Source organism: Aplidium turbinatum, chromosome 10, assembly GCF_918807975.1.
Source record: "Aplidium turbinatum chromosome 10, kaAplTurb1.1, whole genome shotgun sequence".
Taxonomy (NCBI): domain Eukaryota; kingdom Metazoa; phylum Chordata; class Ascidiacea; order Aplousobranchia; family Polyclinidae; genus Aplidium; species Aplidium turbinatum.
This window is the reverse complement of record NC_137481.1, coordinates 16,259,207-16,320,154: the sequence shown is the minus strand read 5'-3', so window position 1 is coordinate 16,320,154 and position 60,948 is coordinate 16,259,207. Positions and strand designations below refer to the sequence as shown.

At 39.0% G+C, this 60,948-nt stretch overlaps 4 protein-coding genes and 1 non-coding gene across 6 annotated transcripts in view; 3 read left to right on the top strand and 2 right to left on the bottom strand.

Annotated features, from left to right (window-relative positions):
* The first annotated feature begins 4,634 nt into the window (after positions 1-4,634).
* On the top strand, positions 4,635-5,258 carry LOC145779006 (zinc finger MYM-type protein 1-like). Its single transcript, XM_082590588.1, has one exon. The coding sequence runs from the start codon at positions 4,635-4,637 to the stop codon at positions 5,256-5,258; it is 624 nt and encodes a 207-aa protein (XP_082446714.1).
* A 5,790-nt stretch (positions 5,259-11,048) lies between these two features.
* LOC145778563 (U6 snRNA-associated Sm-like protein LSm4) lies at positions 11,049-21,227 on the bottom strand. The gene is made up of 5 exons (XM_082590072.1): positions 21,123-21,227; positions 14,389-14,430; positions 13,682-13,780; positions 13,204-13,357; positions 11,049-12,439 (listed from the first exon to the last, which is right to left on the bottom strand). The coding sequence occupies exons 1-5, from the start codon at positions 21,123-21,125 to the stop codon at positions 12,315-12,317; spliced, it is 423 nt and encodes a 140-aa protein (XP_082446198.1). The 5' UTR covers positions 21,126-21,227; the 3' UTR covers positions 11,049-12,314.
* Positions 21,228-24,038: 2,811 nt separating this feature from the next.
* Positions 24,039-37,082, top strand: LOC145778567 (uncharacterized). The gene is made up of 5 exons (XM_082590079.1): positions 24,039-24,210; positions 33,190-33,300; positions 33,430-33,564; positions 33,986-34,090; positions 34,409-37,082. The coding sequence occupies exons 3-5, from the start codon at positions 33,481-33,483 to the stop codon at positions 35,858-35,860; spliced, it is 1,641 nt and encodes a 546-aa protein (XP_082446205.1). The 5' UTR covers positions 24,039-24,210; positions 33,190-33,300; positions 33,430-33,480; the 3' UTR covers positions 35,861-37,082.
* A 5,314-nt stretch (positions 37,083-42,396) lies between these two features.
* Positions 42,397-42,506, top strand: LOC145779168 (U6 spliceosomal RNA). Its single transcript, XR_014290520.1, has one exon. It is a non-coding gene; the product is annotated as a U6 spliceosomal RNA (small nuclear RNA).
* Positions 42,507-47,586: 5,080 nt separating this feature from the next.
* The window catches only part of LOC145777929 (dual specificity protein phosphatase CDC14C-like), a 19,027-nt gene continuing 5,665 nt past the window's right edge, over positions 47,587-60,948 (bottom strand). The window contains exons 7-14 of one of the 2 annotated variants that reach the window (XM_082589291.1): positions 56,915-57,021; positions 56,666-56,789; positions 54,922-55,060; positions 54,044-54,269; positions 53,234-53,346; positions 52,055-52,288; positions 51,342-51,630; positions 47,587-50,681 (exon numbers count right to left, since the gene is read on the bottom strand). In XM_082589291.1, the coding sequence (XP_082445417.1) occupies positions 50,673-50,681; positions 51,342-51,630; positions 52,055-52,288; positions 53,234-53,346; positions 54,044-54,269; positions 54,922-55,060; positions 56,666-56,789; positions 56,915-57,021 (1,241 nt within the window). In that variant the 3' untranslated portion in view covers positions 47,587-50,672. The remainder of the gene's footprint in view (positions 50,682-51,341; positions 51,631-52,054; positions 52,289-53,233; positions 53,347-54,043; positions 54,270-54,921; positions 55,061-56,665; positions 56,790-56,914; positions 57,022-60,948) is intronic. The other variant, XM_082589292.1, reaches the window with a different exon arrangement.

Below are 60,948 nucleotides of genomic sequence, written 5' to 3'. Positions count from 1 at the left end.
CTACACGTCATTATTTATTTCGGGAAGTGTTGCGGTTGGGGAACATATCCACGATGTACGCACATTTGTTACCACTAATAAACCATACCACTTTCTATATAGGCTAACAACACCATCGATAGCATTTTTGATGATTTTGCTTTCAGCTGATCACGAATGAAGCTTCTATGTGGGAAACGTGGCAGTAAGGATCCCGGTAAGCCTTTCTTTATAGTAAAACAAGCAAGGATTCAAAGCAGATTGAACAGTCGGTTAAAAGCTTACCCAAGACTCACAAAAAGTACAAGAGCTTTGGAAAATATTACCTGTAATTTGATAGTTATTAATAAATTTAAATATATTTTTTTCTTTTGACATAACTGTATCAGCATATTCAATTAGGATATGCATATTTTACATTTTTATAAAATTACGCGTTGCATTAAGTTCAGTATGATGACAGCTGGCTTGGGGGTGAGTGGTCCTTTGTCATCAAGCCGACACTATTCATGGGCCTGGAATAGCTAAGTTATAACTTTGTACGATGCAATAAATAGCTGGCATCGTACGACGTAGGCAAAACTATAGCCTAAGTGTGTTGCCGAATTATTTTCTTCACCATTTGTCACCAACTTATGTTTTGTGATGGTCTACATTGGCTGTAAGAGAAAGAATAAGTAGCCTAGCCTGTTATAGGTCGGGGGCGAAGACAAGCAAATCTATATCAAGATATATTTAAAGTTTCTTTGCAAACTTTGCTAACATGTGTTGCAAAAATCATGCATTTTGATCAAACATAGAATAGGTTCCGTTATATATAGGCCTAGTCTACACTTTTCTTTCCAGTACAGGAACCTTAGTTCTTTCACCGACTATGACGCGTGGTAGCCTTATTGCGTAAGCAAGCAATAGTGGATTCAACCACCCAAAAAACTGGGCGGAGCCGAGCAGATAAAGTTATGAAGAAATAGTTTGTATTAGAAACTTTGACAATTGTCGGTTTTACTGCTTTGAAAGCATACAGTTTATTGTTCGTTAATATTTAACTGGTTGAACCAACTGGTCGTTTCATGAACCAAGTATGTTTTATAAGTCTTTCAAAAGTTCTACCTTATTTTTGGCTCTGACAGCCATATTTCATAGTCAAGTTGATCTGGCAAACAATTTGAACTTTCACTTTTCAATTGCAGCATACTTTTAAGCAATTGGACCTGATACTTATTTTCAGTATGGTGGTACAAACCTTCGCTTGAAAAGTTTCAAAAATTAATATAGCGAACAATAGGCGGATGTCAACAAACAAAGGAAACGTAAACAGTAAGCAGTATGTGGCCTTAATTCAAAGTCAAATGTGCAGTTGATCAATTAATTATTATCTCACGAGAGAAAATAACATAGGCTAGTAATTTTTAAATAATACTGTTGTTTGCGCAGTGGGCTATGGTTAGTGATCACAAACATTTCATTGAAACAAAAAATCGAACGGTGAGCCTGCCTGTACAAGATATGCCCTAAATGCTTTTTTATTGATTTATAGAATTGATATCGATAAAACCATACAACACACAAAATAAAAACTGTGCACATATGCGATGGCACAACGATCACCAAAAGCTATTTCATTCAACCCACTTTGCATCGTTCGAGTCTGAGGTCATCATGCTACTGTTCCTGCATCGTGCATTGCCTATCGTTGCTGTGAAAGATTGTGTCAACCAAGGTTACTAATTTACATTTCAGAATGTATAACAAACACTTAACAAACTGAAAGTAGGGTAAAAGTTGTGGATGTGGGCATGTTGATACAACAGGTTGTCCAAATACATCATTTTGGCGCAAGTACAGAGAACACAATACGGTATTGACAAGTTGATTGAAGCTATATTTGCCTCTCTCTTTTGTTTTTCCGACTGTGACATTAGTCGTAAAATCTAATGTAGCAATGGCCTCCAGGCACGCCAGGTTTTATAGATAATAATTAACAACTTTGAAAAAACTGCTTATTAAAAGGGCGTAAGCTAACAACGACTGTCGTGATGTCATTGTCAAGCAATATTTTGAAACGGTTAGAAGTAAGATTGTAAAGCTACCTATTTGTCACCATCTCTTTTCTCAACAGTTAGTAATGTCAATCGTCTAGAGATATTGAGAAATTCACATTTTGAAGCATTTTCACATTCACATCAGCCTAGCCTACAGTTTAATTCACTCATATATGAACAAACGTTTACATTCTTATTCAAACCATGTCCAATTCGAGACACAGCCAAACTTAATACAAAAATTTGAGTTGGCGTCCTGAGTGAAAACTTATTGGGGCTAATTGAATGAGGAACACGATGACAGAACGTTGTACCTTTTCACAACTTCACAATGTTACTACAAAGACCTATCTTGCTCTTTAAATTTACTGATTTGTCGGAACAATAAATCAAATGCAAACAGCTAATATAATTATGTTAACTATTCACTTTTTCAACTGTAAAATTTCAACAAGGGACCACTTCTTATGTAAGATCATCGTCTGCTTTGCGATACATTTATGGTCTGGTTGTAGACTTTAGAACAGGGGTCACCAAACTTTTTTTCTCTGAGGGTCGGATTGCTGCGAGATTAACAGCTGCGGGCCGGATGCCAACTGCGGAAAGATATACAACTATTTAGAATCTCCATTGACTTGAACCGAGCACAATAAATAACAAAGTCACCGGTGGAATAGCAAAGTTGTGATGAAAATCGAAAGGTTGCTGGAAAAGTTATCCCCTGCTGTGTTACGCCACAGGGCACCGTGCTCTTGAAAAAACATTAGGCTACATTTTTCCAAATTTGGCCTAGACTGTCCCCATTTGCCTAATGATAAAAATAGAATACCAACATGTAGGCTGCCTGGTGGAAAAATGTACAAATTCAACATGCAACAACGAACTACAAGAACGAACAATTTTAACAGTCTCTATTACACAAAAAGGCAAAGCCAAAGACAGTAATTGCTAATGCCAAAGGAAACACATGTACAGAAATTATAACTGTGTCTTCTATTACCGGTGTTATGGAAAAAGTATTATTATAAAAAAAATTCTTATTTTACTTTTAGAATCTATAATAGTTTGTAGTACCGTACTTCAAATAATTTGTGATAGGCACAGGCAACTAATACTGATATTTGCCAGAATTGTTTCATGAGAAGAAACAATATGGAAAAATCATTAGCAGGTTGCGTGTAGCTCAACAGCAACGTCAGTCCTTTACAAAAAATTTGGTAACTTTTTTGTAGTTGTAGTACAGCTGTTATTTCCGCAGCACGTGGCGGGCCGGATGAAATCAGCTCGCGGGCCGGAATATTTAGGGGGCCCGGATTTAAAAGATTCCCCGAGACTTTAAACATTATCAAGATTTTAATATAATCAGATCTAAAGGAATTGCCATCAGAGGTTAAAACAGCCACTTCTGCCGTAGATGGTAAAGTACCGGGCCCTCTTCCGGGTATAGTGATTTTCCTAACCACGATTTTTTTTTTAAAACACGAAATGTTTTTCTTCACCCACTCTTTAATTCTGAATATATATATTTGTTAGTGGTTATCACTTCTAGCTACTTGCGTCTACTTTACAAAGAATTAATTTCAGCCGAAAACTTTAAACATACCGACGAAGATCGTGATTGAGAGCAAGGATTTCGCGGTTTACGGAGAATTCCCTTGGGTGAAATAATAATTTGATTTATTTACCTGAAACAGACCGCCCAGGATAAGTCTCGCTTGCGCAGGCGGAGTTCTGTTTATCTTTTAGTTATATGAATTCCAGCATGACGGAAGTCAGTTTGTTTATATTAAGTTACACTACAAAATGCAATTTGACGTTTTGCAGGCGCGCAATAATTGACGTTCATTTCAAAAGGCGGTCTTCTTATTTTTGACCTGGTTCACACAGCCATCGTTAACTACATCTTGCGATGCCTATACAGGTCAAGTAGCATACCGTGCAAGGGCGTCCGCAGGTTTTCGGTTAGGGGGGGTCAAGGTGGGTTCAACGCTATATATCATCGCCAAGTATTCACCAATTTTGGAGCCTGTCACCCAAGCCCTTCAGTCCAACTGAACATGTTAGGTGTCAAGAAGCACATTGACGAACTCGTATCAATGTTTTGTGATCATCGGCAAAATGCAGAAACACTTTTTGCAGAAAACATTTATACAGCGGCATTGAAGTCAGCTGTACAAAGAATAGCCCACAACAAAAAGGCCCTTATCATCATCCTCCAGGAGACCCACTGCCACAGCGCAGACAGGCTAGTGATTCCAAATTACTCACTAGCTGGATCAATCCTAAGCAGGACCACACGGCTTAGCCACATTTGTCCACGAGAAGCTGAACTGGAGACTGGTTGAACAATCCCCTTCAACCGGAGTCGGTTGCTTCCATTCCAACATGCACAAGTGGGGTCTGGCTCCCTCATCGGCCTGCGAATGCGGTGCAGAGGAACAAACTGCTGACCATGTCGTTCTCGAATGTCCCATCTACAAGGCACCAAATGGAACGCATGGTATAGCAACGCTGGACGAAGCTGCACTCACCTGGCTCTCCACCACCTGCCCTGAAATTTAATCTAGTCTCAAACGAAAGAAGAAGAAGTCAGCCAAAGAAATCGGTGTCACCATGTCTGTCCCACGGCAATGTGTCCGTCAAGTATTCAGAGCAAATACTGGTGGCACCAGTGAGGAATACTATCGCCGCTCCATTTACGTTCTTTACATGGACTCTTTAATCCAGTCTCTGAAAAGCCGCTTCTCAGAGACGAACATGCCGGCATTCATGTTATACCGACTGCATCCAGCGCAGATGGAGAAAATTGACCGTTCAGACTACAAAGCCCTGGTCAAAACCATACACCAATTCTACAACTTTGACAATTTTCAGCAGGACGCCATGTTGTGGTATGACATAACCATAAAAAGAACATTTCCTCAGTCCGAAGACCAGGAAGAATTGGAATTTGTGGACTTGGTGAAAAATATGGAACTTTTTCCAGCTGTACGTCAAGCGATGATAACATTATTGACCCTCCCCGCCACTACTGGTACGGTAGAAAGATCATTCAGCACAATGAGGCGGGTCAAAACATGGCTCAGATCAACCATGTCTGACGACAGGCTATCCGGGCTGTGTATAATGAGTGTCCACAGAAGCCGAATAAACTCGGACAAAAATTCGTTCATCCAAAAAGTCATCGAAAAATTCGGCAAAGACCCACGTCGACTTCACTTTCTATTCAAGAACTGATTAACTAAACTGGTGGCTGATTGTTCTTTTCTGTATGATTCAATGTTACGAACAACTTCATTGAATTCACGAAATACGAGATGATTTTATCTGAAACTGTGAATTATCCTTCTTCAGATTTATGTGAGATAAAGCCAGTGCCCGCACTAGTAAGGGAACGTTCAAATATTACGTAACGCCTTTTTTCCGAATTTTTGACCCCCCCTCCCCCATGTAACGCCAACGTAACGCTTTTTTTAATCCCCCCCCTCCCCCATGTAATGCTTTTTCACTACGAATTCAGCACAAAAAACTACCATTCCGTACTCGAAAGCGTTACGTAACGTTTTGCTTGAACCCCCTCCCCCCCGATGTGACGCTAACGTAACGCTTTGCATAAACCCCCCCTCCCCCTCGAAGGCGTTACGTAATATTTGAACGTTCCCTAATGTGGTTTTGAGAGTACAAGAGCTCAAGTTGTCGAATTTTGCGATTAGGCTACGGGTAGCTCGTAGGTAGGCTATCTTCGTAAATTAATAGAGGAAGTGGGATATTCCCGAAGAAGGATGATGATCACAATCGGAGAGCTTGACTAGCCAGTCATCACTCGTATCACCTTCACCCCTTCCCCCCCTTTCAGAAAATTGCCTATTTTTGCATGTTCTCGCTTTTTCATTTTTCATCCAACAATTTTCCAGGGGGGGTCAGCTGACCCCATTTGCCCCTATGTGCAGACCAGGGATGGAGGAACCATTTTAAAAGTAGGTGGGCCCAGAGGCGCAGTAGTCAAAGTCAATCCAACTTCTGGGGAGCGAAGCCCCCCAGATCCCCTATTAAATTCTTGCATTCCTAATATTTCAAATCGTTTCACCAGGAGTCGGCAACCTACGGCATCCCAAGAAAAATCATCTGGCCCGCCGCTTCTTTACAAATTATAATAATATGTGGCCAGGCCAGTGGTTTATTACACTTACAGTATAATCGAATGGTAGAACAAGTACTTTTCATTAATCATTTTAGTAGGCCCACGTCTTTGATTTGCAGCGTTTCTGTTTTAAACACAAAGATCTCAATATAAAGCGCCATTGTGATATACAACATATTATTTTTTGCAAGTTAATGGGTCAAACAAGGAACGGCAAAGTTAATCTACTCAAAAATAGCTTTAAAGCAGAAAATTTCTCTGTTACAAAGGAAAGGCAAACCAATGAATCAAAAAATTCTTTGCTAGCTACAAGGTAGCACAATCAATAGCAAAAGACAAGAAATCGCATAGGCTACGGTAGTGATGGAGAATTTCGGAAAAGGTGTAAGATGGATGTTATTGAAAACATATGTCCAGAGAAAAAAAACAAACTACTTTTCAGATATAGGCCTAAGTCTTTCAACAAGAACAGTATCTCGACGAAAAGAAGAGATATCGGAGAACATGACATCAAGCAAAAAGTTATTGTATATCTACAGTTCTTCGCAATGGCAATAGATGAGAGCACAGACACGACAGATAAGCCTACAGCTGAGCTGGCAGTATTTGTGCGTGCAGTAAACAAATATTTTGATGTTAAAGAAATTGTTCAGCTGATTCCCATCAAGGATATTGCTAGCCGATATTCTGAAGGCATTAGGTTACGTCAACGCCTTGAAATCATGCCTCTGAATCTATCAAAAGTAGTATTAATAGTCTACGGCCCGCCAAGACCATGTGAAGTTTGGCTTTGGCCCGCTGTTAGAAAAAGGTTGCCGACCCCTGGTTTACTCATTGCGTTTTCATAATTGCCTTTTGTGCCAACAGGCACAATTTTCCATTTTTGGGCCGGATTTGGTCAAAAAATTTACAAAATTATTGAATTGCTCTATAGCGCTGTACAAAATGTGGCGATGTAGGCTACACACAAATAAAAAGGCAACAATACACACACAGTTATAATACCACCGGAGAGTAATAATATGCAGCATTATACAGTACGTGCATATGTAATGATAGGCTATCACTGTCCTAACCATGGAGAGCATAGAGAATAATTATATTGTTTGATAGATTGCTCCACCAGTCACACGCAACCACACCCACGCCACACGTGCTACACATCAATAATGGACTCAATAGAAAAGTTTGAAGATTGGATTTCATCATTGCGCTATCAAAGATGATCAAACTACTGTGTATCAAATGAGTGAAGATCTTTTTTGGAACTCCCTCTCTGATTTGCCGTTTTTGCTACTTTTTCAAAAAAATTTGGCTTTCAAAAGTGGGTGGGCCAGGCCCACCCAGAAAATGAAGTAGGTGGGCCCAGGCCCACGAGGCCCACGTGGTTCCTCCATCCCTGGTGCGGACGCCCTTGCAGTAGGGTAGGTGCGGGACCCATGGGACAGATTTTTTTATTTGTTAATAGCTACTCCAACATAAATACTACGTCGTCCATTTTTTCATAGTTTGTAGATCCACAGACTTACAAGTTATGATGTAAAAATTATTGAAATGTTATAATTAGTTATTGAGTTATTCAACATTTTATCAATGTTGTTGGTTGTCCCATGGGTCCCATACCTATGGGACCGATAGGACAGTGTTATGGGACCGATGGGACATATCCAAAATTGCACAAAGAAGTACAAAAAATGATTTTATGAACTGAAATTGGTTATTTACATTAAAAGTGAAAAATCAACATGAAAAGTCAAGTTCCTTCGTCAATGTTCGTAAGCAATTGCAATATCCATGTATAGATTGTCTATACAGACGAAACAATCTCTGAGAAACGTGGAATGCCGCTTAGGCGTGTTGTCATATCAACTGGTTGTGGCAAGGATTATTTTTTCTTTATCTTTTTGAGAAATTGAGGCAACATCCTCATTGTTTGGAAAAACAAATTAAAATGCCTATTTAAAATGCCCTTGTCCCATCGGTCCCGCAATCAACAATTTTGGAAAATATTTTTCTGCTGTCCATGCTGTTGACATCTGAAACTCCATTAGTATCACAAACCTTGCTTCTTATATCACTGATTTAAAACAACTTTATTGTCAATCATTGTTATGTCTGATATTTTCCACAGATTTTTTTTAATCCTATAGCTACAAGTTATTTTAGTGTCTTAAAATTAATATTTTGCCGCCATTGTTTACACAGTTGAGCTAGATCCTACTCTTTTCACGTGCGCAACCTGAGATACATATTTCGTGTCCAAAATCAATATTGCCAAAAACTATTCACTTGAGGGCAAGATATCGCGCTGTCCCTTCGGTCCCCGTGTCCCATCGGTCCCGCACTTCCCCTACGTGTAACTAAAAATGTCCAGTGCTAACTGCGCATAGGCTACATGCTCACTGAAACCGTTTTACACAACTCAAAAGACTAGTCGTCGTTCGTATGAAGCAGAAAGTTTGTGGTCAGCCGAATGGAAGGACTTGGAGCCAACTTTTCGTCAGATCGTCAAGTGTGCGGAGGCCTGTTATTCCATTGGGAGGGGAATAGGTGGGACACCAAAAGACTGGTCTTGAAGCGTTTTAAAAAATTTGTTGTGCGGTAGGCTATTTTTTATTGAACTTTATCACTGTCATATTGAGTGTGTTGCAATTAGCCAAACCTATTGGGAACAGCTTTTTGCCAAAGCATTTAGCCTGCCCTGTAGCTCATAGGCTCTGACTAGGCGTGGATAGGCAGCATGTAATTTACTACAAAAGCAATTGCGCGTCATAGCCTATATTTAATTAAACGTTAGTTAAAGAACTGAAGGGTGCAAAACATTTTCTGAATATGTTGAAAAGCTGACGCTAGACATTTGTCACACACAAGGACATGGGAAACAGCTGACTCGATGATTGTTATAGGCTTTGGCTGCTTCCTCTCTGTTGTAAATTATTTTGTGCTGTTTTTTTCCTGTTGACTATTATCCTTAGGCCTTGGTAGGCTACCTTGTACGTTGTACCGCAGTCTACTTTTCTCTCAGCAGAAGAAATAAAAGTTTATCCCTCTAGATTTGATACAGCTTTGTCAGTATGACCGTGGATAAAGTTTTGTGGGAAACTGTGACTAGCAAAACAGGAAACAATGCAAAGATCTACCGCATAGGCTACGTTCCAACTGCCAGTGGCGTTTACAGGTGTCTGAGAAGTAGTTTTGACTTTTAGGCCTTGGTCTGGGATAATTTTTTGAACCAAGGGCATTTGATCACGTTTCTCAAAAAAAAAACGAGAGAAACATGTAACTTTTTTTCATAATTGCTAGGTCAATTTTCTGCATTTAGCCTACTTGATTATAGGCTAAACGGTGGCTTATCAGTTGTTTTTTTTGTTATCATTTGTGCTGTTTACATGCGAAGAAGGCTTACTATCGGTGGTTCACCGCAAAGTCCACAAACAAATCGACTAATTTAGCTTGGTGATTTATCACTTCACTGACATGCGCAACTTCCACCCAGGGGCGCCGGAACGATTTTTGACTAGGGGGGCAGGATTATGGAAAAGAGCACTTTTGTGGCGAAAAGGCCAATTTTTTTTAGTCTTTAAATTTTTTTTAAATATAACATATAGCGATAATGTTCATGTATCAGCTCATTATCGAGTAGCCTAATGATATAGGTGTCCGTCGTCCGGTATGCAAAGAACAATGGCACGGAAGGGCATCACGCTATGTTATAATGATGTAACCTACTGTGATATAGAATTTTGTGTCGTGAATATTATTTTGAGGCAAAATGAAAGATTATACAATTATGTAATTAGGCTAAAATCGAATAGCAGAAATTGTTATAACTTATTGCAAAATGTGCAGTAGCTTACATGACCTCAAAAGGGCACCATTGCCCCTCCTGCCCCCCCCATCCACACAAAAATTGAGGGCAGGGGGGCATCCGCCCCCCCGTTTCCGGCGCCCCTGCTTCCACCAAATATAAGTGATGTTTAGCTAGTGAAAGCGATACCTCGGATTACGTAAAAGTTGTTCCTGATGATTTCGAGGTGACAGAATAAAACCTTGAAAAGGCACGTGTGTGGGAAATCAAGCAGTGTGAATAAAGTTTAGCCTGGTCGGCAGTAACACAACGTGGCACGTCTTGCATTACCTTACTAAGTAGGCTATGGTTCATTTCCTCTTCCCATAAGCGAGACTTCAAAACGAAAACATTGCTTTTTTTGTGGTGCAACAGCGCCACAAGACGGATAGAAAACGAAATTCGTGTAGCCTACCGAGACAACCAATACACAGGCTTTGCAAACCTGTTGTTGAAAACTGCTGTTTCATCGTAACTTTGAGGCTAAATGTACTTTAACATCTATTTAAATTAGCTAGAAGGCCGACTGCAAGAATAGAAAATCACCATAAAACTCCCGGTTTTATAAAGTGATAAAACTATTCACTCCAACCAAATCCTTTTGGGATTTTTATCTCAACTGCCAAACTTTGCTCAACCATTGTATGTTAGCAGTTTAAAAATATGAGGACGGCTGTGTTAATAATTACTAATCAGACTGCTAACTTACAGTATACAAGCGACTGAGTGCCACCAGCGTTAAGTAAATCAACCCACTACAGTATCAAGTTTTTATTTTGTTTAATACGACAAAAAATTACAGGCAGCTATATGCCTTGACCACAGTAGCAAAGCGCCGAATGTTGTAAAACTTGTTAATTTGCAATTAACTTTTTAATTAATCAAATATTAAAATTTTGACGGACACGTTATTGTTAGTTCAACCGCTCTAGGTAGGCTATTACGTAGTTTGAAAACATATTCATACAAACAATAGATATTCTATATTATCATTATACAGTAGAACTAAGTTTAGCCTATATCAGAACATGTGGTTCTTCACCACCCTTGGGCTGGATGTCGAGCAGCCAGTTTGCAATGTTGGGAATGGTGTGGTCTGCTGTATGTTCCTTCTTGGTGCACTCAAATGCGGAGTAAACCCTATTTGTGCAGGTGAGAGCGAAATAATCCGACGCCAGTGCGCAAGCGGTTGAGCCGTGTCCAACTGTCCAGGCCTTTCTTCGCAAAAGCATTTAGGTTTGGTAAGGGGTGGAGATTGATTAATTTTTATCCTCGGACTGGGAAAGCTTCTCGCAGAGCTTAATCCTGACAGTTTTGCATACTTGTAGAGGCTTTGAATCACTGACGCAGGCCCGGTCGCAAAATTTTTATTTCCACAAACTTTCTGTTACTTTGCAAAGAGCTTGTATTAATACCGTGCGAATGCCAACATTTTTTCGTTGGCATGTTTAGTTCAGTGGTTTCCTCTTGTGCCTTATGTTCGTGAGAACAACGGTTCGACGCCAATCGAAATCACTTTTTTCTACTTTAAATTAGTTTTGGGGTGCACAAAAGCTTTTCAAAAAAAGTAGGGTTATTGTAACTTAAATTCTTAATCAATTCGGAAAATCTTACTTTTAGAGTGACCAGAATCAATTTTTTTTTCAACTTTTATAGACTTGACTAGGTGTGCCTCCAGGCTACGTTTTTTTTTCAAGTTCAATGTTTAGATTTGAATTTCTGATTGGTTAAAACGCCGTTCCTTTAATGCCTACCCAGTAAAATTACAAACTTTCGTCCACATTTTAGTTCTCTTATACAAAATTACATGTAAGTAAACAGAAAACATTTACGTCTGCTGTGGAGAGGTTAAGAAATTATCTAAATATTCAAACTACTCCGAGCAGCACAAGCAAACATAAGGAAAAATACGCTCATTTGCAGCATGTATGCAAATAGTGAGTAGTCACGTAGTGCTGACGCCAGGAAGACCGCTCCTTCTCAATTTGTTAGGCTTATTGCCTTTGTGATTCAGCTGTATTTAAACACGACAAAACCGTTGATAAAAGACGCAATATTTTATGATCGCAATTGACCGAAACTCTGTTTATCAACGTTGAAAATCAGTTCGAACATTTATGAAAGAATGCGCAAAAAAGAATGATTTTCGGAAACAAAACAATAGCTCGTATAAAACTATTGCGCATAAAACCAACACCGTTGGCTACTTGATGATAACAAGTACGCTGGCCGTCTCAAACCAGAACATCTGCAGCAAGCAACAAGGTGTGCTCCGTTCAATGGAAATCTCCAACTTTTAGGCTGCTCAGTCACGTGGTCGGTTCTTTCCGGGTTTCCTTGATTGGCCTCGTCCACCCCCGGATCCACCTCTCCCGCCCCCGGATCCACCTCGCCCGCCCCCTGACCCACGTCCTCTCCCACCAAAGGCACCTGCAGAAATATTTGAATGATGACGGAAGTATGTTGTTTTGTTAACTCAGTTGGTTAAGCGCTCGACTCTGTGCACAAAGAAACCGCAAGCTCAAGCGGTGCTGGTTCGGCTCTCGAGCTGTGCGCTTGGGCAACGCATTTTCCTCATGGAGCGGCACCTAGTTCATGGAATATTCACTAATAACAAGCGGAATCATTACTCTGTCAAACTCGGTTACCGGGCCTGCGTTTCAAATATTCTACAAGATGAACTGCCAGGAATAACCCATCAGAGCCATTTCCCGATACGAGGATAAAGATTCAACAGATTGATTTTCGCTTTTAGCAGCATGATCGTTGCTTACTTCATAATTTAGATACTAACGACTTGTTTTAGCCTGATGCTGCGAGTTCGCTGTGGTAAGAGCGGTTTGCACTAGCTTTCCAAAAGCTAATGGTGTTTTCGCTGTGATGGTCAGAAATAAAAACTAACTAAAACGAACATTTGGTTGTGTTACGAAACACTGGGCAAGATGCAGCACTGACAACTTGCGCTGGGTGCATTCTCAATGACGTATTTTAAGAAAGCTTTTCATCCCAACGAGCAAAAACTCTGCGGGCTGAGATTCAATTTCTAGGTAATTTGTACACCAAACATAAGGGCAAGTGGAAACTGTTAAGCCTAAAAATCGTGCCGCAGTGCAAAGCTGAATTCAAGCGCTTGCTCAATCAATGCAGTCAGCAGAAAAAATATGAGCACCAACATAAATTTTGTAGAAACAAACCTTTTCCCCTTCCCCTGCCGGGGCCACCACGACCTCTGCCCCTGTTCATTGATTCTTCCTTCACCATGTCTATGACTTCATCGGGAATTCTTAAATATTTTATTGTGCTTCCTCGAATGTAGCATTCTGGCATTCTCCAAAAGTGATCCCCATCCTGTATATCAAGTAAAATTAGGTGACAACGTGGCATAGATAAGATAGATTTAATGTTTAATTGCATAAACTCACCCATAAATGTAAAATCATTTTGTCACCCTGGTTTTCTTTTGTGGTTAACAAATAACATGTTTGTAAATTTGAATATGCATAAGAAAAACAACTACTGCTTGATTAAACAATATCAGCAAGATAAAAAAAATTCAGTATTAATGATAAAAAATGAAATTACATTTATGCAATTTATCGCGCAAACAAAGCACTTTTCTGGTAAACCTTACGATTGCAGACAATGCCAAAACCTGTCTGCTTGTGCTCTTACCCTTGATGTGCAGATCACCTCTCGCAAATTGATGTTCATCCAGTTATCACAGCTTACAAGATGTCCGTTGTATGTTTCTCCATTCTTTAACTCTACCAACTGAATCGAAACATTGTAAAGGTGAAAAACTGAATATGTATATTTGCATTCATCAGCTAGCAACCAGGTAACTCTCATGCTTTGAATGAAAACAACAGTTTCTGTTTGCACTGTGGAAAATGCTACTAAACATTGTGGGATGCGATATGCAATATGTCAATTCAACACTAAAGCAACTGAGTTAGATTTTAATTAAACAACGTCAAGTAATTCTGTGGGTAAAATGATTCAATTTCATCACAAAATGCAAGTGAATGAATACAAATCAAATAAGATGGAAGTGGCTTGAACAGGTTGCAGATTACTACATCAGCAATAACTAGCATTTTCATCTCAAGTTAAAATATGTGTTGCACATGATAATTTTTTACCGACTTAATCGATTATTTTGTTCAATTACTTTGGCATTTACTTCAGAAAAATTGGAAGGTTGAAACACTATATGATAATGTTCATATATATACCAACAACAAAAAAGCTTGACAATTAAGGCTTAGTAAGGAGTCCCCTGTCAATTTCAAAAGTATGTTAGCCCTGGGGTTTATGAAACTCCTGAGTTATACCAATAAACTGTAAATATACACTCAATATAAAAAAACATGTCTTACCATTGGATGGTTTACTGCAGTTTTTAGTAACGACAGAGGAAGCTGAAAAAAATCTTGCATTAGAAAAATATTTTATGAGCAGTATAACTTAAAGCAATATGTGATCATGATAAACATGTAATGCCCATTGCCTAAATGCCTATGCTGCTGCTGACTCACAATAATATGTTTGACAAACTTCCCGATAGCTCAGTTGGTTAGCGCGTGACTTCTGGAACAAAGAAGCTTCAAGATCAAGCGACGCTGGTTCGACTCTCAGGGTGTGCGCTTGAGCAGTGCATGTTAAAGATTGCTTTCCATTCAGCGGCATATAATGGATGAAATAATTCCTCGGCAACACGACTTCAACAATAAGAAACTTCACTCTGTCAATCTCGGTGACCGGGCGTGCGTCAGTGATTCAAAGCCTCTACAAGTATGCGAAACTGCCAGGATTAAGCTCTGCAAGAAACTTTCCCAGTCCAAGGATAAAGATTCAATCAATCAACTTTTCTGGCAGGGTAGCTTAATCTTTATTCAAAAGATATTATTAAGCAACTTCATTAGTCAATTCAATTATGTAAAATGATTTCCTTTTGTGTAATTGGTTTGATACATTGGTAGTATAGAGGAAGAGAGCCTGTCGGTAGATATTATAGGCTCAATGCCTTGTCAAATCAAAGTTAAACCTCATAAAAATGTCACTAAACAACCACATTGTTGCTCAGCTCCCAGTATTGACACAATTGATTTAGATCAGGTAATAATGTATTATACTGCACCTCTATGATTACACTTAAGTTGTCTGCCTTACAAAGCACTAAAAGCACCTAAACAATGTTCGAAAGGATGGTGTTGTATGCTTATTACTTTAGTAACATGTGATGTCTTGATTAAGCACTTAATGATATAAATAGGTTGGCTTTACAATTTATTTATTTCATCTTGGTTTGCCCTGATAGCTCAGTTGGTTAGGTGCTTGACTTTGTTCACAGACAAATGACAAGTTCAATATCATATAGAGCTGGTTCAACTCTCCACACATATGCTTGAGAAACACATTTTAAGTATACATATACAACCTTAACAAACTGTTTCACCCCCTTTGGGGTCATCAAAAGGTTCCTATTCAAATAGAATAGTTCTCATTTATATATATTGATTAGGGTGGTTCAAAAAAAGTGAAATTTTGAAATTTTAAAGTAACACCCTTTCAAAAGTTTCCATTTACTACAAAAACACTTTGGGAACGTTCAAATATTACGTAACGCCTTCGAGGGGGAGGGGGGGGTTTATGCAAAGCGTTACGTTAGCGTCACATCGGGGGGGAGGGGGTTCAAGCAAAACGTTACGTAACGCTTTCGAGTACGGAATGGTAGTTTTTTATGCTGAATTTGTAGTGAAAAAGCGTTACATGGGGGAGGGGGGATTGAAAAAAGCGTTATGTTGGCGTTACATGGGGGAGGGGGGGTCGAAAATTCGGAAAAAAGGCGTTACGTAATATTTGAACGTTCCCTTTGTGTAAAATATTTGTGAAAAATATAATTGTTTAGGGGTCATAGGCGCCGAGTTTTCAAAATAGCTAGGCGGGCGAACACATACTGTGACATCATAAAGGTTATTTTGTGCGTTTTTCAAAAGGGCGATTTTGTCTCCTCTAACACGATTTGGAAATAAGTAATAAATATAATTGGTACGCAACAACGTCTGGTCCTGGTAATTCAGTTCCTCATATTTTTTGTGATTGGCCTATGTGTGGGTTGCGAGACGAAAACTGCAATACTGTACTAGTTCCATAATTACATTACTATTGTTTATACAACACGATAACACACACACAATACATCGGGGGTCCATGGCTTTTAGGCGCAGACAGTTAGGCGCCGGTCAAATAGGCGCGCACACTGTGGCGTTTGGATATTTAGGTGCGGAGCACTGTGGCGCCCGTTCATTTAGGGGGTCTGCTACTATTCGGTGAGTCCGATTTGGTGAGTTCCTAACCTCTAACCCCAACCCCAAACCCTAAAACGGCAATGATAATTAGGCTACGGTACCCGATAATTAAAAAAAAAATTGAAAAAATCCCCCGTTAAGGGATCGGACTCACCGAAACGGGCCATTCCGTCATTTAGGTGCTGTTCATAGTAAAGTCTGCAGATTGTATCAGCTCAGCTTTGGCAAAACCTATTCGAGGTTTGGACGGAAAACTAAGTTACAGTACTCTTCACTCAAGCCTACCACCTCCTTGAATATAGGTTACGGTATATTTTTTACTGATGTTCAGTGTAGTTATAAATAAAAGTGAATTCAGTCATGTTCGAAAACTTGAATGATTTATTGACAAAGCTTTCGCCGATGCAAACCTGGATCAACAATAAATGCCGAACACGCGCATTAAAAAAACAATATATCTTTCTGTTCAATATAACATTTTGTGTGAAAAGCATTGCCGGTTTAAGAAGTTTCACTCACGGAAGCAATGACATATTTTTCTGTTCAATATAACATTTTGTGTGAAAAGCATTGACCTACCAAGCTGATACAATCTGCAGACTTTACTAGGAATAGCTCCTAAACGAACGAGCGCCACAGTGTTCCGCACATAAATATCCTAACGCCACAGTGTGCGCGCCTATTTGAATGGCACCTAACTGTCTGTGCCTAAAAGACTTGCTTCCTACATCGGTGGGTTCATACGATAGTCGCTCCTAGCGGGAGCACAGATAAGAAACAAGATGCTGTAATGCAACGCAGAAGTGATTTTACGGCAATTCAGCTCTCGAGAAGCCCATAGTGGGGAAAAGAACGAAAGGTATAAAACACTTTTTTACAAACGGCGCTCCATAGCATAGTTAAACAAAAAATATGTTTTACTAAACAGTGCTTGCGGAGATAAACTGCGCAATTATTTTGTCTTTGTCAAGTACATCAACTTCTTCTTTGCAGTGCCGGATTAACCAAGTGCGGGGCCTGTAGCAGATTGATTTGATGTACAGATAATACAGTTAATACGTACTCAAACAACTAGGACTAGCATCGTGGGTTAGTGGCATTCGAACAGGCAGTTGCCTACAGCCGAAATTACCGGTTTTTTAAGATTAGAATAATTAGGAAAGGACAAGACGTTGGGACTAGTAATTTATAATCCTACAATTATTATGTTCTCCTATGCCATTCCAGTTTGCAGGCCAAAAATTACTTGCCATGTTCGATATTTTTTTGCAAAAAAAAAATTTTGCTCGCCATGGTTGTTCGCAATTTACTTGATTTATAGCACTGTGCTACCAGTGGCAAAGTGGAGACAAACGGCACGGCTGGACACTTTTGCTCGTTTAACGGCGAATCAACGTTTTTTAACGTTGCATGAATGTAACAATGAAAATAATTGATAAAAACTAATCGCTTAATTAGTAGGTCTAGTAGGGAAAATGAAGCAATGTATTTTAGCAATGAAGCGTGTATTTTAGCAATGTATTTGAGCAATGAAGCGTGTATTTTAACATCAAGTGCAATGGTTACCCAGATGTAAGCTACATTGAGATGATCGGTTCCACGTTATACTGTATATGACTCCAGGCATTTAACGTTTGTGGTGCCTAAGGAATACATCTCATTGTAGGAATGAAGCGACTGCGACAAAATCATTCATGCATGACTGTTCGTATCAATTTTTTAATAACTTTTCTTCTGTTGCTCTGAGACACTTTTTAATATATTTTTTGAACTCCTTACCCCCAAAAACCCCTGACAGCAACTTTCACCATTTTTCTAGTATCATTTGGCAATAAATTAACAAAAATCAGTCATGCGAGACTGCATAATCTGGGTACTTAAACGGTCATAACTCTGGTACCGATTGTCCAATTTTAATAAAAAAAATTTTAAATTCTTCAGCTGAAGAAGTGCTTTCAGATAATCTAGATATCAACATACTAGGTTAAAAGTAAAGGGGTTTTAAAGGGGAATTTTGTAGTTTTTATGAAAATTTGTTGCTAAGCAACAGCGAATAACTTCCAAGAAGTTGATCGAAAAAAATTTTTATGCATATTTTTGAAATCAGCATTGAAAACCCATGCAGAAAAGTCACAATATAGAAGAAAACAGAAGAAAGTCCGGGGATTGGGGAGGTCTACTGCACAATGTCACACACTGCATAAAAATCTTCTCGCACTTTCCATGTCTCTGGATTTGCTTTGAGAAAACCATCAGAAAGTTCATTCTCCCAAAAAGCATTTGGGATCTTTGTGTGACAAAGTCGTCCAAACAACTTCCTTGAATTTTTTCTAGATTCATATGAATTCACTTCGGAGGATCTGCATGTTCCTTGTTTTCCTATGCGAGAACCATTTTTTATTTCACTGCTGCAGGCACATTCATAGGCGCCGACTTTTCAAAAAACCTTGGGGGGCGAGAAAGGTGATGACGTCATAACCATAACGCTATTTTACTCAGTTAAAATAGTCTTTGATTAAGCTTAGTGTCTTGTTTATATTGACACCTAGGTCGCAAACCGAATTTATTACAACCGCTGCTTGAAACGATTAGTTTTACGCATGCTGCACACCTAGTCGTAAAAATTTTGATATTGTTAGCTCATAACTGGAACAGTTGGAAAACAAGCCGATTCATTTCCTTTTTGTGCGAGTGAATAACGATGATCAAGACAGTGAAGTTATATATTAAGAAATAAAACGCAAAAAAAAATCACGATCTCAAGCAGGGTGGAAACCCGCTATGAGTTTTATTAGCTTCGTTTTGCTAATTACTTACCTTCAAAGCGTTTACAACGGCAAAGTGTTTTCTCTTATGTTTTTATCGAAAGTCTTTATAGTCTTTTATCAAATCCCGTATATACTCGAGTATAAGTCGAGATGTTTACAAGTGATTTTCACTTCAAAAAGACAGGTTCAACTTATACACGGGACAAGCTCGGCAGTTTTCAAAATGAACACATTTTTGCTGTGGCAAAATCATTGCCAACGTAGATTACGGAGTGTGTAATGGCGTCGGTGGAAGTAAAAGTTTTGAATACGATTATATACGATTATTTGCAGTGATTCAATCTTAATTTTCAAATTTATTGATTTCTATCAATTTTAAACTTTATGCACTTGTTGAGTAATATACAAAGCTCACGAGACAAAACAGCGGAAAGAGCTATTTTAAGAGATCAATTTTTTTATTTTTGCGTGTAAGATATATATAATCATTCTAATTATGTTTATCGTAAATCGTTATATTTATTATCGTTATACATAATCGTTTATCGTTCTAATTATGTTTTATTACGTAGCATTCCATGATCGTGGAAGTCGATGTTAAACCTTAGCGGCCGCATAAAACAATGATGTCAGGTTAGCTAGGTGATAATAGCGGTAGGAGACGATTGTTAATGCAAGCAATATCTGCGACCAAGACCATTAAACACCTTTTCTTTTATCGGTTTTCGATTTAATTCTCACACATCGCGAAAAAAAACAATGCGTTCTGTTGAATCATAATTGATCTCACAGCGGGAAGACCTCGTTGAAAATAGCGCGTCTAAGTTAGTTGGTTTTCTTAATATTGCAGTGAATAGTTACGTGACTATTCCAGCAGCGTAAGTTACTCTACCATCTACTTTGAAATTTCCATACCGTATGAGAAAGCCATGCGATCAGCTGCGGTTTTGCGGGCAAGAGCAACGTAGGCTATATTTCGCTTTCGTCATTCTTTATGTCCGTTTAAATGATCTAAATCTCTTTCGCGAAGTGTTTTATCTTTGAAACACCACTTGTAATCACCATTTTTGTTGCCCCTCAACCATAAATTTACGGGGGGCGCCGCCCCCCGGAAGTCGGCGCGTATGGGCACATTCTTGTCAAACAAGGCCAGTCCAAGCAAATTTTCTGATAAATACCACAGGTGGCCAACAAGCTTCACTGCTGCTACTTTAGAAATGGCTGGGTTAATGTGTTTGTCCGCGTTGCCGGTTGTTTGGTCGACAGACGTTTAGTCGACAGTCATTTGGTCGACAGGACATTTGGTCGACGACAGACATTTGGTCGACAAGACATTTGGTCGACAGGACATTTGGTCGACAGGACATTTGGTCGACAGGACATTTGGTCAATAAGATATTTGGTCGACAGGACATTTGGTCGACAAGACATTTGGTCAACAGGAGATTTGGGTTAGAGTTAGTTTACCCTAACCCTAAATGAATCGTTCTGTCGACCAAATGTCCTGTCAACCAATGGCCGGGTACCGTTTGTCCGGTACAAGAGACTTTAAAATTTCTAAGTACTAAAGACTTTAAAATTTCACTTATTTTGAACCACCCTAATATCGATTCCAAAAGTAAGATGGAGGGTCGACATTGACAAACAATGCAATACAACCAATTGGTACCAACTAGCACATAATCATGTAAATTGGCATGAAAAGGGGAAGGCTTACGCTCTGCAGTGGGCTCTCACAGGCTGAAAATGATGATGATGAATATCGATTCTATTTGAAGACGGACTTTCTGATGATTCTCATGAGGGTTAAACAGCCTGTTAGTTAATGTTTTTAGTGAATAGTAACTGTATTTTGTGTAATTCACCCTGCTTGGCTTTTTTGCTTGACACTGAGCACTTTTTTGTAGTATTGATAATATTGTTTAACCAAAAGTTGAACGTACTAATGAAATCGGTAATTGCACAGTGCTGAAATGCATTAAAGGTTTTGTAGCATAAAAATCTGAAATCCCAAAACCTTGTAAAAATACATACCATGATAATGCACAAGAGTTCTTTTTTGAATTCCTGAAACAAATATGCTAGAATATACTAAATTAAATGATACAGCCAAAAAATGGATTAATCAAACTTACAGCTGTATAAAACTTTTATAATGAGTTTCCAGTCATTTTGAGAAATATCGTAGCAATCAATCAATGGTTTATTTGTCATTTGTGTTTAGAGGCCACTTGCATAGGCTATGGATCATGTAAAAAGAATCAGCTTAAAAAGTTTACCCAAAGTTACTCATGTGATAGGCTGTTGAAACTTGAAAGGTAATATTAACGCAATATTTGGTAGTCAGACATTCGGGAATCAGTACTTAATCCCTTAGACCATGGTTGGGTGAGTTCACTAATCAGTGGTTCTCTAAAAACCGGGCTGCAGACGATAAATAAAACTTAACTTTTGCAGGTGACCGTAGTTCCTGGGCTACGTCGTGTGACACAAAAGGAAGAAGTTCCTAATAACAAATTTTTGTGTGTGTTTAGAATGTAAGGAATATTTTGTAAACGAAACCGGTTTTTCCAAAAGTTTTGGTCATTTGAAGTGTGTTTAAAATGCCTATATGCTTTGGCTCTTTTTTGGGCTACTTGCAAAAAAATTGGTTTGAAACGTGTTTTTGGCTGGGTAATTTTGTGGAATCTGGCAACTCTACAAGGTTTGCTTCTTTAAATGTTGCAAACCTCGCAAATCTTGAGAAAGGTTTCTACAATTGATGGCCGATGAGGTTTTCAACTGTTCATAGTTTGCATCAAATATAGGCCTAGACTACAGACAACCTTATCACTACTTGCTGCTAGTCTTAATCTATCTTATTTAGGGAGACTATGAAAACCTATTGCAGTAGGCTTTCAAATGTAGAAACCTTCTCAAGCTTTGCGAGGAATTTGGAGTTCGCGACATTTAAAGACGCCCGCTGAGAAAACCTCATAACTATCAATTGACAAATGCACAGACCTTATTAAAAGTCATAGCCTAGATAGTAGCCACCATCACTAGGTAATTGTACAAATGTACAAACCTTGTGAGGTTTGCTACATAGACAATAGGGGTTGTGACAAATTTGTGGCAGTGGCACCTGCCACCAGTTTGCGTGGCACCTGCCACAAGTTTGCGCGGCACCTGCCACCAGTTTGCGTGACACCTGCCACAATTTGCGCGGCACCTGCCACCAGTTTGCGTGGCACCTGCCACAGTTTGCGCGGCACCTGCCACCAGTTTGCGTGGCATCTGCCACAATTTATGCGACACCTGCCACCAGTTTTATGCGACACCTGCCACCAGTTTCGGCTGATCCGATTCGAACCAGCCAAAATGAAGGGGTGTACCAGCAAACATCTCTAGGATTGGCCCATGATACTAGAGAAGGATCCACAGAGGATACAAACTGATATGAACAAATCAACAAGTAAATAAAAAAATAACAGTTAACCTCTCAAGTACTGTACATGTAGCTCCACACAAAGTGAAATTAACATGCCTTTTGACTCTTTTTTAAACATTTTTTTAGCAGTTTTTTTTAGACATTACTTTTAAAGAAATAATAAAAAAGAGTCAAAAGGCATGTTAATTTCACTTTGTGTGGAGCTACATGTACTTGAGAGGTTAACTGTTACCGGTATTTTTTTATTCGCCAGAAAGTTAGTCTTTGATTTGTTTCCAAATTCTAATCAGGGTTGTCAGACAGCTTTTGAGAAAAAGAGCCAAACAATGTCGAAAAAAGGGCCAAACTGGGTAAAAAAGAGCCAAATTGTTCAATAATGTTAATAACGTTGCTAATAAAACATAATAACGTTAACAACGTCAATAACGTTACAACATTGCAACAACACAGTCTACATTCTACAAGAACAATTCGTCAGCTAAACACTGTCTAAAAAGTCGTAATAACACTTTTCAGTCTCAATTTCCGAAAGACATTTATTTAAATAGCTAGTTTGATAGTATGTGCCAACTGCTTCCAAAAAGAGCCAAATATTGAAAACAAAGGGCCAAGGGGCCAAACAATTTTTTTGGGGGCCAACTACCTTTAAAAAGGGCCAATCTGGCAAGCCTGTTTCCAATCGCCAGAACCTTCATAAAGCAGTCCATGCGGAACGAGAATATAACGTCATCACAAGCAATCCATGCGTTAACTTGAAAACGAAGAAAGTTTTATTCAAACAAAAACCAAAAAATATATTAAGAATAAAGTTGTTTTGCTGTGCCAAGTTTTAAGTAAATGTATACAGCCATAGTTACGCTGTTAGCGTTCAAACATTGTTACGCACCGCTGAGTTACAGTCAAACTAGAAACTTTGCAATGTGATAGCTGCAATCAATGGCAACGTCGCAAGAAGGGTTGCCAGGTTGGCATATTTTATGCCAAATTCCACAAATTTGGCCTTATTTAAAGTGGTTTGGTTTGGCATCGAAAAATGCTGTTTGGCATATACGTCATAGTTTGGCATATTTTTGGCCTTTTTATTGTTGTTGGCATCAGGGATGCCAGGTTGGCATTTTTGATGCCAAATTTCACAAATTTGGCATTTTTTTAAGTTGTTTGACATGAAAAAATCCTGTTTGGCATTTTTTTAAATTCTTTTTTCTGAAGAATACTCTCAAGAATGAAGATAGCTAGGTTGTGCAATTGCAGCAAGTGTAGGTTGAGCTTGTTGCAGTTTTATTCATTTTTACGGTCCATTTTTTACTGAATCCATTACCCTTTTCCTTCCCAAATTATTTTCCCGTGGCGGGAAAATTTTTCTAAAGCTCCCATGGGGGTAGTAATGACTTCAAAAAAAAAAAATGAAAATTTTTTTTTTGTTTGTTTATTTTATTTAGTGTTGCCGAACGGCAACGCTGGGAAGGAAAGGGTAATGAAGAAACCTTCGATTTTGCAGCGTTTTGCCTATTTGGCATTTTTTTAGGTCATTTGGCATTTTTTGACCAGTTGTTTGGCATTTTTTCCGTAAGTGGACCTGGCAAGCCTGATCGAAAGTGCAACAAGGACCTCAGTCAAACTTTTTATAGACAATTAGTTAAAAAGGAAGGGGAGCTACCTGAGTGTCTGTGTACCAACTGTTGCATCACCAAGGTAAAACTAGTGTAATATTGGGGTTACTTGCTTTAAGGTTTTTTTAAACTGTAGTATCTTTAACTTTTATGACTTCTCAAGCATGTTTTCATTTTTGAAATTGTTTGTTTTTTGGGTTTGAAATTGCCGCGTCCATGTTTGGTCACTCATCCTCACAATTAATTATAAACAATTATTGATTTATGTATTAGTCTACCAGTGAAGGTTTGAAGTCAGATGCAAATTAATCTCACGATAAATATAAATTAACGAGGCGATGAATTTATTGCTTTATTACCATTAAAGTGCCTCTGACAGGTTGGATCCAAGTGTATTAATTTTTTTAGGCATTTCCCAGCGCAGAATTATGATTAGTGAACTTTTTAAACTCAACCTCGAAGCTCAACTGTTTAGGGCAAAATTTATATCATACGACCGCTCCGCAGCGTCACCAGTCCGAAAAACGAATGTTAGAAAATTATGCAATCTGACTCTATTCAAAACATCTCCAAATGACCAAAAATGGACCCTGTAAAATTTCCAGAGAGATTGGACTTGGTTTAGAGGTGCCAGATTTACCTTGAAACTTCAGATTTTTTTCCTATACAAACATATGGGAAGCTACAGTCTGTAAAACCGTACTTGACACACTGAAGTTGTAATTATCGGATGCAACCTAGTTCGTACCCTGAACAGTTCGTACCCTCAGTTCGTACCCTGAAAAGATCAAGAAAAAAGATTAAAAAAAGCGGAAGTCGCTGATCGCAGTTTCCGCAAACATATTAAAATTTTCCCCTTGAAAAAATCGAGAGAAAGATAGCACAAAGCCGAAGTCGCTGATTGCAGTTTCCGTTAATCCTAACCGTAACCCTTACCCTAACGCTAACCCTCGCTCATCGCAGTTTCCGTAAACATTTTTCCGCAGTTTCTGCTAACCCTAACCATAGACTAATCTACCGGTATGCTCTAACCCTAACCTTCGCTGACCGCAGTTTTTGCTAACATTTTTCCGTAGTTTCTGCTAACCCTTACCCTAACCAATAACCATAGAGTAATCTATGCTCTAACCCTAACCCTCGTTGATCGCAGTTTTTGCAAACATTTTTCCGCAGTTTTCGCTAACCTTTACCCTAACCATAGAGTAATCTATGCTCTAATCCTCGCTGATCGCAGTTTCCGCAAATATTTTTCCGCAGTTTCCGCTAACCCTTACCCTCGAGTTTGTTTGCGGAAACTTCGATCAGCAAGTTCGGCTTTGTGCTGTTAAACTGCGACCAGCGACTTCGGCTTTTTTAATTTTTTCTCTCGATCTTTTCAGGGTACGAACTGTTCAGGGTACGAACTAGGTTGCACCCGTAATTATCCAACTGTTGATATAGTTGTAGGCAATGTTCTCTTTTAAGCTGGGTTAATCTCTTTTTATCAGCATGATGTTGTTCCATTTCATTGACCACCATTACTTGTTGGTAGTCTTAACCGGAATGGCCCGTTTCGACGAGTTCCCTATTTGGCAACAGACTGTTTTTGGCGAGTTCCATATTTGGAAATTTTTTAAAAATTTAATGACGGTTTCTGTAAATCCAATGACGCCTTCTGTTTATTTCGAGAATTTTGTATTTTATTCCACAATATTGTTTCTTTTGCATTCCGACAAAGAAAAATAAATTGAAATGAAATTTAGCGAAAAATGTTCGAACTATTAAATTAAAATGTTCGCTCACATAAAATTGACATGTATCCTACGTCATCCACCTTCTTTGCGTCATGTTTATGTCATTCGTCATGTCATTCATTTTTTAAATAAGTTATTTGTTGATTTTATATGATATTTCAAATATATTTTACATCAAAACAACTTTTTTCACAAAACGACGCTGCAACTAGGGATGCACAATACAGAATATCGAATCTTAGAGATTCGAATCTCAATGTATTCGAATCGCATTTGCAGTTTATTTCCGGATATCAGGATTCGAAAATAAATCTGTTAAATGAACAGTGTGCAACGTTAAACAAACATAAAGTTGATATTTTCCGTCTTGCGCGCCGACTTTTTTCTTCATGGAGTGTTTGTTCCAAGCGCCTTTTTTCTTCCTTCATAGGGTTCACACAGTTATCAGAATTGCAGACATGCATTGCGTTCCCGTACGAGTGAATAATTTGTGTGTGCGGCCACACGTGTGCTGTACAGTGCATTCGCGCGCGCATTGATTCACTCATCACGCGCTTGAGATTCGTGAAAAAGAAAAAAAGAAAATGTCCACTGTAAACTATTTTGCTAATAGTTATAGTGAACATGTTCATTATTCTGCTATTCTTAACAATTCTGTCAATATACTTTAGCCAAATTTATTTTGGATTAACCACGTATTTCATACACTTCTGCTGCTTAGAGACTAAAAGCACATGAGTCTGGTGCCTTGGGGAAAAACCCTTACTATGCTACCCCAGTGTAATTTCGCCAAAGCCAGGCTTGGCCAGCACGATTTATGATTAATATTAGATTTATGATTTAAGAAATCTGATGAGCTATATTACTACGTCATTTGATTCAATAGAGCAGCAACACTTGTATCCAGTTGGGATTAGTTAGTATGAATGGATTGTTTATCAGAGTTGTATTTGCAAACTTTTCTTGCCATTTTAGCATCAGTAGGTTTATATTGTGTGTACTGCAATCTTTTTACTATGACTGTGGCATGTTTATTGTACTATAGGCCTAAGCAGTATGATGACCAAGTTTTTGTAGTAGTTAGAGGGTGCGGTCGCTCGCTTTCAAAATGTTTACTATTTTGAGAAAAAAATCTGGCAACCCTCATCGTATGATGCTTGATTTATCATATGTTGTACTCTGTTTGACATGTGATACTAATACAATTCAAAATAATGTACCTACAAATATTTTTGCTTTTTGTTCGATATCATTTGGAAAAAATTGCCACGTAATTTCAGAATAGATTTGAAATTCCGGATTCGAAATTAAGTATTCTAGAATAGCCAGGTATACTGTATTGTGCATCCCTAGCTGCAACTCAAAACAGTCAAGAATTTTTGATGTCAACAAAACTTTTGAATGTAATGTAAAGGCTATTATATCGTTTTAACGTCACCAGACGTTGAAATCGTGTACAAAAGGGAACTTTTGCTGACCGGGCATAGGTTGTACCTGAGAAACATTTACGAAAGCCATTCGATTTGTTCAAAGAACCCAATTAGCCTAACAGTTCATATTTACCTTGATTCAATGTTTGAATATTGCATAATATTCAATCATCGTTGGATTTTCGTATAGAAGGCATCGTTCGATTTTCAAAAAATCGCCGAATAGGGAACTCACCGAATCGAACGCGCCAAATCGGATTCGCTGAATAGTAGCAAACCCGTTGTTAGTAATGTAGAAGCGATGTGTTTCGACACAACAGCAAGCAATACTGGTCAGAATCAGAAGTCTGGTGCTTGTGTCTTAATTTGAAAAGAATTGAACAAGGGCATTCTTCATCTGGCTTGTCGTCACCATATTCTTGAACTAATATTACAAAAAGCCTTCTTGACATGCCTTGGCCCATCATCTGGACCAGACATTCTCCTTTTTAAGCAATTTAAATCAAAATGGAGTACATTGAATAAAGATGGGTATGTGACACTGGAAAACATGACAGCAGCTTTTCTGATGAAATCATACAGTTCTGTATCCACCATCTGCGTAGCAACAACCAGCCAAGAGACGACTACCAAGAATTTCTAGAAATATCGTTCATAATCCTCAAGGGAACACCACCAGTCCACCACGTGGAATTCGATTCCGTCATCCTGGTGCCCTTCATCGCACCAGATGGATGGCAACTGCTGTATAATGTATATGCACTCAAAATCTGGTTATTTCGAATGCAGTTTGATTTGTCAAGTCAGGAGCAACGTGGTTTAAAGCAATTTGTTTTGTTTGTTTTGAAGGTGTATGTAAAATCATGGTTCACAGCATCTTTAGCTAAATGTGCACCACGACATGACCTGGAGCTCTTGAAAAAGGTAAACGAGTATGAGCAACCTGATGCAAGTTTATCGCAAGAAGCCATGAAAACATTTTCCTGGCACTTGTGGTATATAAGTGAAGAACTTGTGGGCCTGGCATTTTTTGATGATGCTGTTTCTGTTACTAAAAGAAAGCCATGGTTTCCATGTTAACTCATCAAAGCAGTACACCTTCAAAGCGTCTTTCTCGAGTACCTACCAGATGATATTTCATCAAAAGATCTGTCGCACTTTGTCACATCAAACACCATGAGATTTTTCCAGATTCTCAACTTGCCATGTGACTTTCTGAAGGTGGAAATCACATCATGCAATGTTGATGACAACTATAAGAAAGCGCAAGCCATTGTTGGTGGGCTCCATGTAATCAATGACTTTGCCGAAAGAGGGGTTTTGCTTTGATGCAAAATTTTAGCAATGTATTAAGGAAAGATGAAGAGCAAATTCAATACATTCTACAAGTTGTGGAACAGCACCGGCATGCTCTTCCAACTTGCAGCAAAAACAATCTTCAGAAAGTGTATCAGTCCACACTCCACAGACTGAATTGTATTATGTATAATATATATTTATCTTTAGAATGCACTAGTTAATCTTGTTGCGAGTTAAACTTCTAGTTTTCCAGTAATATACTTTGGAGTTATGAAGATGCACGAAGCATAGTAGCCTACTAGAAAATTATATCAGTGTTTCCTACTGCAGAGTTGGATGAGAGTACAGTATTCTTACAAATCATTTTTGTCATGTTTATTGTTCGTTCTGCCATGATGTCTTTTTAAAGTACAATTGCAAATGTTACTTTATCTTGGGTGGGTTTCGTAACTTGCTCAGTTTATTAAATTTTCACCTGTAATCTGGCACCTCTAAACGCTTATCAATTTCTTTCAAACTTTCAGGGAAATGTTTTTATATAAAAAGGAACCACATAGAAGTGTGTGCACTACAATTTTTTAAGTTTGAAGTTTTTGCATATATTTGAGAACCACCCTAGTCACCACGGACGAAACTCCATATTTCACTGCTCTGAGACGACTTTGGTGGTGTTACATCATACTGGGTGAGCGTCATTAGCGACGGATCAAACAAATGTTTCCTAGTAGATGGAATTGGTGGATCACAGTAAGTGATACTGAAAAAATATGGTACAAACCACATCCATTGCAGCTGCACATTCACTGCCAGATTGAGTTCAGTCAATCAATCATTTTATTTTTCGTCATTAACGCGTCCGGGACGAAAAAGATACTAACTACAAAAATCGATATAAACCTACCAGCACATTAACGAACGGGAAAAGATGGCAAAACCTTGAAAGGTTTAAAACGTGCCTGAATGAAAAATTATGTAGTAGGCTATATATATATCAGTAGTTAGCACGGCCACAAAACCCAAAAAAAACAAATAGCAAAAAATAAAACAAAAACAGAGAAGCACACATGTAGTATTGAATGACAGCCTAATGAAAAGTGTTGTGGATTGAATTTGCCAGTTCCAATATTGATGTGGATGAGCAGTCATATTAATAATAATAATAGGATAGAGAAAGAAAACCGGACATAAAAGAAACCCATCCTCAGGCAAAAGCTCGTTTCAATGTGGCCCAGGAGAGCAGGTGTTGAGCTCTTTCTATGGTTAGACTGCTTTTGGCCAGTCATATTTTCAAGTGATTTCATTTGTAGATGTGTACCAATTTGAGCATTAATGACTGCAAAAGATAACTTTTGAACCTTTGTCAAAAGCTGTAAAACTAAATTACAAATAAATAATTTTCTGGTTACTGTATCGAAAGCATGATATCCCATGGTTGCAAAAATGTGTAAAAACATGTACATAATTATACACTATACAGTATACATACATATAGCTTGCATATAGCTGCAGACAGTGGCACATCGTTTCGGCCTAAATGGCCTAATTAGTGCAGTAGGTACACTGAAATAACCACAAAGGTATATACCTCTGTGTGGCGAATTTCCATTTGCTTAAAAAGCCACAGAAATGATGCTTTAGCCAACCTTGCCAAAGTGCTGAAACTGCAAGCAGCGAGCTTTGCGCAGTGCAAGTTGTCAGTGCCGGTATTAAAAAATCCTGGTTATACAGTTACCGTACATAGCAGAGTCTATACATGTAAAAGCCTACATTATTTGTGCAAGGGTACATTTTTGCAAGCGTTGTTGATTAGAAGTGCTGGAATCAACATCATCAACTGGTTGCATCTGTGCTTTTATAGATGGTATGGCAGATTTTTTTTTTAAATGTAGCGTTTGCTCAAGCCCATTTTTACTTGAGTGGTGTTAACAAAATCATCTTCAGTGAAGTAAAGAGAACATATATATACAACTAGTTTTGTATGGCCCATCCCACTTTCAAACACTTGAAAAAAAGTGAATAAAAAAATAACAGTTAACCTCTCAAGTACATGTAGCTCCACACAGAGTGAACTTTCCATGCCTTTTGACTCTTTTTTATTTCTTTAAAAGTAATGTCTAAAAAGACATTATTGACCCAAAAAGAATGTCTAAAAAGACATTATGAAAAGTAAACTTGAAAAAAACTTTTTTTTTCAGCTCCTTGTTTTGTGGTAAAGCGTGAAAAGACAGCACACAGTCTTCGTCACTGACGCTGTCACATAAACAGCAATTTGCAGGCATTACCTCAATCATAAATTAAGGGTACTGTTTGTGAGATGCTGTTGTTACACTGCAAATGGCTATATAGCCAGATTAGGACAAATTAAAAACTATCAAAATTGTAGCCCTGCAGAAGTTTAGAAAAACTGCAATTTCAATTGAATTGAGATGCTGTTTGATAAAAATAAACTCAACCTATTTGATCTAAACCTGATAGTAATAACAAGTTGACTTTTTCATTTCAGTAATTCTCATTTTGCACATGCTTTAGACCAGGGCTTCCCAAACTGGGGGTCGCAACCCCGCAAGGGGTCACGTAACGAATTTCAGGGGTCGCAGAGAATATACCAATTTTACACAATTTAGCCTATAACAGCATATTAGGTTAACACTTGTGTGCAAGACGTTGTCATCGGCGCCAACTGTCAACTTTATAGAGTCGGGCACTCAATACCCGTATTTTTTACATGTTTATGTGGTGAAATGAAATAGGAGTTTAAAACTCTTTCACTGCATAGTAAAGTGAGGTGGTTTTCAAAAGTCAAAGCTTTGAAAAGTCCATTTATGTTGAAAAATGAAGTGGTGATTTTTCTAAGGGAAAAAAATTGAAACTCAATCCACCATTTCCGCAATGACATCTGAATTTTGAATTACGCCAAACGTTAGTTTTGCTTGAAAGACGTAACGAATTTAATTTGACCCTCCTAGGTGATAACATCAATGTTTTGCATTGAAACCTAAAATTGATGCGTTCATTAAAAAATTTAACATCTGAAAACAAAAGGTTCAAAATGATTGATTTGAAATGTTTTCATTTAGGCTACTGAAAAGTTTTTGGCTAACAATGATGTGGAATCAAACGTTATTAAACCGACCATTTGTGAAATGTGTTGATATAGTTTCAAAAGTATTTTCCTCCAGAATTGGACATCACCAAATTAGATTGGATTGAGAATTTATTTGCAATGCAAAAATAAAGTAAGATTACCAAGCACCTTTCTCTTAAATCACAGCAAGAACTTGCTGATCTATCTTTTGACTCAGTTGCGGCTTCAATATTCTGGAAAAAATATGCACGCTTTTGGGCTGAATGTTAGAGTGGAGTATCCACGTGATCTAACTCAGCGCAGCAGTAACTGCACTGCTGCCGTTTGTATGATTGTATCAACGTATCTGCACAAATCAGCGTTTTCAATGATGATGGCAATCAAAACAAAATAGGCCTTCCTGCTGTTCCAGCGTAAGCAACATTAAAACTGCTTTGAGACCAGCTTTAATAAACATTGAGCCACGGCTGGACCTGCTTGTGGCTGAAAGCAGGCGCATCCATCACACTGAATAAATGTGTTTGCTTTTTCGTCTTGTTTCCAGTAGGCTCACGTCTAAAGCAGCAAGTTTCGACCACCGGCAGCTTGTTTTTAGTTTTCGTTCGAGTTAAGCTTTTCAATAAATATTACAAATGTACATTTTACACTGTTTATCATTTTTATCGAGGGGTCGTGAAAACTTTTAGGAAATAAAAAGGGGTCGCGAGCGAAAAAGTTTGGGAAGCCCTGCTTTAGACCACCAGAGCCCCACACATTCACGTTTTGCAGTAGTCGTACCAGACCTTACCAAATCACCACAAAGAAAGAATGTATCCTTCCCACCCAGAGTGACGTCACAGTGGTGTTGCCGTTTTTTATTTCCGCAATTGAATGACCGCCAGATTCGCCGAAAGTGAACGAAAGTTTGCAAGCTTGTAACTTAGTAGCCTGTTGATGTTTTTTTACGATTTGTTGGTCAGGAAAGTTTGTTAGTGTCATCTTTTTGGTATCTTAGGTAAATTTAGCAAAAAAACCTGTCAGAGGCACTTTAAGCCCAACGCCTACTTTGCAATGACAGTGACTCCTTTTATATTTTGAAATCAAAACCGTACCTACAAACAGAATATCTATAATCTTTATTTTAGATATTCCTTTATTTTGAAATCGTAGCAATTTGGTTTTGTCATGCCTTTGAAGAAAATATGAATGTTAATGCATGAGAATCGTAACCCACTTTGCAGAAAGCGTCATAAATGTCTTTCTCACTGTCCACAAATAACCGATCGCACGCGAAGGTCGGTCTTGTGGAGTAGGCTACAATAAGAATTTTCCTAGGAGTCAAGATTGCATAATGATAAGCTACTCTTGTTGCACTGATTAAATTCAAGTTTCTACCACAAAAAGGTAGGTTTGCAGACGACGTTCACTTCCTTTCCATGCAAACACTCGCAAAGGCAAAGTTAATAAATCTGTTTGTTGTGCGAAGTCAAGGTTTTGTGAAACTAATAAACAAACTCATGTATTTTCTATTTCAGAACGACACTCCTACCCATTGTCCGCCCGCAAGTGCAGAGGCTCTAGCGTCCAATCATCATCATAAAGCTTCGCTCAGAAACCACAAAAAAACATCTACAATTTCATTGAAGGTAGTTTTAAAGCGTATTAAATTATATCTTCTGGTATACGAATAGTTTTTACCTAACTGCATTTCATATGTGTTTAGGCAATTGTTATTACTACAGCAAAATGAAAACCAGGACATTTATGTATTGCAGAAAAATAACATCGAGGCAGCTAATGACACTTCCTCTTCAGTAAATGAAAGAATGTCGCAAACAACTAATCCCCTCAATGATTCTTCATTCTCAGACACCGTCCACCTAGACATTTTATTAGATCAACTTGCAGAGGTAACAATTAAATGAACGTAACAATCTGTTTTCCTTTGTGCATTCTTGACAATTGTAGCAACATCTCTTTCCAAACTTGTTTTATCTCAAATTTGCATTTTAGCCACATGTATTAAATCAGTGTTTAGATTAGAACTCATTGTCATTTGTCAATAAGCCACTTGGATAATGGACAGTGGACACTCGGACAATTGTGCATTCGTCAAGATGTGGCGTTTTCAAACTGAAGGTTGGCTGTCATATGCTCCTGGTCACTTCCATACTCACGTTCTTCCGCTACTCGTTTTACTTCTCGCACTGTTTTACTCTTTTCTCCAAGTTCATCTCCTTCCCCTGCACCTCTTTCCTCCCACCATACCTCACCTGCTTCGTTTGTATTGTGTCATTTATATGATATTTTTAGTAATCTTCTATATTGCAGAGCAATAATACCGCCGCTGAAAGTGCCTCCCCCTCAGGCAACGAAGAACTGTCTTCATTCCCAGGCGTCGTTCATCAAGAAAATTCATTGCCTCAACTTTCAGAGGTAACAACAGTAATACTTTTTAAGCCTTGGGCCTCCAACTTCCAATCACTATCAATTTGCTTTAAATTATTGGGTCATGTTATTTGTGGATTGTGGCTGGTGCTGTTTTGGCCAGCATGACGATGAGTTGGTTCGACATGACATAACAAGATTGTGGGTTAATGTGTTGGTTAAGCTGCAAGTTCATTCCCCCAAATTAGGCCTAAGTGCGCTATTGATACACTGCAAGATGGCATGTTGAAAAGCGGCTTTAGAAAGTTTTGTTTATTTTTATCGTTAGTTTTGAACACAGTAATAAAGTAGAAAATAACTTTTCAGAATACCTTTGATGAACAGGAAGACCTGGCAAGCGATGATCAATCAAACACCACATCATTGAATTCCCCACAGATTGATTACCATATTGTCAAAGGTGGATCAATACGAGGCAAGGACAAACTATTTGACAGCATGGGGTACTCATACACTTTTAAGACAGCCACGTCTAAGTCCGTAATATGGAAATGCCCGATAAGAAATAAAAAAAAAATATGTCCTGCAACAGTGCTCCAACAAAAGCAGAAATATGTTAAAGGGAGCAGAGACCACAATCACTCTCCTTCTAAAGCAGCCTGTAAAGAAACCGCATCGTTGTTCGTCCAGTGTAAAAAGGAAGCACTAGAGCAGCCTTTTGTTGCAGCTGCAACAATATCACGAAACATAATTCTGTCGGAGATCGCGACTGGGTCAACAGCGTTGCAAGCAATGCCTTCGATTGCAAATTTAAACAAGAATGTAAATTACTTTCGGCGAAAGCATCGACCGCAAGAGCCAAAAAGTGAAAATTTTGAACTGTTGATTGAACACCTCCCTGGCGATTTTTTATTGGATGACGTTTTTCTAGGCGACGAAAGACATATTATCTTTGCAACAAAGTACCAATTAAACTTACTTCATTCAGCTAAGACCTGGTACGTAGATACAACTTTCCAGTCCATTCAAAAACCATTTGTACAACTTTTTTCTATTCATGCTTTTGTGAAAAAAAATCAAGAAATGAAACACATTCCTTTGGCACTATGTTTCATGTCGAGACGACGCATGTCGGATTATAAAGCTGTTTTTGAAGTTATTTGTAATAGTTTTCCATCCAAACCCAGTGTCAGGCGTATTGTGCTTGATTTCGAAGCAGCGGTTTGGGAAGCAATTGAAATTGTTTTTCCAACCGTAGAAATGCGAGGCTGTGCATTTCATTTTACCCAGGCTGTATTCAAGCGCGTGCAAACCCTTGGTTTGCTAACACTGTACCGCAATGATAAGGCCACACAATCATTCGTCAAAAAGTTGATGGCTTTGTGCTTTCTTCCAGCTTCACATATATCGCCGATATTTTTACAATTGGCTAGACCAACCATGACTGAATCATTACGACAGCTATGCGAATATATGCAAAAAACCTGGATCAAAAATAATTTGTGGACACCGGAGCGTTGGAGCGTATTTGGCATGCCAATTCGCACCAAAAACGACGTAGAAGGGTGGTACCATAAACTAAATGCCAAGACTGGGCCAGGTACATCTTTCTACTCATTGCTGTCCGTGTTGTACGAGGAAGCTTCCGATGTCCAACAGGATGTTCAGCTGCTAAATCTCCATAAAATTAAGAAAAATCAGCGCTTGCTTTATGTGACACGTCACAAACGCGTTTTTAAATACTGGAAGGAATATAAACGAGGAGATCGTAGTGCTAAAAAACTATTGACTGCTTGTTCAAAATTAATTGTTAATTAATTCTAAACCATGACTGTACTGTGTAGCAGTGGCGTACGGTGACCATTTACTGGGTGTTCTTTTTTTCCTGCAGGCTTTAAACACACACTATAACCTATTTGTAGTTTTCTCAACAGCTGTTCATACCTTATCAAAATTAACTGATGTGATATGATATAAATTATTAGATAGTGTACTTTTAAATTATTAGTCTTAGTCATGGCACTGTACCAAGTTCTTGCTTAGACACTGTCTTAGTCCCGATTGTAAAGAATTTGAATGGCGACATTCAAGATTCAGGTAACTATAGACCTATTGCTGTAGCCACAGTAATCTCAAAACTGTTTGAACGTTTTGTTTTGAATGATCTATTGCCTTTCTTGAATACCAGTGACAATCAATTTGGGTTTAAGTCTGGTCACAGTAGGCCTACTGCCATTAGTATTTTTTGTATTAAAACAAGCAGTGTCCTCTTATATCAGCCATGGCACTCCTGTATATTCTGTCTTTTTGGATGCTTCAAGAGCCTTCGACAAAGTCAATTATCATTTATTGTTCAAAACGCTTATCACACGTAACGTGCCTATGTATTTTGTTCGTTTATTGTTATACTGGTATAGTAAACAAACCATGCAAGTGAGGTTGGGAGGTAACCTGTCCCAATCATTTACTGTGTCCAATGGAGTCAGACAAGGTGGAATGTTGAGCCCCTATCTTTTTGCCGTATATATTGATCAGCTTTCTTATGACCTCAGTAAACAAAAGTTGGTTGCTACTGTATGTCGGCAACTCTTGTCTAAATCATATTATGTTTGCTGATGGCATTTGCTGTATCTCGCCTAGTTTGTGTGGGTTGCAAAATATGTTTGCCACAAGTATGCTGTTGAACATGAAATTACTTTCAATTCTAAAAAGTCATTTGGTATGTTATTCTCCCCCAAAAACTTTTATCTTTCACGTGCTCCTCTGCTATATCTAGGTAAATCTGAAATTGTGTTCACAGACTCTGTAAAATACCTGGGTGTATTTATTGAGAGTTCTCTCTCAGATGAAAATTATATTTCAAGGCAGGTACGCTCTCAGTACTGTGCTGCAAACAATGCAAAATCTCATTTTGCTAAATGCTCACCCGCTGTAAAAAAAACATTGTATTTTTATCTTATTGTATGTTCTTTTACGCATCCCAGTTGTGGAACAAGTTTAGATCTTCCAGTATAAAACGACTACGATATTAAAACGATATGAATGACTTTTGCTCAATGTGACGTAGCCTACCGTAACAGGAAAGAAGCAAGACAGTGCGGAGCAATTGGATTGCAATTTTCTAGCTGTATTTAATAAATAGCTGTAATCTTGCTATAGGCTACGTAACAGTTCACCGATTTTTCTTGATATGTTTTAAAACTCTTAGGATCATCACCGGTCAATACACAAATCGAATCAAGACTGTAGCTAGGGTTTGAAGTCGTAAGTCAAAAAGCAATGACTATTTCACTATTGATAGGCAGTGGTGTACGCGCATACAAAAAATATTGACGCCGTCAGCGTAAACGCAAACGTTCGAAAAACCATACGCCGTATGCGTCAACGTAACTTGTAAAAAAAGTAGGCGGCGTCAGCGTTAGCGCATACACTAGCGTAAACTAATTTTGTTTGCTAGGTGCCAAACATTTACACGGTATAATCCACTCGAAACAAACAAGTTTTATTTTGAATTTCCACAAAAAAACACAAGCATCTGAAAGTGTTCATCTGACATTTTGCTGTGTTTTGGTTCCAATGTGTCTTTGCCCATTGAAAACATTCTTTCAACTCCAGCGCTGGAAGGTATTGGCGTGTTGTAGCGAAAAAAATACATTAAAAAGTATGCGTTGACGCTATGCGCTAAAAAACCGCAAAAACTTTACGGCGTAGCCTCAAGCGCAAATTATCCAAACAAAAAGGTTGCCGCAAGCGTTAGCGTAAACAAAAAGTCTACGCCGCAAGTATGCGGCGTAGAATTTGCGGCGTATACGTACATCTCTGTCGATAGGAGAGATGTGGGACCAATGAGCAGTGTGGGAACAATGACTTTAGGCTCGATCTCGCCATCCTGTGGACGTTTTGTACTTGTATTTGTTGTTATGGTCTCGAGATATTGCTAGTTGCTAGTTTGCTAGTTTGATTTTAAGAGGCAGAAATCGTTTTTTGAGGGAAAAAGTAAGTTTTTTCGGGCGCATTAATTTTTTATTTTCGAATAGGAAAAGAACATTTTTAAATACTTTTTTGGTTTTGGCTATGCACCATGGATTGGGCAATATAACTGCATTGGTTTCAGGTTAAAATTCGTTTTTTTTAACCATTGCATAAATTCCAAGATGGAGCAGATGTGGGACCTTTGACCCATGCTTACCATGAGGTGGGTCAAAGGTCCCTCAACATTATTTTATTTTAGCTTCAATATGCCTAGCCTACTTTTAAGCTGTGCAAAAATAAATATTTCTTGTTTACAGCAGACAAAATAAAAGGTTCCTCTTTCTCTCTATTACGGAACCGTACTTTAAAGAAAAATTATCGCACTCTGAACATAATAACAAAAAAGGCTTTTCTTACAGGGCCATGTGAGCACCATCTTGCCCCTTCTCCCTCCCTCGGAAATTGACCAGTGGGCTTCTACTTTTTAGTAAAGGTGCCTAAGATGTTTTTCAAACCAAATGTTGTGAATTCGAATCAAAAACATCAGACTGACTCCACAATCTGTTGGACCTCTACCTTTGACTACGTAACAATGCAAAAGGCTATGGAGTTTAACTAAAATAGGTAATTTACAGGGTATCTAAAACATGCAATTACACCACTCTTCAAATACAAAAAGTAAAAAAAAAACATTAAACAAACTGAAATGAAAAGGCTCCTAAACAGCCGTTACCTCCCCCCCCCCCCCCCACCAGGATATACGAAGGGCGATGAATACGGCTCTGCTACCCAAAATCACTCTTGAAAAATAAGATGTTTGCATTACACAATCACAACAACGCTAAAAAATCAACATTTTTGAAGGGGGGCATGGCCCTCCTTGCGTACGCCACTGATTGCTTTGGATATCTTTTGTAGCCTACTTTAGATTTTAGTAAATTTGCAAGGATTTTAATATTTGGAAGAAGTTGGTTTAAAGGTCCCACCGGGGTGGAACCTTTAAACCACTTTGCTGAAGTCAAATTCGCAATAGGGAACGTTCAAATATTACGTAACGCCTTCGAGGGGGAGGGGGGGGGTTATGCAAAGCGTTACGTTAGCGTCACATCGGGGGAGAGGGAGTTCAAGCAAAACGTTACGTAACGCTTTCGAGTACGGAATGGTAGTTTTTTGTGCTGAATTCGTAGTGAAAAAGCGTTACATGGGGGAGGGGGGATTGACAAAAGCGTTACGTTGATGTTACATGGGGGAGGGGGGGTCAAAAATTCGGAAAAAAAGCGTTACGTAATATTTGAACGTTCCCTAAATGGATAACTAAAAGGTAGATGTATGAAAGTTTAAATACAATGCAAGTAATAGTTTAAGCATAACTTAAAATCGCTTCTTGTAGCATCAAATCATTCTAAATGTCAGAAATTTTTCATCATATTTTAGTTTGCAACAATATAATATGTTTTTGCATTTATGAAGGACTTCAACTGTCTAGATTTTGGTCTAAAAGGGCTTGTAACTTTTAGATGAGATAAAATACTGCAAAGTATTTCTTCATCTTAGTTGACAACCACTGGTATAAAGACTCCTGACTAGCTGGTTTAAAGATCCCATATAGCATAATGCACGCTTTTCAATCTAGCAGTTCATATTGACACAATCATCAGTTTTCATAATTTCTGATTATAGTTGCATTACTAATTTATTTGAAATAATAATCATTTAAGGTAATCAAAGGAAGCGCTAAAAAACAAAAACCTGGTGCGCTAAAAGTTACTTTTGGCTGTTGGCAACGGAAAACCGTAAAAGGTTACCTTTTTATCACTGCTTTGCTGTTATCTTTTGTAAATCATAGATTGAAATTAATCTCAACCCCCCAAAAAAATTGAAAATAAAAAAATGGGATAGTGGTTTAAAGTGCAACTGCACGATGACTTTGACCGCACTTTATCTGAAAGAGCATGTTTCAATCTATAAATACCAACCTCGCCCTTACTTTTTAAGGCTATATTTATCTCAATAAAAATTATCAAAACTGTGGTTTTCCACGCGCTTGTATTTTTGGCCACGTTTCTGTAATGGCGGATTGCATTGCGCAACACGCGGATTATGACGTCAGTTGGAGCCAGACTGAAGCGACAATCGCTTTTGCAAGTCCTTTAGTTGTGTTGGTTCTAGAGCAGTGGTCGGCAACCTTTTTTAACAAAAGAGCGATTCTGTTACATGTTTTGGCAGATATGACCAGCTGAGAGCCACAAAACGTAATATATGTATTTCAAGTAGATCAGACCACAGTTTCTTTGCTACGGTACCGAACAATTCTTTTTTAAGCCGTCATCTCTATCTGTGTACGACTTTCCTCGCTTAACGATCTATTGAGCTGCCACAAAACTAGCAGCATTGGTGTGGGGCATGGGCTGTTATCCATTTATTGAAAGCTTCCTTACTCTGCTCCGATCTTTGCATAAGTTCCAATACTGCCTACTTTAACTAATCTCCAAAATGGGATAATGTGCAGCAAAATTAATGCTCTATGGCTGTTCTGACAGTGCCTTTTGATGTCATTTATTTTGGGATTTTTTCCCACATAGGCTATTAAGCATGCAGATGTGTATCACTCGATCAGAGTTGGCTCATTGCTGCATCATCTTGCACAACTAGTAAACAACGTTTTGATGACGTTTTTTTTTTCTTTTTTTGTAATCACAGTCGAACGCATAGGCCATATAGGCTATACCAAATCATGTCAAATCTGGAGGGAACCGCTGCAGAGGAGCAAAAGAGCCGCATGCGGCTCCGGAGCCGCAGGTTGCCAACCACTGTCTAGAGCAGGGGTCACCAACCTTTTTTGCATGCGGGCCACTTTGGCACTAAGGAGAGCTGTGGCGGGCCGCACGAATAAAATTTTAGGTAGGTTGACTCTTATGCTAGAAAAGAACGCATTTCGTACCCAGTATCCAGCGTTACATGTTGTTCATATTTATGTTAAAATACCGCAGCAACAAAATTAATCGAACAACGCTACCGCCAGGCCAAGCTCCTTTTACAACACTTTTTACTTTTTTAACAATGCCTATAAACGAGGCCACTTGTTTTGTGCACTTATAGCGAGGCGAGTGGTTTCATCAGAATATTCATCGCCAAGCAATTAAGAGTGATGTTGTCACTTCGCTTCACAAAAGATATCTTGCAATTAACAATTTTAGTAAACAAGGAAATGTTTGACACATCGCAATACAGGCAACAATAGTGACCTGCAAACATATCAGCGAAAAATAGGCTCTAAGAACAAGGAAAAAGAAACCAGGCACCATGAAACAAACGCTTGTGGAAATCACCGAAAAATCGTAATTTCTATCGTAATTCATGAACAGTCTTCCCTCTAAAAAAGCAATGAGTTGGTTTTTCATCCTTTTTGTGAGAGTCTATAAAACCGTCTTTCTTTTATTATAGACAACTGTCACTTGCGGTGCTTATCAGCGTGGCAAGAATTTGTTGATTAACAACATTTTGCAGTACTTGCTTCGGCAGTAGGCTACATATACTTGGTCACAGCGGTAGCCTAAACTATAATCTCTTCGTGGAAAAATTGTAACATAAGATTCCCGAATCCGTTCGTCTGTATGTAATGACCGAAAAAGAAACACTCCTTTGAAACGTCTATTCAAAATTGTATTTCTGTAAAATTAGCCACCTGGCTGTCGAAAATGGGATGCAACGCCGTACACCACTAAAACTTGTCACTACAGAACAGATTGCTTGGATAAAAGACGGATATTTCGTCCAGCTGGCAAGCACTAAGCAAACAGTTAAATATGCCTCCAACTTGTCGGCAGCCGTGGCCGAGTGGTTAGCGCGTTGGGCTCGCAGTCGAGAGCCTGCATGTTCGACTCCAGCCACCCGCACTTGCTGTTGTTTCTCTGGGCAAGAAACTTTACGATAATTGCCTCTACCTAGTGATCGATTTCGAGTAATGGGTAGTACCAAATTTAAGTCATAAGTAAAGTAGATAACCGGAAAACAGACATTGCCGTCGGCTGCAGCGTGGGTCAGGTGTATGTCGGAAGGCGTACACCGATGCATAGCGCTCAAGTCCGCTTTCCCGCAATGCAGGATAAAGATAAACAAACAAACAAACAAACTTTCAAGCAACAACCTTTTACGAATGACTAGAATAATTTGCGATATCTCAAATGCACGTAGACAGTAACTGTGACGCAATAATGAAAGACATTGTTACGCAATTCAAACCGGTGTTCAAAGGTAGTGATGCAATACTTCATCAGGTCTTACGACCGATGGTGCAATATTTGGACATTTTCTAGCAATTTCCATGACGTAAGATGCCAGCTAGGTAAAGTAGACCATAACGGTTTTTATATGACGTTTGATTTCGTGAACAATTGGCTGGAACAATACTAAAATTGGAACGATACAGAGAAGATTAGCATGGTCCCTGCGCAAGGATGACACGCAAAATCGTGAAGCGTTCTATATTTCTTAAAAAAAAAAACATTTTGCAGTAGGCTACTAAGCTAAATATTTTCAAAATACAAACAGAAAAAGTCTTTAAATTTATATATAATATTTTGCCAATTTATTATAAATTGAGTTGGCACACCGACCAATTTTTCCAACAAAAACTTGCATAAAGAGATCACTGCTCGTGAAACACAATAACGGTGAAACGCACAGTCTAGGGTGGTCCCGAAAATTTTTTTTTAGAATTTTGTTACAACCACCTCACCTTTTTTTTACATTGCCTAAAAGAAGTTAATGTGCAAAATTTGGTTAAAATTGAACAATGTTTAAAGGTGCCACAAAGCCATTTAATTTTTCTCTCAAGACACAATATAAACTACTGTGGCTTATTAACTGTTTCTAAACACTTCTGTACTATGTTATACTGTAATGTCATCACGACCTTAACAAATGTTTATTCCATGGGCATTGGGCCAGCTTTAACCAAGTTTTTTAGCCCAGCAACAACAATTCTTTTTGTTGCATCTGGAAAGTTCTTGCGGTAATCTGCCACCATTTGAAGGAAGCATTGTCTTTGTTTCTCATCCTTTGTCAGAACATGGATATACTTCTGAATTAAAGCCACTCCTCTCTCAGCTGTGTCGTTAAGCACTCGAAACTGTGCTGCTTTCTTTTTTCCTGCAATGTAACCATCATTTGACAGCCACAGTGACGGTGGCAACGACAGGAAATCTGTCGACAAATTCAGAGCTTTGAAGAACTGCATAGATTTTACTGAAACAAAGTCTTCTATCTCACTTGCTTCAATTTCTTCCATCTTCAAGCTGGCTTTCACGGCACGACTACTCTTTCCAAGCTTTTTAAGGTTCTTAACCATTCTTTGCTTCCTCTCTTCAGCAACACCATCATCGAAGAATGCAAATGCCACAACTTCTTCACTCAGGTACCAAAGATGGTTGAGGAATTTTCTGCATGTCACTTTGGAGACACTGCTGTTGATGGAGGCATAAGCTTTCAAATTCTTCAAGAAGGCCAGGTCATTGGCTGGTGCTGAAACTGCTACCGGTGCATCAAACCAGGCTCTGAAATACACCAACACTGCGAACAGAACAACTTCTGCAAGCTCTTTCTTTTGCTTTGCTGTCAGCTTTACTTGTGCCCGGAACATCCAAATCTTGAGAGAATAAAGAACCTTGCTCATCCACCGTGCTCTGTGGAAAGCTCCGGGCTTTCTGATAACCAAAACACCCTGATCTGGCAATTCACCAAGGAAGAGGATGATCAGTTCCAGAAATTCTCTGTAATCTTCTCTTGGTTGTTGTTTGCATAGATATTTCTTTGCAGATATTAACAAGGAATCACGTTCTGGTGCGATATAAATCTCCACTGAAGGTTCACTTGCTGCGGTTTCATAATAATCTTGCTTGAGATGTGGCCAGCGCGCTTGAAACTGCTTGAAAATCTCGATGTCAGGCCCTGATGACGGTCCCATTGCATTGTTGAATACTGCACCTATCACTAGTTCAAATTTATGGTGCCGACACGGCAACCATAGAAGTTCCTTCTCTAGCTGGACCTCAAGATGATGACATGCTCCATTCCTTTTTCCTGTGTTGCTGCTAGTTGTATCAAAACTCATTGCTACAACATTGTCTTCTAGTACCCAATCATTCAGGACTCTTTTGACTGCCAAAGCCATCAATTGTCCGGATCCACTTGTCAACTTTGGTACAGCAAGCAACTTTTCTGAACCATCATACGATACAATCACTGGTAACCTATCGTATTTGTCCTGACACCCTGCTGTGTCTGGGATTAGCCTTCCATCCCAATGCACAACAACCTTAACTCCCGGGTCAAGAATGCCAAGACTGAAATTTTCCTTACTGGAAATAGCAGCTTCTTGTCTTAGTGACCTTCTTGACTGACGGATAGTTTTTCGATTAATGGCCAATTTATCCACATTGTGGCCTAAACTTTGAGCTGTTGCAGCAATGATATGAACAGCTGCTCTGTCACTGACTTTGGTTCGGTCCAGAGCTTGTGCTAGTCCTGGAGAGATCACATTCTTTGCTCTAGCTGTAATTGTACATTTCCGTTTTTTTGGTGTCTGCACTTCTGAAGAACTGAACTGTTCACACTGTTCAGTATTTTCAGACTCTGATGACGATGTTGAGATATCTTCTCGATAACATGCTTGCACTGCAGAAGATGATACTTTTGCCTTTTCAGCTCGAGCTTGCTCCTCTTGTTTCCGCTTGACAGTTCGTGCTTCTTTCGCAGCAAGTTCGTGATCAACTGAACCTAGGAAACCTCTTCGTCCATCTCTATGTGCCATCAGAAAAGCACGATCTTCTTCATAGTAGTCAGATCCAGTGCTTTCGCGTGTGCTATGTCAAACAGTTTGTCAAGATCGGCACTGAACTTTTCTTCTTTCTTCATCTGTGTATCTGTTCTCCTTAAAGCCGCCTTCTGGAGTCCTTTCCATTGCAGAAATAACTTTTCCAGTCTTTCTCTTGCATGTATTTCTGTGCATGTTATAATCTTGGCTCTCTCCCAGAATGGAATACACAATTTGATAACTTCTTTGCAACTTTCTTTGATGGTTACCTTCTCAATCTTGTGGAGATGGAAGAACATTGACTTCCCTAGCAGAAGGAAGCTTTCTCCCAGACAGTTCCTTGGAAGTGGGACCAATCAACCAAACATAATTGTCCTTTCTGGTTTTGGGCTTTGCACCACCGATAGGCCTACTACTATTATTACTGTTGCTAGCCATCTGAAAAACATAGAAAGAAAAACGTTCACAACTTCATCAGTACACTGCTACGATCAGTGCTCATCGTTTAAGGACCCCTTAGTGCATGAAAGTTAACCTTCTGTCAGTCTATAAACTCCTCCTGCCTCTTCTTTTTCATAGAAGTAGCAAATTCAATTTAGAACTGCAACTTGTTCGCTATGCTTGCTATCTTGCAAGTTCTTGGCTTCGCTTTCAAATTCTAGCCATCGAAGAAATTACGCAATACTCATTGATTTGGGTGTAAAAAGAATTTGCTTGAAGAGAAAAATTCTGCACTGGGGAATTTTTATTTCGAATCGGCAGTACCAAAAAAAAATTTGGAGTCATTAGGGAATCATATCAAATCGAAATACTGAAATAAGCACCCTTAACCCGATTTGCAACCTCGTGTGGCACCTCTAAATATTAACCAATTTTTCTGAAATTTAGCTTGTTACCTTCTTTTAGCCTATGTAAAAAAATTGTAGGGTGGTCAGAATGTTTCGAATAAAAAAAAATTTTCCCATACATTTCGGGACCACCCTAACGCACACTAGTGTTTACATGACATTTGCAAACTTAAAATAAGCAACCCTATGCTCACAGACAATTTCGAAATTCGAAAACAGACGTTTTAATCAACCACTGGGACAGTGTGGCTGGACATCGCATTGGAATAACTTTAAGCAACCCCCACCTAGAACTATAATCTGATTGGTCGGTCGGCGGAATCGTATGCAAAGCGAAAATATGCTTCCCGGAAAGTATTTTTTGCCTTCGTGCTCTTTAACTCCTCAAGAAAAGTATTTTTGGTTATACTTGTACGCTGATACCTTCCGTTGGCCGCAGCGAAACAGCGTGGCGGGCCGCATGCGCCCCGCCAGTTGGTGACCCCTGGTCTAGAGGAAGGAGGTTTTTTTCGCTGCTTCGATCTTGTTGCACGTGCTTTTTATGTGAAGGCAGGTAGTATAGGCTCTTTGCAATCTCGAGTTTGAAAAAAATAAGCCAGGTCTATTGACTTATCCATTGAAATTGTTGGTTAAGGGACAGACCAAAGCTGTCATAGGCCCAGGCGAGGTAAGGTACGGTACGTCTTAACCAATGTAAGGCTATGTGACATTCGAACCGTGTGTAAGGGTGCTTAACGGCATGGGGGAGAGCACCTCTTGCATCACTGTGTTGGACGACTTCCATGCAATGGTCAATCCAGCAGTCCTACAAACCTTCTTCAGGGTTGATAGGAAGAGTTGGGAAAAAGATGGCAAGCTCAGAGGACGCGATGGAATACTTCTACCATCCCTAGTCGTAATGCGATTTGTCATCAGTATTGTAGGCTATGTTGGTTTATTCTTTTAGTTTATTTCTGCTTCAATTTGGCTTATTCTGGTCTTTTTTTTTAGCTTCATCTAAATTATTTTTAAAATACCTAGATGTCAACACTGCCGAAGACAGTCCCAATGAATGCTAAAGCGGTATCGCATGATAGTCGACTGTAAGCTACTATGTCCTATATACAATACAAAATGTTTTCGATATAAGCAAGTTTGGCTGTTGTAATTTACGAAACTAGCCTTCGCAAACCACTCCTGGCACACAGGCATGGACAACTAAATTTGTATAATCCTGGCTGAAAGATGCGTCTTCATTATGGAATGGATGCCTTATAAATTTGCGCATTCACTAGCAACCAAGCCTATCTCGGCTAGTTTGGTCTCCACCAAGCTCGACTCCAACTGACGTCATATCACTAGGTGGCGTTGACGAGTTTGCCACTTCCAGGTAGCGTGAGAGAGAAGCGCTAGAGAGCGTGGGAAAAGGGTCGGTTTCTCGGCTGTGGGCTTCAATTGTAAGGAAGTGAGTTTTTCAACAGGTACCGGATGTCTTGGCAATGGATTTTAGCCAATGTTAATAATTCGATCGTGCAATTGCACTTTAAAGGTTCCACATCTCCCGGACGTCTAGTCTGGGCGTGCTAGCAGTGACGTTTTGTAGGACCACTTAAGTTAGACCAATGGTCTTGATGTGGCCCACCAAAGCGGGATTGACTGCATCCTTTTAATAATAATCTTTGCTTTTCTTGGCTACAAATGTTATATACCGGTACAGTTTTTTTGCGAGCGAGCCGAGAGAAGGCGTTACTTTCAATATTTTCGTGGTGTGGTGTGCGAGAAAACCTGCAAGGTGTTACCTCCGGGTGTCGGCCTCGAGCTCTGCGCAAAGCGAAAAGTAAAGAAAAACTTTCTGCCAACACTTATTATTCTTAATCAACAAATCTACACTGATAACATTTCAACAATATAATTAAAACGAGACCTTCACATTCAACATGAAAAAGTTTTATTTTGTCTGCTAGCAAATAGATCGTAAATGTGTGAGTGCATTTTTTAAAAGGTTGACAACGCAAGTTTCACAGAACATGAAAAATAATTTTCTTCCATGTCTCGGTTTGCTAATAAACCTTGCTCATGTGACTAGACTAAAAGAAAAACAAGTGTGAATCAATCTAACTAACAAAATTTATCGTTTCCAGGTTAATCTACCCTTCAGCCAGATTATATTAAAGCAATAAAATCACAGAATTGCCTAACTGTTGGTAACTGACACAGTACAAACTACTGTTGTTGACATTTCGTGGTAGCTGCCAGCAAACTTAGAGCGTCATCATGAAGAGCTAAAGCATGCTGTGGTAAAGATAGTGATGTGAAAGCAGGTTTACAACACGTGACCATCGTAAACATTCAAAAGAAAACAAAAACGGATTCACAAAACAGCCGCACCACCGTGATGTAATAAAGCAAAACTAAACTGTATGAAATGTTTCGCCCAGCCAAACGTCGAATGAAAGTCGAAGTATGCCACAAAATATGGTGACGTTTCGTGTTGTCAAATCACATAAGTGTCGCGTTTGCATCGCCACGTCTAGTTAGTGGTATCCAGCAAAAGCGGACTTTGGCTATGGTATGTACCAATGAGGGTTGCGGCAATTTTGGATCAACTAAACCAACTACAGTAGAATTTGTCTAATTCATCATCGTTTAATTCGTCAGGTTGCCTTAATCGTCACATCTTTGTGGATACCGACACAATCCCACAGTTTTGATCTGTTTGCACAACTTGTCAGTTGGCCTAGTTCGTTACATTTTTATAATCCTCTTGAGGTGACGAATTAGGCGAATTCTAGAGTACCAGTACTTTGATGTTATTGCAATACTTTTTTTAAAGAAAAATACAGGAGGGCAGCTGTCAGAAAAAGGTTGCCCTCTTCATGTGTGAAGACCTTAAAGTTGCATTCTGAAGCAAGTACAGCACAGAAACTAGCATTTACCATGATAAGCTATATTTTAGTTCTAAGGGTATTTTTTAAGGATTATTTGTAGCCTAACATACAAAACAGAGCGAGCAGTGCAGGAAAACCGTAGCTGGTGTTCACATCAACATGCATTAATTAAATAGTCGTATACGAACATGTCAGTAAAATTTCAAGCTTGAACTACAAATTCATCGAAACTAATTTTACAATGACACTACAACTTTTAACACTTCCTAACGGTGACTTGGCAAAACTGTTCAAAGTCACATCCCAGACAGCAAAATCCATCATTTTTACATCGCTCACTTCACAAAGCAACGATCATGTGGAGTAAGCAACAATCATGCTGCTAAAAGCGAAACTCAATCTATTGCATTTTTACACATCAGACGTTGAATCAATGCAAAAATGACGGATTTTATTGTATGAAATATTATAATTTTGATACATTGTCCGAGTAGATAAGAACACCCTATGTACGGTGAAACCGTATCTACGAAGTTGGGTTGAAATCTATAGACAGCCATCGAATAAACTAACAAAGGAACTTTAAGATAGGTTTTCACGTTGACCAGTTGCAACAGTAAACTTTCTTTGCAAGTGCAGCGAGAGATTATTTTGCTATGGCAGTTGAAGGGACAACACAGGCACACATTTTCTCTGGTACGCATCCCAATCGAAAAGTAGTTATCTTTTTTGCATTTATAGCGTAAAAAGTCTGTGAGCTTTAATTGTAGTTTGAAGTGAAACAAGCATAGATTTTCAATAACCACAACACATGGTGTTCGCCCAGTGTTCTGTCATAGTGCGGAGTAGATGATCAGTGAAGAGAACGATGTTAGAAGTGATAAAAATGACCCTTTTCACATAAAAAGTGATTAAAAAATATAAAATTTTCTAAGTTTCAGGAGTTGAGAACTAAGCGATATGTGGTCGAACAAATTGTTAAAAGGATATTTTGGCACAGCCTATAAATTTACCAACTTCAAACGTACTTCAGCGTGGCGTAACCGTTATAATGCTGGAATGTAGTTATAGTCCGCCCGACAAGAAACAAGAGCTCAAACGTTAGGCATACGAGTGGAGAACAAGCAATAAAATGTACAAGCAAAATGTCAACGACGATGAAAAAAAAAATCATTAAAAGCTTGGTTGACGGTAATTACAAATGGAATTGAATGGTTTTGAGTTTCTACAACATGCATTTGGAAGAATGCAAAGACGTGACGCCAATAAACGAGATTTCTTTACATTTTTGATACTGCAGTGGACATTCGAGTTAGTAAAGGAGCAGGCAAGTGTGAAAAACCAAGTTCTATCTTGACGTGTAAGCCAATCCAAGACGAACCTTCGAGCAAACGAAAAAGTAGCTCAACTTTCCACAAGTTGGTCATGCGATTTCAAGGCTAATTCGAGTCGAAAAATCCAAACACTGTGCTAACAGAGCTATACGCTGTAATTATGTTTTCATAAAAACCAGAACTTATTTCACAGGAAAAAAAACACAATAAAAATCCAATCAAGGCACAGGATGACAAATGACGCCCAGCACGAAAACTAGAAAAGTATACCACGGTGGTGACAGTAATAAACAAATAAATCGATGAGATGTCAACCGAGATACAGTAAAAATTAAAAACATGAGCGAATATCCGCAGTTGCAACAAGCTAAAATCTACACCAGGGTCGCGCTTGCCAAGGTCAGGCAAAGCTTGAGTCACCAATCGTGTCGAGTCAACGTTTGTGTGACAACATAAATCGGCGTAGTTTCTTTATCTCTAATCTCGAGACAACGGTAAATAATCTCAAATTCATAGAAAAGCACCAGTTCATTCAGTTTCGTTGTGATTCTCCAAACATGACGTAGACGTGACGTGATTTTGACAGAGAACATTTTCTATCTGGGAAGAACATGTCACTATCACAGTGTTCTAGATGCAGAAAACTTGGGGTCCAGAGCATAACTATCTATATATGTGTGTCTTATTAACTCCGGAAAGTCCTATCAGGAACACTGGCTTGAGCCACAAGGCATTCGCTTAGTGGATCTTCATGAGTAGATCCGAGCTGCGGACCGAGTGCTGTAGGTGTGTTGGCTAGTTCGACTGAAACAAAAAGGGTTACAATTTTAGATTGAATAATGCGCGTTTAGTGATGAAAAAAACAACAACATTGTTTCGTTGTCATTCCAAGAATAAATTTCAAGTTTAAAATCTAGTAAGCTATAAACCCACTGAACAAGAGTCGCATTCTAAGCGCAGGATGCTGATCAATGATGATGAAAATTATGAAGATAGCTCAACATTAACGTGCTGCAATAACAATTCTACTAATAAGTTGTATATTACATATTTTTTGCACAAGCGATGCCATGAAGGAAATTTTAAAGCCAAGAAACTGCCCATCTAGCACCGTTTTTATGCATGGATTATTATTGGAAGACTGACTCATTGTTGCGTGCTGAAGAGTAAACGAACATTGTTATTGAACAACAGACATGCAAAACAGAAAAGTAAAACAAAATTAACACCATGCTTCTAGAACTTTTAAAGGTTGAATTGCGGTTGTGAAGCATTTGAACAAAAGTCTACCTCTTTTAACTAATGAAATTAACTACTTTTGAATTGACTGATGCACTTTGGCAGCCGTTGCATCAAAACAAAACTTTGCTTGTGCAAACGGAATCTGTTTATGAAGCAAGCAGAGAGTTAATCGGTCACGCACAGAATCACAAATTATTCAGCAAGCAATGTCATGCAACTCACAGGCTGATTACGAGCGAGATATCTGACGCTGGAACCTTGCAAGCTGAGGTCGTGACTTCGGCGGGAGTCGCTGCTCCGGTGCCGCTCGTCACCGCGATGAGAACGACGCCTCGATCCGCCGTGATCGGATCGGTGTGATTTGGCCGTGTTTGCGGAACTGTTTTCCCGTCCACTTCGACCCCGGAAGCCGGTCGAGTTAGTTGAAGCGCCGGGCGCCATACCAGTATGACCAGCGGACAGGTCATTATCGTACGAGGTCCCGTCGAGCAATCTGTTCAAGGCTGGGTAGCTGCCATGAAGTTGAAATGTTATCCCAGCTAACCAACATCACCGATGGTGCAAGCAACGAATGCATGTGATATTTCGAAAGCAGGAGCAACCGCAAATGGTTTCTATTCCCTAAACTACACTTGCCGATCTGGGGAGTCATGCAAAAGAAAGCAACTTTCATGCATTGCCATGCAAAATATGCAGCTTTTCCGGTAGACTGCAAATTAATTTAGATTCATCATGCTAGTTCACCATCACTGATGCAGTGGACATCATGACAGGAATGGACGTTACATTAATGTAAAAAAAAAACGGATTCTACCAACTGGGTCGAATCAAGCAATATTGATGTTTGCATGTTACAAAGCAACATGCAGCTTTGCACGTGCAAAAGTAACAACTTCATCCATGCAGCCTACACTAAAGCACAGAGTAGAACTTACTTTTTTGAATTGAGCCCAGCACCGGATGATCGAGATTTGCTTCGGGTGAGGACACCTTGAGTGGTGCCGGAGTTGGTGTGTGTGGCCGCGTACTTGGACGTCTTGAGCGGGGAAGCGGTGGCATCGACAACCGCGTTGTAGCTGGCCGATGTCGTGTATGACGAGGTGGAGTGACGGACATGACGGGACGAGGGCTGCGATGGGGACCGGGTGTGTATGTAGCCGTCATCGATCCTAACCAAACACATTAATTTACATTTGGAAGAATCAGAGAATTATGACAGTCGTTCGAAGAAAAACGTGACCACCTCTATTACGGAATGACCCGTTTCGGCGAGTCCGATTCGGCGAGAGCCCTTTTCGGCGAGTTCCCTATTCGGCGATTTTTTGAGCTTTTTTTTTAAATTATCGGGTACCGTAGCCTAATTATTATTGCCGTTTTAAGGTTAGGGGTTGGGGTTAGGGTTAGAGGATAGGGTTGGGGGTTAGAGTTAGGGTCTTATTTCAACGTGTAGTAACGTTAAAACGGTGTAAAAGCGGCAATGATAATTAGGCTACGGTACCCGATACTTCAAAAAATCGCCGAATAGGAAACTCGCCGAAAAGGGCTCTCGCCGAATAGTAGCAGACCCCCTCTATTAGTGTGAACCAAGTCGAAATTGGAGGTTAATGACGATTGAAGCAGAAATAGTGACGACATGAATCGATGACATTTAACAATCGATGATGCCAGTGACAGGGAGAAATGTAGGCGACTTTGCAAGTCACTCGGTGACCCTGATAATTCAGAATGATACTCAGGCCCTCGCGAATGAATGAAATATTGATTTATATACTTCATAGACAAGATTGCGAGAAGGCTCGACTTACGTTCATAAAACAATACGTATGTCAATTCCAGCTACAAAATCGTTTTTTATGACATTGATGCAAAGTTTGCTGACCTTGAATGATGACTCAATGTGAAAAAAAAACGAATCATGTTATCTGGATAGATATGTCACATGATGTTTCTTATGTTGACCTTTCACAAAACTAAAAGGTCAGTCGTCGTAAGATTATGTTGAGCACTAAAACAAAACCATTAGCATTAACAAACAATACACATTGTGACAAAATCCGCATCAAAATGGGACTAAAAACCTTTGCCGAAAATATAGGAAGAAATTGATTGCTCACTTTAACGTTCCTGTAGTTGCCGATCTTGGGTGACGTCTTGCTTTGGCTTGCCTCAACCTGTCGCCTTGAGACAAACCAGCCCCGGATCTACTCCTAGTGGTCACGGTTGGCTCCTGACAAAGGCAATCAGTAAGCGATGTAAATTTTACCACATGAAGGGTTTTAAACAGTATACGAGAGTTTAGAAATAAACTTAGTGCGAAAACACCAATCAGCGCATGACAATCGTTAACTTCTCAATCAAGATTTTACTTTTAATAAAAAACGTTGAAACAGCGTCAGTTTGCATGAAGATGACACGTTTGCATCGTGGATGTGACCAGTATCTAGAAAGCTTGAGGCGTTTGAAAAGATCAGCGTTTCGTAGCAACTAGTTTTGCAAAAGCACGGTGCTTGCAAATCTTGCCGATGAATTCAATTAAAAGGCAATGTTTTGGTATCGTCGGCTCCAGCTCGTGTCCGAGCATTGATCTCGTCTTCAAATTGAACTTGGCTTTGGATGGTGATATGGTATGTGGCTTTGAAGGCCCAGTCTATGGTGGAAAAGACGTGGGAAAAAGTCACATTGTACGGAGGGTGGGGGACGTGGTTCAATTACAAGGCAATATTTTTGGTATAGCTTGAACGATAAAGCATCGAATATCAAGTGACTAAGTGATATCTTTCTTCAGTAGTAGAAGTTATGACAAATAATAATGAAATAATAATCGAACAAAATTTGAAGGCTTTGATAACAATAAAATATGAATAGGCTTTTAACGAAGGAAAATAATAAATAGTGCGCCACAAAAGATCTTTGAGAACTTTTACCTTTGATTTGTTAACAATAGAAAACAAGGAAGTCCCATTCTCTGTCCTGTCGTCGCCGTTGCCGCCATTACTGCTCACGTCATCAGCGTTATTGTTACGGTCCCGGATGGAAATGTCATCGATTTCCGAAGTAACTTTGCGCACTGAAAGTCGGTTTCCTCTCACCTTTCCTTGGTTTATCTCGGCCCTCAGTATGTCTCCCTGCACCCACATGCTGTGTTGCTTGCTGGAGACAATGATGTGTGTTATTTTGAGGCGGATGGGTGTTTCAAATGCAAAAAAGTAATGACACAGAAAAAGCATGAAAAATAACTTGTTTGGCTTTCCCTGCGTAGTATTTACAGATCAATGCAGTGTGGCACAGTTAGGGTGCTTTTTAATGAACAAATTTAGGTATCTTTATGTTTTCTTTTATATTCTCGTTTCGTGTTCGTCACTATGGTTTGTCTTGTATGGTCAGTCACAGTACAACAATGATTTCTTGACACAATTCTCATCCCTGTTTCATAGCATATGCCATTTCAACAGCCTCATTCATTGCGCATTCAAAAGATAATAAACATCAACCAATATCCTCCCCCATCAATTGGTATCTTCTCCCTCTGTAATATGCCGCTCATCCATCTTAGAGCCTTCTTTAATTGTGTCTTGCATTTTTCAATATTTTTAATTTATCTTTGTAGAAAACGATGATAGTGGTTTGAGAACTACAGGAATGTTTAACATTTAAAAAATAAAATAAAAAACAAAACAAATGTATGTTCAACTCCTCGTCAGGTGAACCCAGCAACTGGCATGATGCAAAATTGGAATCTAAAAGCTGCGGCTAAAAACAAACACAAAAAACTAACAAACACTATCCATAACTAACAACTCACTCTTCCAGGAAGTGTTGCTGCGGCCCGATGATGGAGCCTGGACGAGCTACGCGAATCCATCCAATGCATTCGGCGGCGGTGAAGCGATAATGCTTCATCATGTAGCAGGCTATCAGTGTCCCAGTGCGACCTAATCCCGCTGCAGCAACAAGATAGGTTGAAACTATTAACTAGCATCGCTTTTACGTTGGTTGACATCAAATTATTAATATTATATGTTTCTGTTTACATAGGGAGTACCAGGCTCGTTATTTTGTGAGATATAACCCACGTCGTTGAATCAACGTCACAAGTTGGCCAAGTTACAACAAAGTAAATCTGTTGTTTTGTTCATCAGAACTGACTTAAACAATCACGTTCACCTCTATCGTTTTCAATGCTTGGGCTTTGCAAAAATATCTAATCTCTTAGCGATTAAAGAGATTTGTGGCTCGTGGTTTTACAGATTAAAGGTACGGAGCACTACTTTTCGATATATCGCGCGATCGGTGAAACCGCAAGATCAAGACAACAAAAATAGTTTGTAAACAACAAACTGAATCTGTTCACCTTAGACTCGTTCACAAAATGGCGAAATTTTGATTGAACTAAAGTTGTATGTGTCCCACTGTAGCCAACAAAGTTTCATTGCGGTGGTGCGGAAGTTGCAAGCACATTTGCGAACAAACTAGCTAATTTTGTGATCATCAAAAATACAGCAATGTTGCATGACGTGGCAGTTACAAAGACACAGTGCGCTTTGCAAGCTGGCGACGTTGCAAACACGTAATTGCAGCAAGTTTTGGGATTAGGTAAATGACATTGTTAGGCTGCTAGGTAATCAGATGTACTGAGCTGTTGCTTAGGCAGAACGGGTTAAAGTAATATTCATAGCGTTAACAGAACAAAGAAAATGTATCAAGAAAATCAAATCATGAAGATTCAAAGACAGTGAAAAAGTTTGTTTTTGCTTCGAATAAGATTGCCAACTACTATAAATCTACAAGTTGCAGCAGGTAAAGAGAAATACAACGATATAAGTTCCATAGAAACACACCTATTCTATGTAGTAAGATCACAACTTTGTTGAAAAACTATAAAGCGCCATTTCAACGCTTAAAAACGATTATTTGCTGTTTGAAGGACAACCTATTTTTGTTTGTTATGTGAAAATCATATTTAGAGTACGCGCTTTGAATCCAGCTTAGCTGACATAGACGCCATTCATAGGGTCTATTGTTTGTACAACTTTCCCGACACACAATGGCGGCGGCCTAGAAAGAATTACGACTTGTACGTCACGACGCGCATGAAGAATCATTAACTTTTGAGCATTTATCAAAACTGCTTTAAATAACACAACTATTTGTCACTAACTGTTTATTTGGGTATTTGCCAAGTAACCAATGGGATAACGCTTTTGCTCGCATGAGGCAACAGTGCTGACGACAGCGCACTTGCATCGAATTTTATGACACAACAAACGGTTGATAGTAAAATGCGTCGTCATCACTTTTTAAAAGTTGATCACCGGCCGGAAAACGACCGTGACCGTGTTTTTCTTTTGATAAACACTTCTCCTGTCGTGTAGCAAAGCCACAGAAGAACAAAGGTTCCAGCGCAAAGCGAGGTTTAATTTCAAAGAATTGAGTTGGATATTTCAGAAGATCTATTATAAGTTAAATTGAAACTTACAAAGGCTCTTATGCTTAAGCCTACCATGACTCTTCAACGAACTTCTATTAAATATTGATGAGCTAGCTACCTTTGCAGTGAACCGCGATGGCTCCGTCGGTATTTTCACAAATATCGAGGAACCGTTTCAGAATGGTATCGGAGGGGGTGCTGCCGTCGACGAAAAACAAATCGTGGTGATCGAAGCCGGCGTCCTGGAAACGAACATAAAATATCGTAAAATAGACGTAAAAGTCCCATAACTGTTCAAAGCAGGGTCATGTACACTTTGTACAGGCGAGTGTTTAAAAAGCTTCGCACAAAGCGTTGAACCAAATACCTGGAATCTTCTGGCGTCGTACATTTTCTTATTCAAACGGATGATGGTGGAAACGCCATGCTTGCGAAAATACGGAAAGTATGCTTCAGGGGCGTGAAGTGGGTAGCCTGGAAATACAAACAAGATGATTGCAGTGCGGCCAGAGGTGATGGGAGCCATTGCATCATACATGATGACCAGGTCAGCGGCAAGATTTTCAACTCTTAAGCGGAAATGGCGAGAGGCAAAACTGAAATCCAGTGCTAAACGTGAAATCACACGTCTTCAAATCAAAACGTTTAAAAATTACACATTTAGGGTTAGGCACAAGCGGAATGGCCGTTTCGGCAAGTCCGATTCGGCGAGTTCCCTATTCGGCGAGAGCCTTTTTCGGCGAGTGCCCTATTCGGCGAGTTTTTGAAATTTTTAAAAGGAAATTATCGGGTACCGTAGCCTAATTACAATTGCCGTTTTTACATCGTTTTAACGTCGCTAAACGTTGAAATCGTGCAGAAAGGAATAAAAATAAAATGTTTGAACTATTAAATTAAAATTCGTCATGTCAGTTCAGTTATTTTTATTTTTGACCATCATATCAAAAACAATACACGTCAACATAGCAAAGCTAGAAGCGACAAAACGCGAACGTTAAAACGTGCTTGAATTCGTCATGTCAGTTCAGTTATTTTTATTTTTGACCATCGTATCAAAAACAATACACGTCAACATAGCAGAGGTAGAAGCGACAAAACGCGAACGTTAAAACGTGCTTGAATTCGTCATGTCAGTTCAGTTGTTTTTATTTCTGATCATGATATTGATTGATTGATTTTATTTCGTTGTAGGTAAATATAATACAATAAATACAGCAATAAAAAAAGGAATTTCCAGCAACGGGAATCTGCGAAGAGACCATGGGTCCTCGAGTCAAGCAGATACCCCAGATTCTAATAGAAGTTCTAAAATTGCGATAAGAATAATTCAATAACGAAAATTGAGACAAGGTGTTAGAAGATGGTCACAGAGAAATATATTTAGTAGTCTATCGGTAGCATAAAGGTAATACAAAATTAATCGTGCTAATATTTGGCGATGAGTGAATATTTGTGTTGTATTTTAAAAGAATAAAATGACAATTTACGCAAGCTTGTTGGTAAGGAGTTCCAGACTTTCACTCCGGCATATTTAATGCTGCGCTGGAGTCGGGATGAGGCGCAACGTGGGACAAAATAGCAATCATTGGAAGAGTGTCGAGTAAGACGTGCATTATACATGAGTTTGGTTTTTTCAAAGTAGTGTGCGAAAGGCAGAGGCAATACATCCGTATCAAAGTTAAACATGAATTTAGCAGTTTCGTGTTCGTACAAATCTTTAAGCTTGAGTATGTTAAGTTTCTTATAGAAAGGTGTGACATGATCAGACCACCTGCCACCTGCTACTATTCTGACAGCCTTATTTTGCAAGGTGCTAAGCTTGTTCATTTGTGTCTTGCAGCATGAACCCCAAATCGTTATCCCATATACGATATGAGAATGTACCAGTGCGTAGTATAATTGTAATAATGTTTTGTTTGGAAGAATGTATTTGAGATATCAAAAACAATTCACGTCAACATAGCAAAGGTGTAGAAAAAGGTAGAAGCGACAAAACGTAAACGTTAAAACGTGCTTGTGACCGAAGTAAGTTATTGAGTTGAAAGAAATTTGGCAAGGTTGCATCACCTTCAGAAAAATTTAAGATATGAAGGGAAAATAAAACAAAAAAAATGTTACAAAAAAAATAATGTTTATGTCTATAAGTTAGTACTTTTGAATAGTTAAAATCATAGGCGCCTAACTATTTTTTTGGCCGTGGGGGCGAAAGCGTGTTTCATCAGCAGCAACGTAAATTCAGCGAAATGTCACGCAGATGGATGACGTAATTATGTCGTCACACTAGGATTGCTTTTATTGCCACACTCGGAGTTATCGCTACGTTCGACCTGCCGTTAATTATTATAAACAAAGCTCGACCAAAACACATGCTATGCGTCTGCGTTGGCTAGCGGTTGATGGACTGCGACTCTTTAAGCTAAGCACAACATAAAGTTTAGCAACGAACTAGATTTATTAGCACGAAACAAGAGACGAAAAAGTATACTGTAAATGGAATGAAAATACTAACTTGATCACACGCTTGAAAATATACCTGTTGAAAGCAAAATCATTCATGTTTACATCAATTCAACAGCACGTCACCTTTAATAAATTTAAAAGTTGCTGACATCCGTAAACAGCCCTTGAAAAATAGTTACAGAGAGACGTTTGATTAAGTTTTCGACTTGACATTGCTCCCTTTTCACTACAATATCGCAACTTATGGCTGACCAGCTTTCAACTTCCAATTCGCTGTAATTCGCCCGTTTTTGTGTTGCAGATGAAACAAAAGATGCGCATATTCCCCGCCTTTGATCGGGTTTCTATGGCAACGTACGTGTGTGCGCCATGCAGTTTGCGCGAGTCCGTTGTTGTGTTGATTATGCCGCGTGTGCGCAATGCGGTTTGTACCAGCCCTTGTTACGTTGGTTAGTGGTAACCTCGGGCCGAGACTTCAAGTTCATTTTCACAGCAAGCGATTCACTGCCGCGACAATTCTCTGCAGAGGTTTCGACTTTCGAAAGCGACAGCGAGGCTGTTTGCAAGCGCATTAAGTTAAACGCACGCTGCGTCAACGTAGCAAATTATGTTGTTTTTGGGTGCATTCAACATCTGATGACATTGAATCGACGCAAAATGGTAGATTTTTGCTATGTCACAGGCAGCAAAATCAGTCATTTTTACATTGATTCAACGTCTGCAGACGTTAAATCAACGTAAAAATGACAGATTTTTTGTCTGGGGTGGGATTGTAGCATCGCTACTCGTTCTAGTGATTATTTATCGCGAAGCTGTTGCGGTTTGCATTTAAAAATGTTTTCCTGCGGCCGATCGCTAGTTCATCTATTGTTTTATGTATCAATGACGCATAAAAAGTTGCTCCCACGCGGAAATATGCGTGGGGGCCTGGTCCCCACGGCTTAGGCGCCTATGGTTAAAATGATTAGTTTGGATCAACAAATGTGTGACCTACACTCCTACAGCTTAGATTGAAAGGGAATTATCGGGTAGGCTACCGTAGCCTAGTTATCCCGACCAGCAAAAATTTGTTCCAAGAACCCAGTTAACCTAACAGTTCATTTTTACATTGTAGTAACAGAATGAAAAGGCTAACCAAGTGTGTGGCCTATCGTTTTAACGTCGCTAAACATTGAAATCGTGTAGAAAAGGGTGCTTTTGCTGACTAGGATACGTTGAAACTGAAAAACATTCACAGAAGCCCTACGATACGTTGCATTTTTAAGATAATGTATTCAGACGTTGAATCAATGTACAAATGAAATGTTATGCTAAATGGGTTCTTGGAACAAATCGTAGGGCTTCTGTGAATGTTTCTCAGTTTCAAAGTATCCTAGTCAGCAAAAGCTCCCTTTTCTACACGATTTCAACGTTTAGCGACGTTAACACGATAGGCCACACATTTGTTTAGCCTTTTCATTCTGTTACTACAATGTAAAAATGAACCGTGTTCTTGGAACAAATTTTTGCTGGTCGGGATAACTAGGCTACGGTACCCGATAATTTCCTTTCAATCTAAGCTGTAGGCCACACATTTGTTGGTCCAAACTAATCATTTTAACTATTCAAAAGTACTAACTTATAGACATAAACATGATCTATTTTTTTTTTTTTTTTTTGTAACATTTTCTTTGTTTTATTTTCCCTTCATATCTTAAATTTTTCTGAAAGTGTTGCGACCGTGCCAAATTTCTTTCAACTCAATAACTTACTTCGGTCACAAGCACGTTTTAACGTTCGCGTTTTGTCGCTTCTACCTTTTTCTACACCTTTGCTATCATCATCATCATAATCCATCGTCGGTTTGTTCCCCACTAGTGGGGGTGGCCGATTGTTTCCTCGCAGCAATTGTTTTAATCCCTTATGTTGACGTGTATTGTTTTTGATATCATGATCAGAAAG

What these genes read in the sequence shown, in the direction of transcription:
- LOC145778567 (XM_082590079.1), top strand. Translation starts at nt 33,481, where the DNA reads ATGTCGCAAACAACTAATCCCCTCAATGATTCTTCATTCTCAGACACC. An exon ending in TATTAGATCAACTTGCAGAG is followed by an intron (nt 33,565 to 33,985) that starts GTAACAATTAAA and finishes TCTATATTGCAG; the next exon opens with AGCAATAATACCGCCGCTGA. An exon ending in CATTGCCTCAACTTTCAGAG is followed by an intron (nt 34,091 to 34,408) that starts GTAACAACAGTA and finishes ATAACTTTTCAG; the next exon opens with AATACCTTTGATGAACAGGA.
- LOC145778563 (XM_082590072.1), bottom strand. An exon ending in CTGCAGTAAACCATCCAATG is followed by an intron (nt 13,781 to 14,388) that starts GTAAGACATGTT and finishes GTTTCGATTCAG; the next exon opens with TTGGTAGAGTTAAAGAATGG. An exon ending in CGGCAGGGGAAGGGGAAAAG is followed by an intron (nt 12,440 to 13,203) that starts GTTTGTTTCTAC and finishes ATATTTCTGCAG; the next exon opens with GTGCCTTTGGTGGGAGAGGA.
- LOC145779006 (XM_082590588.1), top strand. Translation starts at nt 4,635, where the DNA reads ATGTCTGTCCCACGGCAATGTGTCCGTCAAGTATTCAGAGCAAATACT.